General features: G+C 36.3%; 1 protein-coding gene across 2 annotated transcripts; it reads left to right on the top strand.

Moving 5' to 3' along the window:
- The first annotated feature begins 13,157 nt into the window (after positions 1–13,157).
- LOC117416847 (neuronal tyrosine-phosphorylated phosphoinositide-3-kinase adapter 2-like) lies at positions 13,158–55,932 on the top strand. Of its 2 annotated transcripts, none has more exons than XM_034028269.3 (7): positions 13,158–13,906; positions 15,835–16,067; positions 32,686–32,984; positions 35,459–36,541; positions 44,206–44,406; positions 44,975–45,078; positions 52,510–55,932. In XM_034028269.3, the coding sequence occupies exons 2-7, from the start codon at positions 15,865–15,867 to the stop codon at positions 52,735–52,737; spliced, it is 2,118 nt and encodes a 705-aa protein (XP_033884160.2). In that variant the 5' UTR covers positions 13,158–13,906; positions 15,835–15,864; the 3' UTR covers positions 52,738–55,932. The 2 variants fall into 2 exon arrangements, with proteins under 2 accessions (XP_033884160.2, XP_033884159.2); XM_034028268.3 differs by having other exon boundaries at positions 13,159–14,448.
- The last annotated feature ends 16,157 nt before the right edge of the window (positions 55,933–72,089 follow it).

The raw sequence follows: 72,089 nt of genomic DNA, 5'->3' as shown, positions 1-72,089 counted from the left end.
AAGAAAAACACAATATTGTACAGTGGTCAAGTAAGAATGCAATAGTGATACTTTAGAAACTCGTTTCATATAAACATCCTCAGCAGGCCAAAAGGTGTGTTGTAAAAACCTATTTCACAATAAAATAATCCATTTGTCTTTCTAATATTACAGGGGCTGATTGTGTACACTTATATTACCATTTTTATCATTGCAATTTCATCATTAGAATAAAATGCCAATACTTCTTTATTATGAATCCTTGGGGCAATAAAATAATGCCATTATTATGTTGGGGATATAGTGTTGTTTCACAACCTACATATTGCCTAGTCCCTTCTTCAGTGTAGTGATTAATACTTGTACAGTATGTGGTATTGTTATATCAGGTAGGAAGAGTAGCCCTTCCTTGGGATTAGGAATCATCTGTTAATGGTGGGTGATCAGGAATGGGGTCGAGGTGTGGAAGGTGGGGAGTGGTGGAACAGTTGTTGTTTTTTTCCCCAGAGCTATAAAAGAAAAAAGAGGAAAGGAAAGGAAGAAGAGTAAAAGATAATTAGATAATGTAGGGAAGATATTTTGGTAAAGTGGTGTGAATTTATTAATTCTATAGGGATAAATGTAATAAATTGTGCAATTAATTCTTGTACTTTTCATTTACGATCGTCAGTTTGCCTTGGTAGGGCATAGAACAAAAATAGATGCATGCAGTTTAAATGAGTGGCCCTATTCTGAGCAATGTAGCGAAGGTCTGGAAGGGAAGTTTAATTATTTCAAATTCCTTAATACTGTTAAACCTGTATGAAAGACCACCTATAGTGCCAACTCTCCCATGGTAAATGACTTGTATGTATATGTGTATACCTTTAAATACCTTGAGAGGTCTTTATACCATTTGTTTGTTATACATGTAGATAACAAAATCCAAACCAATCTTCACTTCAGTAAAACAATATAATACTGCTGACTATATTCAGGATTTAACTCATCTTGGGCACTTAGTATGGTTATTGAATAAGGGAACTAAAATACCTCCAAAGTACCCTTTATTGCCACAGGGGGCAGGAAAGCTGTTGAGGGTCTTGATCGTTGTCAGTTATAGCTTTGTCTATGAAAGTTAAAGGGTGTAGGTACAAATGCTATTAAAATCAAATCATTTTTCTCTATTGCTCTGACTGACTATAATTTTGTAGTTTTAGCTTCTCTTGGAGGTTTTGCAAAGCATGTATAACTATATCTTGAGAAAGAATGAGCTGTTTTATATGTCATGCTGGGAAAATAGGATTTTTTTTTTTAACGTGACTCAATTTTAGCTAGTAAAAGTAAAGATATAAGGAATAAAGGACACCACACTGTACATAATATGATAAAACAACCTTAATTGGTGACATATATGCAAAGTTGTAAAACAATAAACTCTACAAATTAAAACCAATACATTTAAAACAAATCTTATACGTCTGATGCTAAATCAGTTGTAATCAAACCTGTTGCAACAACTTCTGTGTGGATGCATTTAGATTTCTGTTGATGTTATCATTTACAGTGTATCCCCAGACATTTGTCATGCACCACCTCATCTAGTGGTTAGCAGGGTAAAGGTAAGTGGAGTTAACTCCCAAAGCTGCATTAAGATGCTGTATAATTTTTTCTGCTCTAATTACCGGGGAGCCACAGAAGTGGAAATAACTAAACTGAAAATTGCATGAGATACCCAGCTCTTCACTTCCAGAAACAGGCCATGTGTTCTCCGAAATGGCCAAATCAGGTAGTAGTGCAGAAGCCAATTAAAATAGGAAGGCATCAGCTAGTGGGGAGTAATTGAGTGTTAAAAATACATTTTAAAATGCGGGTGGAGGGGATAAATTCCTCTATAGAATTAGCTATTGATTTAAAAGGCATTATGGAACAAACATATATTTTTAATATGTGGTAGAAAAGTATGATCGTTCTACTTTTCATATATAGAAATTGGCCCCTTTTTTATATATTTAAAATATATGGGATATGTATAAAATATATTTTAGTCTGTAATCCATATATTTATTTTATATGGATTACAGACTAATGAAAATATATGGTGCACCATATATTTTCAACATATAAAATAAATATATGGATTACAGACTAAAATATATTTTAAATATATCCCATATATTTTAAACATATCTACTGTATATAAAAGGGGCCAATTTCTATATATGAAAAATATAAGGATCATATTTTCTACCACATATTAAAAATATATGTTTTTTTTCCATAAGGGATTGAACAGTATATCAGCTAGCATAATGTATTCTGCATGTAAAGACTGCCATTAAAGGTGCCCAGTTTGAGTGAAACTTTATCAAATACAGTGCCCCCTCGTTATTTCATGATTCATTACCGAATTCTGGTAAATCACGACATGACCCTGTTGGCAGTACATTTTAAGTACTATAGCTCACTTTATGAGAGCCCTTCACTAATTCACTGTTTTCAATATTTATTTATTTTTTATTAGCCAGATGGAATAATATTGCTTCTTTTTTTTAAAGATCACTGTTACATTTTTTATAACTGGACTTTTACCTATAATAGCTAATGTTGTTATTATGATACCAAACCATAAACCTGCTCTAGTAATAAGCTAGTAATAACACACTAATGTGACCTCCAGCAGTACAGGGCGCATAAACACCCTAATGGGCCGTTGGTTGAACACTGTAGCCACCCCAGTTCAACAAATAAGCAAGCAATGTTAAAAAAGCTACCTCAGATGCCTTGCCACTTTATTAGGACCAGTACATAATGCACCTGTACATCACAACATTGATACAACATTGCATATAGACTCCACAAGGAGCTGGGAGGTGCCTCATGAGATGTTAAACCATTAAGTCATTATTTAACAGAACTGGTGAGAATCATGATGAAAAATCTGTTGAAGTCCTTCCCAAACATGCTTATGTGGCTTGAGATCCAGGGATTATGGTGGCTTTGGAAAATGCCTGTCATGTTGCTTTAACAATTCACCAACAATTCTAGCATGGTGGTCAGATGTGCAATGATGCTTAAGGAAACTGCCGCATTCATTCAACATTTTAATCAAGGGATCCAAGGTATACCAGGAGTACATGCCCCACACCAGGATGATGCTAAACCCAATGGATAGGCAGGTTCTAATAAAGTGGCCTGGCAGTTTAAATTGATTAAATGGAGTATTCATTTCAACCACAGCTGTGGTTTCAGTAAAATTGAGATTCCTAAGCAATCTGGAAGAATATGGTCTGTTTTAGATGTCATGCTCTTTTATAGATTTTGTATTTAACTGTGTATCTCTAATTGGAATTGTAAATGACCTGGTTACTGTATGTGGGTTTCGAAAATAACCCTGAAGCTATGCTAGCTTTTGCTGTTAGACTAATTGTGTGGGTGCGTGGAACCATAACTGCCACTTCCCAGTATGAATGTTACCACATCTGTTAGACCGTAACTGCTGGCATTACCACTTAATAAATTAAGGTGCTGCAGTTACTGTTTGTTGCCAATTGTATGACTGTTATCATATGTTTTGTAACTAGGGAGGAAAAAAATTAAACTAGAATCTCTTGTCATGCTGCCCGAGGACATCTAATAGATCTTGTAACCAAAGATCATTTAAAAGCAATACTTATCATTCTTTACCCAAGCAGGCTGTCAATTTCTGTTTATTGGCATATCAAATTGTTGATGAAAGCTCAAAATGGACATTAACATGTGTAGTGAAATCACACTCAGCAATACGAATATTGGTATAATGTAGAAAATATGAAAGGACCCTTGCTTATGAGAGTTATTAGAAAGAGTAAAGGAGGAAAACATCTTTAAATGGTTGTTTCTCCACGTTGCTTCATCTTAGCATGGGCCGTTTGAAATGATTTCCCTCTCAGCACTGGTAGTAAATTATATTTTATTGTGCTAGAATTTCTTAGACCCCCCTTGCCCCCCCCCCCCCCCCCAACCACCCCAAGAGTACAGTTAGAAGATTGTGTTACTCAAATACTGCACTCAGTCATAGTTTATGTTCCCATTCAGATTTTCTTCTGGTTCTGGTTTTGAGTATGGAATTCAGTTGTATCTGGCCGTGAGTGACACCAGGGAGATTTATACCCATTTTAATAAAGCTGTTGATAAAAAAAAACTATGACTCAATTGTCGGATGTGCAAATGCTTTTTACCTCCACATTATCTGACAGCTTCCCACTCTTTATCACTGCGAACGCTTTATTTACTTTACACATTACTTACATTCAGCAGTATGGAAATGAAGCCAATTGATGTCACAATACTCTGCTATCAGTGGGTGTATTTCTCCCTGGAGCACCGTGCATTTCCTCGTTCCTATTTTAAACTTACATTCAAATACTTGATTAGTCAGGAGTCGTCATAAAAACTTTGTGCTTAACAGAATTAAAAAAAAAAAAATACAAAACTGCACAAGTAATAGACATGGATTGGACGTGCCATGAAAGTATATGGATATATACTTGAGAAAGATATGTACAACATATCGAAACGTGGGGCAGCTGGCTCTTTGAGCTAATATATATATATATATATATATATATATATATATATATATATATATATATATATATATATATATATATATATATATATATTCATTCTAAAGTAGCACCACTGGATACTGGAGTAGTGGTCCATTCCAAGTTAGTATAAACAACTAATTTCTATTCTATTTATTCTTCCCCAAGGGTGTTTAGAATATCCTGTTTTTAAACTCAAGGTTTTCCAAAGTCAAAGATAAAGAGGAATAGGTATGCAAATAGGATGTATTGGATAATCTTATCAGGCCTTTGTTCTTTTTATACTCTTGAAAGTCATCACTGGTTCAATAACATTGCAGCTTATTTTTGTCCATTTCCATTAACAAGCTGCTGTCCTTTGACCTTGTGTATTCATAGACTGAAGTGTTTCTGTTCAATATCACCTTTTATTATTCTTATAACCATTGTAAACCAGCCCCTAAAGAGAGAAAGAAATAACTTTACATTTCCCTCTTGAGTTACTATTTGAAAAACATAATGGTCTTAGTATCACACATCTTAAAAAAACAAAACAAAAGAAACCCTTTCGTGCACTGCAATGCTTCAGTTTCCACAGAGGTGGTGAACCATATAAGGCAATGTCCATAATATAAGCAACTGTCTCTGTCGATTCATGCCAACCATATTGGATATCCACATTGAAAACAATGGAACCGCACGGTCTTAATGAAAATCTGGATCTTAGTCCATACCTGTAATTGACATCTAAGAGGTAAATACATCAATGAAGATATATGAAGTCTATTACATGTACGCTTTATTTAATTGTATTCATGTTGAAGTGATTACACCGTGTAACAATTTTTTTTTTTTTTTTTTTGTTCCTGGGTAGTAGGTGTTATTTCTTAATTGCTTATGCCTCAAAAGTATAGAAAATGGCTATTATTCCCCACAAACTTTGCTTTTGTGACCAGGACAGTGATATTTTGAAATTTACCTATTTTCCAGAACATTCCAGATAGATTCAGTGCTGAGTAAACTTGGAGTAACTTCTAGAACTTTCTAGAACTTTCCAGTAATATAAATAGTAGTATAAATACAGGAGCCTTAAGCCCACCAGTTCAGTTTAGTTCCAGCTGCCTAAGTGGATACATATCTGCATTTTTCTGAGATGGCATCAAGAGGCTGCAAGCATCCGCAGACGCATTTTGCTATGTCTGCGGCCAATTTATCAAGACAAGAACGAAAAAGTACTCCGTGGAAGCATCTGCTAAGATGTGTGAGGCCTACAAGGCATATTTCGGCATGCCTGGTGGGGATCAAGACAAACCCTGGGCACCTCATTTCACCTGCGAGCACTGCAAAAAAACTCTGGAAGGTAAGATGGACAATTGTTGCTCGGAATTTTATGTTATAAAATTTGTTAACATTTTTAAAATTGTAAAAGTTTTTAATTTTAAAATGTTTTACAATTTTCAATGTTATTGAAAAAATATATCATATATGAAAAATGTTGCGAGAATCTCTTACACATTAGTCATGGGTGAAATAAATGTATTTTTGTAGGATGGTACAGAGGGGAAAAGAGAGCCATGAAGGTCGCTATCCCAAGAATTTGGCGGGAACCCACTGACCACTCAAGCAACTGCTACTTCTGCATGGTGAACCCTTCCAAACATTAGACTGGCAAGAATGCACCTGCTATCACGTATCCGGACCTTCCTTCATCCATCGCCCCGGTGCTACACTGCCATGAGCTCCCCGTACCCACTCCTCCGGAGAAAGAGCAGCCGTCTTTAGAAGAGAGCAGCAAGTCAGAGAGCGAGGAAGACATTGTAGATCCAGATGACAATTTCAGAGGTGGAGCTGAGGAGAGAAACCCATACTACCCCAACCAAAAAGACCTCAATGACTTGATTAGAGATCTTGGTCTCACTAAGTCCAATGCCGAGCTTTTGACGTCTAGGCTCAAGCAGTGGAACTTGTTGGATGAAAGTGTGCAAGTCGCAGATCAGAGGAAGCATCATCAACCTTTTTCCAGCTTCTTCACCTGTCAAGATGGGCTCTGCTTCTGCCACAATGTGACCAGTCTGTTCGAGGCAATCGGAATCGCCTGTAACCAGAATGAGTGGCGCCTCTTCATTGACAGCTCATCCAGGAGCCTCAAAGCCGTGCTGCTCCATAATGGTAACAAGTACCCGTCTCTTCCCCTGGCTCACTCGGTGAACTTCAAAGAGGATTACAACAGCATCAAGACCTTGCTGGACACCTTGAAGTATGATGAGTATGGCTGGGAGGTCATAGGAGACTTCAAAATGGTGGCATTCCTGATGGGTCTCCAAGGCGGTTTTACCAAGTTTCCCTGCTATCTTTGCCTTTGGGACAGCAGGGACACCAAGGCGCACTACCACAGGCGGGACTGGCCACAGTGGACCGAGTTCTCTGTGGGGAGGAACAACGTCAAGTGGGAGCCACTGGTGGACCCCCGGAAGGTGCTGATGCCACCACTGCACATCAAATTGGGCCTTATGAAACAATTTGTCAGAGCTCTAGATAAGGAGTCGGCAGCCTTCAACTACCTTCAAGACTTCTTCCCTAAGCTGTCTGAGGCAAAGGTCAAAGCCGGTGTCTTCGTCGGACCACAGATAAAGAAGATCCTGGAGTGCAATGAATTCCCCAAGAAGCTCACTAGTGAGGAGAAAGCGGCTTGGAACAGCTTTGTTGCAGTAGTTCGGGGCTTCCTGGGAAATCACAACGCCGAAAACTATGTGGAGCTGGTTGAGACTCTGGTGAAGAACTACAGCACAATGGGCTGTAGGATGTCCCTCAAAGTCCATATCCTTGATGCTCATCTTGATAAATTCAAGGAGAACATGGGAGCGTACTCGGAGGAGCAAGGCGAGCGCTTCCACCAGGATATACTGGACTTTGAACGCTGTTACCAAGGACAGTATAACGAGAACATGATGGGAGACTACATTTGGGGGCTGATTCGTGAAAGTGATTTACAGTATAATCGTAAATCTCGAAAAACTACTCACTTCTAAATCTTTTGTAGTCATTTTTGTATTACTTTAGTATAAATACATGTTAATTTGGATTCATATGTTGTTTTTTTCTGACTTTATGTGAACGAAAAGACACAAATTTGCCCGTTTTCTCACTGGAAATAGGTACATTTCAAAATATTACTGTCCTGGTCGCAAAAGCAAAGTTTGTGGGGAATAATAGCCATTTTCTGTACTTTTGAGGAAATAACACTTACTACCCCAGGAACAAAAATTGTGTTACATAGTGTTATAAAAACTTTATGTATGAGATCTAATGATAATTATAATAATTTATTATTATAATTATCAGTTATTTATTAGAGAAATTGTGAGTTCTAATTAATTGTAATCTGGGTATGTAAGAGATATATGTGTTGTTTGTGAGTTACTATCATTTACCACAATAAGGATTTATTATGTATTAATAAACCATAGATGGAATTATTTTCCTGTAACTCACTGAAGCCCATCTATTATTATTTTCTCTCTCTCTCTCTCTCTCTCTCTCTCTCTCTCTCCCTCTCTCTCTCTCTCTCTCTCTCTCTCTCTCTCTCTCTCTCTCTCTCTCTCTCTCTCTATATATATATATATATATTACTAATTTCAAATTTTGAATCCCAAGTCTTTCTGCTGCTGGTCTACACAAAAACTTTTTGAGGAGAAATTACTTTCACAGAAAACAAATAATTTGAGACTGGGAGGTAGGTAAACTTTAAATTGTGTCAATGAAGACACACACTTTCTACACAATACGTATATAAATTTGTATATAAAATGCAATGGTGCTCATCTATCCTCACCGTCAGTGAGAAGTGATATATTCTGTGATAGTATTCTAACAACAATTCAATCACCAATGCTCATTCATAGACGACCACCAGAATGCACAGTGCTTTAATATGTCTTCTTCAGGGGGTTACTATCTGAGTCAATACAATCAAAATGTCTCGTTGTTATCAATCTCTAGTAGTAAATGTGCTCCAAAGGGCCTGCTTTTTCTCTTTGATCTTTAAAAATTAACCAATTGGGTGGGCCTCAAGACTCCCATTACCCACCATGTTTAATTCTAAGAATGGTACCCTTAGGTCATTCTGTAGTAAATCTAGCCATCGGTTTCAGTGCCTTCGCCATTACAGCGGAAACACCTGCACTTTTCTCTTTTTATGTTAGGCACTGTAGTGTGCATAAGATGACACTTTTAATAAAGGCACAGCAATGATGAGATGCAAAATTTGACATTATGAAGTGCTACAATCAACATGTTAATGCTTTTGCGTTTGTTAAGAAAAGAGTAGGCTATTATACAGACCCACCTTTTTTTTCAAAACTAAACATTGTTTGAGTGTGCAAGAGGTGACTTCTTCTCCAGACACATAGTGTAAAAGCACTACTAGTCTTTCACCTACAGTATGGTGGCCTGGGTTCAAGGCTCACCTAGACCACAAGTAAAATGGGTTTAGTTGTATCAGCTTAGCTTTTAGTGGACAGCAGTCTATATAAAAGTCAATATGAGCAACACACAGTTTGATACAATTGGTACAGCGCAATTTTGTTGGGCTCCTCAGTTAGAGAGACCTAGCATCAGATAATCATGGATCCCAAATTGCTCATTCCCCACAGAGGGTGTCCTCCAGGGGGGGCTTGAGGTATGTTTCCAGGGGGAAAACGGTAAAACACATTTCCACTGTATTTGCTAATCTTACAACTGGATACAAATATGACTTTAATCACTCTCTCTGTGTTTGTGGGTAACTGTAGTCCTAAAATTATTTGACAGGTATAAAAAAATCATGTATATAGAGCAATTTTTTTAGCTTGAGTCATTCATGGCATTTAGTTTAAAAGCCGGTTTTGATCTCTGTACCTCTCAGTCTTTCTACTGATCAGTAATTGCCTTATGCTTTGAATTTGAATGCACAAACACAAAAAAATGTATTACATTATTAAATGATATCAGAATTGCATAATGCACTTCAAAGATTCTAAGATGAAAATTCTGGGTTGTATTTAATGTGTAATGCCAGAGTACAACTAAGTTGATGAAGATCTGTCGAGTTTTGTCAAAAATAATTACAAAAAGAGAATGCCACTGTTATTAAAGATTTCATTAGCATTTAGATTTTTCTTTCGTTAAGCATGTTACATACTTGTGCATGCTTTTTGTCCTTCAATATGTCTGTGATTCGGGCAGTCAAATGAACATGCCCATTGGGCTCAAAGAAATAATGCAAGCAGCTTTGAAAGGTGGTTGCAGTGGGAGGCATGTGGCTGTCTAGCTTCACCTTCCTTTGGGTAATGGAAACAAACCAGCCTGTTTATTTGCTGCTTTCTGACCAAGTAACAGGCACGTAAGGTTCAGCTATGGAAGAAAGAGACATTAGTAATTGTATATTAGTGTAACCAGGGTTTTTTCATTTAAAAAGTGTGCAAATTGTGTTTGGAGTCTGTCAGCACAGCTTCTAATATCAAAATAGTCAAGTGTGTCTTTTTATTCTGACTACAACTTAGCATTTCGGGAGCCTTTTGTGTGATGATCTGTTCTCCATGTATTCCAGAACCTGCTTACTATACTGAATAGCTCCAGTGAACCATCTTGACCGCAGTCAGCAAGACAGATGCTTCCCACTTCACACTGCTAGCTGACTTTGACAGCCAGTTCCACTCAAGTGAATAGGTTATAAATGAAGGTCTGCCCACCGAAGTACAAGTTCAGAAGCCACACCAAAGTTTGCTTTGTAAAGTCTAGAAATGCTTTGCTTGAATGAGCATGTGGGCGACGTTTTCATATTTACATAAAACAATGATTTTGAAGTTGAGTTGTGTTTAACATGTTATGCACCCCCCCCCCCCCCACCCCACCCCACCCCACCCCACCCCCCACCTCCCCCTCACCCACCTCCCCCTCACCCCACACCACACCACATTGAAGTTGGCATTTTTTGTTAGGTATTCTACAGGGAGAAGGTTGTCATTGTCAGGAACTGAGTCACCACAATGCTACAGCGCACCCTAAAGGCCAGGCACCAGGTGAGATCAAGCAGACATCTGCAGGGCTGCCTTTTGTCCTCCAGAAGCAGTAGCTTGCGAACATCCGCTGTTGAACTCGTGGGGCAAATTGTAAAAATAAAAATGGAAAAAAGGCCAGATACATGAACTAGAGCCATGAATATCTCTATCATGTTCAACAGCCAGCTGTTCTTTTGGTTGCAATTATGTAAATCATCTCCTTGCTTTCCTGCTGAGAGTAGCTTTATTATCTTTTTTGGATTATTTTGTATTTATTTTAATGAAGCATTAAATAAAATATTGTTGGATATGTCTTCTTCCCTTTTCAGTACTTAATAGTGCAATTCAAAACAGGCAGATGTAGTTGCTTAACATATCAAACAAGTAAAACTGTATCTTTAAATAAATGACTCAATAGTCAATGCAACGCGAAATTACGGAGTCAATTTGACACTTTTATTGATTTGAAATGGCCTTTGTGATCCTCAAGTCATCATCAGGTTTTCCTGTAGAATTTCTGGATATTCCACCATCACCTGATCTTTAACAAATTGGAAACAACAACAACCCATGTCATCCAGAACACTTTGTTACAAAGCAAGTACCTTCAAATGTCATTTTAATAGCTTTTTAAATGGAAGGAGGAAGGCTATTCAGTCCCAGCACTTAGGATATACAGACAAGCTCTAAGCAGGTGAATATGAGCTACAGGACCTGTAACCACTTAGAATGTTTGCAAACACCATCAATAGGTTTTCTTTATTAACAGATATGTTTAGCATTGGATGAGATGTTGAGGACAGATTATGTATCACACAGTTACAATTTGTATGAAAAAAACATTAGGTGTAAGGATTACAAAAGGTGCCAGGTTTTCTTTTGTATTATGTGTCATCCACTAATGGGCTTTTTCAAGGTGTCAAATATGTGTTTTTGTAATATACACAATCCAACAGGGATTGAAGTGAGAAGTGCAAATATGAGCTGGCAAATGTGGAACCTTAAACCACTGCATTACTGCATAAAACGATGCTTCTAAACAAATAATATACCATTTTACTGTGAGTCAGAGTGTTTTGGATTAGAAGATAGGTTGTGTGCTATTGCCTCACAAATAAAAGCAGAGCCCTCCTAAGGGAATGCTCAGCTCACGGTTTGAGCAGCAGCTCATATTAAATTAAAGGCGAGCTGCAACCACCAGCCTAACCCTCCTCTTTAAACAACATAATGGTAATTAACTGAAGAAGGTGATGTAATTGAACAGAATTGAAAAGTGTAGTGAGTCTTCATTTGGTCTCTTAGTGTGGCGGGTTGGTGAGATGGTCCAGACAGTCCATTTCTTATTTTTAGAGTTTTTTTTTTTTTTTTTTTTTGGATATGTGCAAGAAAAGAAGCAGGCAAGGTAAATATATACGTAACAAGTTTTAAATTCAGCAGCGTTTGTTCTCCAAGCTGTGTAGAATCAGTAATTGAAGGGACCATGCGATTTGCTTCTGGGTTTGTTTGCTGATATGGAAGTATTTTTTATTATTATTTTTAGGTATACCCAGAAAGCTAGAATGTGCAATGGAACTGTTGGATAGAAGATGTATCTAATGGGAATCTAATCAAAATAATCTAATCAAGTACTGTATATAATTTTAACTTGACAATAAGGAACAACATAGTACTATTCAGTGTTTCTTTATTTTGTTTAAATCAATGTTCTAGTCATGCATATATATATATTATTTTGAATAATACAAACAAGTTATACTACTACTACTACTACTACTACTACTACTACTACTACTACTACTAATAATAATAATAATAATAATAATAATAATAATAATAATAATAATAATAATAATAATAATACACTGTTCTTGCTGTTGTTGATGTCAAAGGTATCAGGTGTTCTAATAGAGGTGTACTGTATGATTATAGGTTGACAGTAGAGTTTGAATCATTTTTGTTTGTGAAAGAAACATATAACTGTTAATATTACAAAATGAGTAACAGGTTGTGGGTTAATATAAAGACACAAAAAAGTGCCAGATTTATTCCCATGCACTTGATTACTCCAGCCCCATGTGCCTTTTTTCATATAACACATTTGTCTGGTTAGTAATTGTCCATGTTAAGATCTGTTCTTAAAGTTAGTATTTTTTACTAGCCCTGATCCTTATGCACTGACTTATTGTCAAGTACTGGCAGATAAATGTGTATACAACTCAAAACACACTCATCATCTTCAATTATAGTGCACTTTTTGTAAAGACCTAATTTCAGGACCTCCATTTAAAGACCTGCATTTCAAGCACCCTTTTATAGCAGACTCTCAGTGCACTCGGCCCCAAAGACTCTGCTGCAACAAGAGAGGAGGAGGGTATGCATCATATACATCAGGGGGGATTTCAAAGACACTCCATCATTCTGCATGCACTTAGTATGATTAGCCAATAAGCTCTGCAGCAGGAACTCCATTTGTATTATTTTTAGAAACCTGACAAAATAGTACTTGTGGCTGAGAGGCGCTGGTGACCTGAAAGCAGGTGTATTTGATGAGATGAATAAGCTCCTCCTACTCCCCAAGTGTAACAGTGTAAACTGCATCAGCAGTAATTGTGTGTGCATCACATTGCTGTTCAGTAGGTGCCAGTTTGGAGTTCTGTTAATAAAAGATCTGCATTTTTCTTTCATCTATAGTTGTTTGGTAGCTATTCAGTCCTGTGTAAATGATGTCTAGCATGTAATCCTTTTTTATTTATTTATTTATTTTTGCTTCCCTGTTTGCTTCTAAGAATTTGTGCATGCAGAGATAAAAGCAGGAGAGAAGCTGTTGCCTAGGCAGGAGGCTCTAATGAGGACCTGCACCCCTGGGAGCTGAAATCTGATGCGGAGTGAGATCGCCTTCCTGCTTGTGTGGTGATTGCTGCTTCATTTGCTTCCCCCTCTGTCAAAGACTGGCCTAGGCAGGAGCTGTCCGTGGTCCTGGAATGCAGTCTGAGGGGGCTGGTGAATGTTGACAGATTGCAACCCAGACACAGAGAGAGAGAGAGAGAGAGAGAGAGAGAGAGAGAGAGAGAGAGAGAGAGAGAGAGAGAGAGAGAGAGAGAGAGAGAGAGAGAGCGCTAAAAAGGGATGAGATTTGCTTCGCTGTTGAAGGTAGGCTTGCTCTTTGTCTCGTGATTTACAATTACGAATCCCTAATTAATCTGCTGCTGCAGCTTTGACAGACTGAGGCAGCTAAAGATTGCAAGCCTGCCGGTGGTGGTCACGGGAGAGAGATAATACCTCAAGCCAGGCGGATCCCAACCTTCTGTATCTAAGGGGCATGAAGAAGCATCTTTCTTGAAAGTAGGTCTCCCCACTTGTTTTGATTTTTGTTTGCCAGTGGTGTCTGTGTTTTGTCTTTACAAATACCATGTGCAAATGAAGCTTGCTAGTGAGCCTGATGTGTCTGCATTAGGTTGTGTTGTTCTGTTCTGTGTGGTAAAGTGGATAAAAAAGCATCCAGCTTCCTCTTTGCTGGACATCCAGGCAAGGTACAATTTGCAGCTTCCCCTTGTCTCTTTTCTCTGTGATGGGGGAATGAAGAAGCACTGTTTGGTTCCATTACACCACTGAAATATTTTGCAACCAATTTGAAAAGGAATTGCATTGCGGACATGAAGATGGTTATAGTCAAATTGACACTAATATGGGATTCCAAGGAGCTGCTCCAAGCCTTTTCTGTATGAAAACATGACTTCAAAAGTGAAGAATATTTATTTTTGAGCCATTAACTGGCCATTTTCTTATGGTGCTGAAATCTACCTTTTTACCTGCACTGAAGTTAACTGCAGAAAAAGGCTTTGCTAAGAAGAAATTAACCACAGAGCTAGATTCAGCATTTTTTTGTAAGTATACCTTTTAACTCTTTGATGTCCTGATTAAATAGCCTATGATTACAAAAATATGGATATTCATTTAAAATCAGATTGAGACTTCCAGAAACAGTGCAGATATGGGTTTGTAAAGCAATTTTAAATTACATATAAAACTCATTTTTAGTGCTACAGTGTAAAATTCTCTCTCTCTCTCTCTCTCTCTCTCTCTCTCTCTCTCTCTCTCTCTCTCTCTCTCTCTCTCTTTATATATATATATATATAGTAGCTTACACTTTCTGTACTATTCTGAATTGGAGTTTCTGTTGGTTTGGGTTCTTTGTACATATGTTTAATACCCTATTGATATTTCAAAAGAGCTCTAAATTATGAGAAATAACCATCTAGAGTACTACGGCTACTAGGGAAATGCCTCCAGGGCATCTATAAACAAGAGGAAGGGCTACAGGATTAAAAGGAGGATTTCTGACAGTCTTTGGAAATCAACAAAGCTAAATCCTTTTCATAGACCAGCATCAGCAGTGCCTTAAACAGCATTTCCGTACAGTTAATCTATGCAGACAATTTCAGATGTAAGGAAATGTTCCAATCTCCACACAGCTAAGCTAAAAAAAAATCTATTCTTTGAGCCAAAGAAATGCTGTGTGCAGTGCTTGGTCCTCACAATGGACTATTTTGAATAAGCCATCAGAATCGAATTAGACATTTGTCCAAACATTTATTTTCTATACAGTATTCATTAATGATCAGACCTTTAAGCAGAAATGTAAAACAAAATAATTTTAATGTGCCATCAAAACTAGCATATGTTTGGTCATCTATACAAATACAGAAACCAATTTCCTATCACAAATCCTATTATTTAAATATATACTAGTACAATTATTTTACAAAATTCTCTTTAGTATATCTACATAATAACAGTACACAGATATGTTGTTTTCATTGTTTTATACACCAATTTTTATTTTACTATTTGATAATTAAAGTCTCCTAGCATTAGCACCATATGTTTGAAATTGAAAAAGAAGTCAGTCTGAATTGATAAACATCTTATCTAATAACCATTAATACGTAACTAAGTTTAATAACAAAAGAGTTCCAGTATGCATTAGTATGATGAAATTGTCAGTGGTATGATGATGCTCTTACATTCAGAGGGAATGCTTTCTTTCAAGGAAAATATGCAAGGGAAATATAACAATATAGCTTACCAGATACCATTTTAAAAATGTTATATAATAATAGGGAGCAATATTTTATATACATGGACTAAATTAGCATGAACAAATTCAACAAACCAGTGTATGCTGAAATAAAAAATAAAAATAATAATTAAAAAAAACAGTTATAGACAGCTTTTTTAAAAGATTGTTTTACATTTGTACTTGTCTACAGGAAGTACTTTCTGATTGCCTTTGAGAAACAATGAATTCAAAAGAAGAAGAAGCCACTTTGACTCGGTTTTTCCAGTATGTTGAAGACAGAGGACTCCGAGTCTACGATGGTTTGGTTATACAGAATGCCTCAGACATTGCCAGGGAGAATGACCGAATGAGGAATGAAACCAACTTAGCTTACCTGAAAGAGAAAAATGAGAAAAATAGGAGGCAGGAAGAGGCAATAAAACGGTAAGTAAAATGAAATCTCTTAAAGCCTATCTATTCAAATTCATCAGATGAAACAGAGAATAGAACACAGTGTTGAGTTCAAAGCTTAAAGCTCACTTTTGGGTCATTTCAATTTCTCTAACCATTAGTGGATCTAAATACAGCCACTGTTTGATTAATAATACTGGCAACAAACCTGGTATTTTACTTGCTTTTAAAAGTTTTTAAATGTATGTTTGTAGAACAGTCCTATTTGTGTGACAATAACAGCACATAAAGGAAATTAAGTCTTGTTTATATTGGTCTGGGATAATCCTAATTAAATGTTGCTTCATGTCCTGCTTGTTCCTCAAACTATCAAATCAATTGATGAATGACTACTGAAGATGGTTTTGATCACTGCGGTTCCTTTTCCCTGCATGGAGGTCCTCCTACACTCAAACCTACTCTTTTTTTTGGTCTTGTCACAGATCATTTAGCACCTAAATTATTCACTAAGAGTTTTATCAGGCCTGACAACCTTAATGAGATTTAGATTAGATCCATTTGCAAAATAAAATGTAATTATTTATTTGGGGTCCCTAATATGAGTCTTTGCTTAGTAATATTGCAGAGATTGAAGATCTTAACAGCAACCATTAAAATATGATTGCAATTGCAATTTTAAAAAAATGCATTCCTACAGCAAGTTATTTATTTGTTGTATTTTATTATAATGTTTGTGATTTTAAGTTCTCATGAGATTCTTTTCACTCCATCATGACTCCTGCTGAAAGAAGAGGGGTGTGGGGGAAGCATATAAGTCTACATGGCTGTTGGATAAGTCTATTAGCCTGGATGCTGGTATCTGAGGTCAAGTCAAAGACAATTTCTGGCAGCATTGCTAGGGTTAAAATAACATCAACCTGCAATATCAACATTCATAGTGATGGATATCAAAAAGAAAGATAGTTCATATAATGTATTTTCATAAAAAATTGCAAAATAAGTTTTGGCTACATAACTTTCATAAAATTGATTATAAAGTGGGTTATGGGCTTATGTTGGTCCAAATTATTCCACCATGCATACTGTATAAGGCAGACACAATGTGATATGGTGATGCTATGTATTTGCATCCATCCTACTTAGATTTGTTGATGACATCCCATTTTGTTTTCTGCTAATACTGCTCTAGCTTTAATGGGAGCAGAGGAATTTTACCTGGCATTACAATCTAACATTTTTAAGAATGCCATAGGCTGTTGCAAACATTAAATATTAAACATACTGTACATTTTGAGGAGCCAGAGATATAAAAAGGAAAGTGCTAGACATTTTTTTCATGAAGACCATAAGTAGGTCAATGAGATGACCTAATTTTTACAGTAACTGATGAAAAATCTGAGATTAAGTATAAAAGCCTTAGATACTGAATAAAATCATACGGCTAGCAGACAGGGGCTGTTTTCTGCCTAGTAATAGATCAGTTTCCCAAGAGCAGATTCTACCACTGTCAGGAGGGATGCTTTAAAAACAAGATACTGGCCCAAAGGAGAGGAGTTTAATTGTGCCAGAATACATGAATGAATATCTTTCAGTTTTATTTCATTATCAGCAGAAATTCATTTACATTTATATAAAAAAGGGGGAAAGAAAATGTCTACCTCGTTTGTTCATTTGTCTAGAGATCTGAGGTTGTAAATGAGTATTTTTTTTCTTTGTAGAGCACAAGTCTTCTGAGTCATTAAGTGTGAACAAAATGCATAGTATTTTTTTTCCATAAAGAATGTTTGCTTCATTTCATGCCAGAGAATTATTTGGAGTAAATGTAAAATCCACCTTTATTATCTCTAACTGTTGTTGAGAGGGAGCTCCATGTTTTCACATCTCCCTCAGAGACTCAAGATATACTAGCTTGTAATGTTCTATTTGTGTTCACAGGTCTGCCTGTATTAAAAAAAAACTTTCCCATGGATTACAGTCACCTAAGTGATACAGACACACTGCACTAGATTCTAGATGGAGTAACAACCTTGATAATCAAGCACACTGTAATTCACCTGTGCATAGCAGTGTCTGATAAAAATGGTTCTTTTCTCATCTATGAATGAAATGAAAAGTTGAAGCATCTATATAGTCCCCATTTTCAGCTGTAGATTTACCAGCATTGTCCTTTTTACTGAAATAATGTATTGATTTCCTTTAAACAGAATCGGACATGTGAGACTTTTGGCTATATTGAGCTTTGAAATGGAGAATAGAGAGCAGTCTCTCACCAGTCATTCCAGGATTGTGAGAGGATGTACACTGCATTTACTAACTTGCTATTTTAATGCATACAATTCCTGGATTATTAGTTCAAATCATATTAGTTAGTATAATATTTAATATAATATAGTATAATATAATATAGTTAAATATTTAGTTTTCCCTCCCAACTATTTTGGTCTTTAAAATACTGCAACAGCTGAAGAACACATTTTGCATTTAGACATGTCTTTGGAGATGTTTGTAACCTAATACATTTTTGCAATACAGTCACTTTTTGTAGTGGTCTGAAACCTATTTTTTATTCTCCTAATAATTTATTATCTATTGTTGGCAGTGAACATATTTTTATTTTTTGTAGAAATAATCAACACAAAAATGTAAGATGGAAATCATTCAGCAAATGATCATATACTTGCTCAATACTTTAAGAATGTTGACATCTTTCACCCTCAAGGACTGGCATCTTGGTAATTGTAGAAACAGTGATCATTTACACTTACAAAGACTTTGAGGGTCATGTATCAAGCGTTTGCGACGACATTAAGGACATAGTGCCGAGTTTACACAGGCCATAAAATTGCCCCTTATGTATCATTACACTTTAGGCAAGTTAAGGCCATGTTAGCACAGCCAAAATGCGGTCCGCAGTGCAACGCTCTGTCGTTCATTAGCCATGCACTTTAAGGCATGTAAAGCCTTAATTATATGTATGGGCAAATTGTAGGTGGGGCTCATTTGTAAATGAAGTCTGTGATATTAAAATTAGATTTATGAAGTGGCAGAACAGCTGTGCCGCCTCTAAAAGGGTCCGCAAATAAGTCAGGTCGCAAATTGGTCTTATTTGGGCGCAAAGAAAAAGTCAGAAAGCAGCTGATAGGAAAGAGCATAATGGCAGCAGTCATAACGTATTTCTTACGACGGAGAGTGCAGGCTCCCAGCCTTCCTGAACAACCCAACAGAGGGAGAGTACTGAGAAGAAGGGAGAGTATTTAGGGTCTGCATTACCATTTTTGATCTCCCTGAGGATGAAATTATAGCTCGATACCGGCTATTTCATTATATCATATAATGATAATATAATATAAAGTGAAGACACTTAGTCAACACAGGTTATTTCTGTCTCTCCAGATGAGCTACTCTGGCTTTAGTGGGTTAAAACCTGTACATTTTATTTAAAACACAGGTTAGCCCATTTTGAACTGTCATTTCTGCCTCTCCAAATGACCTACCTATTGTCCAACTGAGGTAGCCCATTTTGAGCACCGGCGCAGCGCATTTAAGCATTTAAATATGGCATCTTATGCTGTGTCTCATTAATTTTGGACCAGTTAATACATTCAGGATGGGGTAAAATGTTTGCTTCGACAGAACGCTACTTTACACTCCGTCAATTTAGAACAGCTATAGAGGTATACTTGTCACTAAGAGGATTCAGTTCCCTATAATACGTTTCCTTGGGTCAAAGAAGCTGAATTCTTAATCCATGATTTTGCACCATGCAAAAAACATATTTGACTTGAAAGTCTTTCTGGGTCATTGGCAAACACAGAAACAATCACACTGGAGAGCCTGCCATAATACATTAATAATGCCCCCCCGACCAGCTTGTAACTATAGAAGATGAACAGAGAGCACAGTTTGCAGGCCTGGCATACAAACCCCTGTTTCCACCTGCCACTGGGATTCAGTTGAAAGTGATTTGAAAATGGTCCTGTTCATTTTCAAAACTTATAGTATGAGTTTGGAATACAGACTTCCGTGCATAACGTTAATAAAACCAAGATGGTTGCGTTTTAATCTTTGTGTTTTTTCTGTGCTATGTACTATTTGCAGTAGGGCTCTTTATAGAACTGTAACCCACAAGATGCCGCATAAGTGCATATGGCAGGTCTGTACCTTAGTTTTGCAATCATAACAATTGCCTGGAAAATGTACAGATTAAAAATGGCTGTTACCTGCTTCACTTCTGTATGCTAGCTTGCTGTATATATTTTCATTCACTCAAAGCAATGACCTTTGACTCACAGTATAAAATCGTCTCATTATAAGAATGGATTTGATAAATAATCATGCCATGTAGTATATCACTGGCTGTGAAGAATAGAAAGGTATGTGGAGCAAGATAAGTCACCACAGGATTTGGTAACACTAGGGTGGTATGGTATCAGAGCAAAGCATAAAATCATCTACTAAGAAATTGGCTTATACAGTATGTGTATTTTGGGGTCATTGTGAGATTCTAGGAATTATTTGTAGCTACAACCCCTGTCACCTACTAAGGAAATGAATTGTCTAATTATCAAAGTAAAAGTGATTTATTAATGAATACATTTATTAATATACAACTTATTAAGGCAAAACACCCATGGGGCTCCACTTCTTTTGCAGCTTAACATATTTGACATATCCAGCTGTGGCCAAATGTTTTGCATTACCTAGAATTTTAAGATTGAGACATAATTAAAATAAATAAATAAATAAATAAAAATTATATAAACATAATGTAGATATTTTATTTAATATCATGTAAACAAAGAAACTACAAAATGATATTGCAAAAGTCTACCTGAAGCCATAATAGTAATACAGTATTTCATGTTCGATTCCCAAATGTCGAAATGTATTATTTCGGCATGTCCCTTATTTAGGCCAGACTTGACAAATAGAATAGATATAGAATGAGTTATAATGGAAAACAGAAATGGATTTAGAATAGACAAATCCCTTGATTTCTAAAAGGGTTAGATCATTTTCAAGTATGCTCTTTAAACTAGAAAAGCTCTGGAAAGAAAAGCCTTCATGCACTTCCCACTGGCAGTGATGTACCGATATAAAAACAGCTGACCAAGCTTTAGTGCCGATCTGACTGCCTTTGTGCAATGCATCTTGGTTTTACTGAAAGCATTTGGAATTTGACTGATAGGGTGACAGCTGTCGGGAAGGGACAGGGGAGAAATATCAAAGTGAAGGACTTTTTTCAGGAGTCCAGTTCCTGAAGATCTGAAAAGGTCTGTCAACATCAGATGCATATAGTACGGTATATCAAATGCAGGATCAGAGAGAACACTTTCAATACATTTAGTGGATATGGATGCTGTGTGTGATTTGATTAGGGTTTTGAAGCATATTGGATTAAAGCAAGATTGTATTCGGTACAGGTCCTTCTGCTAATGCATATGAAATCACTTGGGGCTATACTGTACCTTCAAGGACCACCTGCCTCCATGGATACAAAGGAAGAGGACATTAATACCGAAATGACTTATCACACTTTAAAGGATAATCTATGTAACAAGCTTTCGCTTCATTTCTGAAGCTTTGACTAATGTTTAGATAGGTGTAGTTTATGATAAGCAACTGCTTTGAAAGGGAAATAATTTTAAAATATTGAGACATATCAAGTGAAAGATAAGAATGTGTGAGATTGAAATACAGAAAATTGCAAATTACTCCCAGAGCTCTTTTATAATGATCTTAACAATGAAGAAAATCTATATGGCTGGGTTTTATATTTCAGTCTACTACTACTGGTGCTTGTCCACCCTTAACCAGATGTGTAAGACCTATATATATATAAAAGTACCATCCTATAATATTGAATTGTTTTAACTTTAGTAAGAACTTTGTATTCGTTGACTGTGCCAATCATGCACTTAAATGTATGATTTGCATTAGGCTGTTTATTTGAAGTTAATCTCTTTTTCCTTCAGATGTGCTGTCTGATCTGCCAATGGCTATGTAACACTCCCACTCTCGATGACAATTTGAGTCATTCTTTTTTAAATATCCTTTTCTTTTTCACTTCCATCCTACGCCTATATAGTGGGAGCATTAGCATGGGGGATTAGCTTTTCAAGAACAATGTTAAGCATGCTGTTCCTAAGGAATTGTAACTCTTTGTGGGAGGCACAGACCATTCTGTGCTTGAAATGCTGTAAAATGACAGTACATACCTCTCAACTTGTCAATGGCATCCATTCGGTTAGCATGTAAGTCATGCAAGTCTTGTACAGGCATTCTTTTCCCACTCACTTAACACCTTTGAGCTATGGTAGTTCTTTATTATTTAATTTAATAACACAGATGGCATTGAAAAGTGCTGGTATTACTGTATATTTCATCTGATAGAATATGTTCGTGAAGTATCAGATAACATTTTAAGCTATTTTACTTAATGCTTAATGACCAGGCAGAATTCATTTTAGGTACGATTTTAATCGTTTCCACACTAAGAATAAATATGTTTTTTGAAAGAATGTAGAAACTGCCCTTTTGAAATCTGTGTAAAATGTCAAAGAGTGAAAAATTGCACGTGACATGCCTCAGTTCAGTCAGAAGTGTGCCTCTAGCAATCGAGAACACTTTCAACATGGAAGTCAGCTGCTTGGAATGCAGTGTGTAACAATAGCACGTTCAAACTACAGTTCAGAAATCAGCTCCATGTGCCCTAGAAAACTGTAACATTCACTTTTCCAACTACATTACCATATCAACATACTCCCAAAATCCAGTTTTCACTACTACTTTGTATATGTTGTTTCCCCAACTTAGAATTGTGTGATTTCCCCAGGCACTCTAAGAGGGTTTAAATCCGATGTAACTCTTATCCGAGTGCAGACCCATGTAGACCAGAGTTAGACAGTCATTCCCTAAAATTCTTCTCTGTCTTCTAAGTTTCCCAAACACTCAAATAAAGCAGCAACAGACAGACTAAAAACACAAACACATGCTGAACAAAACTCCCTTTACACATATATTCCTTTTGTTACCTATACTGTCAATTGTACAGGCTAGTGAATTGTTATCAAAACCATATTTTTAAAATATGATACTACTGTTCATTACATATATAAACACACACAGTTATATATACAGCCTTTTCACAAAATTCCAAAGAAATACTTTGATATCATGGGGACAGGTTACATGTATTATGCTATCATAGTTTAGAATTTGCAGTTTAGCTAAAGTAATGAAATGAACAGGGAATCAAACAATGGTCCTTTATGTCAGTGATTAATAAAGTTATTTTATAGGTGCAGATAAATCTTCCTTGTAGTCAAACAGAACACCATTATGGTCAATGCTATTGTACAGCAGAAGGTTTATAATGCAGTTGAAATGCTTTAAGGGTTAGCTTGTATGATGTCTGTACTAAGCTGTGTCAGCCCAATATTGATCCAGTCTGCACAGAGAATTCAGAGCATTAGACTGTAGGGAGAACTGTCTCCCATAAACACATTTAAAGATGCTGTTAATCAGGGCCGTTAAAATCTCTTGTCTGTGGCTACTTGCATTTTGAAATTGTTAATTGCACAGAATTCTCACACATTAAATCTTTTTTATTTTGTATTTAACCATTTCCCTCAATACAAAGTAATGCAGTGTCCTTGGGAAAGATTACACGCTGAATACATTTCACTAAAATGACTCTACTATGGGACTGTGGAGAAGGGTTAATATCTCTAACACATATCTAAATTGAGATGATTCTTTAGGGAAATATATTAATATTGCATTTCACTCATTTTTTGGCCATGCACATGTGGGGTGCACATTCATGCTCTATGAAGCGCTCATTTTTTTCTCTCTTTATTTAGCCAAAAGCATTTCATTTGTTGCTAAGCTACCAATACTGCTCCCATGCTGCCAACATTGGGGGGCGTTCTGATAGAGCTTGCATTCCATTCTGCTACTTAGTTCTTTCTCTGAAGAATGCAGAGGTTCTATTTATACAAATAGCATGTATAACCAAGGAGGCCTATAGTTTGGTATTCGGCATACAGTAGGTATATTAAAAGCATTCAGACCTCAGATGTATAGATACAGGAAAGGGTCCCTTGGTCTCTTTGCTAATGTTGCTGTTTTTTCTTAATTATTTTTATTTGAATGATTTTGGATAATTGAACACATTATCCCATTTTACAAAAGAAAGTATGGCTCTCGTATGAGCGTCAGAAACAGAACTACAACACACATCCAATGCCAGACTGCTGCTTTGCACACAATGGTGTGTATTACAATGTGTCTTACTGGCTATGGCAGATCTAAGAAAATGGTTGCTATGAGTTTTGTCTGCTGTCTGCAAAGCAGTACGCCAAGGAAGTTGAGTTTATTATTTGCAAATAGCTGAAGGCTGTTTTAAGCAGTGTATGCAGAAGAAAAATGCCTCTTTTTACTGATATCGCCATTAAGTCGCTGTTGCCAGATATGTATTTCCTTGAAGGTCCTTGTTGTTGTAACTTATCTTATAGCAATAATACCACATGTTTACCTTAGTTAATGTTTAATAGTATCATCTGCCACTGTGGTGCTTTTCCAGCTTATAAAACAGTGTAAACAGATATGCTGTATGTATATATTATATTTTTGTTTATCGTGTGGCAGCTTAACAGACCTTTTGATTTGGTAGTGGGGGTGATTTTCCTGGCTGCAGTTACAGTTGTCTGCTTTTTGTGTGCTACGTGTTTGGTTTCTGTGTCACTGGAGTGTGTTGCTAGGCAGATTTTAGCAGCTAACCAATGGGTGGCCATTCTGTGGTCTATGTATTCACAGTGAAATAACATGTGGGGTTCTGCACTGTGAATGATTTAGAATTCAGGTCAAACAAGTAGTACTGTTAATCAACACAAACCTTTTTGACTGACATTGTGAGAATTAATAGATTTAATTTGTAATTAAACAGATAACAGGACAAGAAAATAAGTCACATTGACTATCACCAGTTTATATTAGGTCAAAATGTGTGTTGTAATAAGGAACTGACTGTATAGTTTTTATTCATTAAGATGCTGGATCTTAGACAGACTTTAAAAAAATGCACTATAGTGATAGTGCTTAGAAAACTGTCTATAAAAAGCAGGATGATGATCTCATTGTCACATGACTGCTAAAGTAATTGACCTGCATATTCAGGGGAAAAAATCTTAACTGCCAGTGGCAGAATGCTTCTTGATAGAATTCTAAATGAGATCAAGTGAAATTAAATGCTCCAGAGCAATCATATTTCTTTACGTCAATATGGCACTCATATGCTTTTAAATAAATATGGTTGTTCCTATTTAGAATAGTGATCACACAGCAAATGGGCTACCAAATGATGAATAATATTTTATTTGCCAAAAAAAAGTTACCCCTTCTCAGCACTGTATTATTATAACCCAGTGCAGCACATCAGATATTGCAGCAATTCACACTTTAAAACACTCAAAATCACACGTCCATTAATGAAACATCTCCGTATTACTATAGTCTGTTTGTTTATTGTGTTAGTTTGTTTATAACATCCTCTATAATACATTTGTAGATGCATTAGGGGCTGTTTATAATGGATCCTTGAACTAAAGAGTTACCAAAAAACACTAGAGAAGAGAGTGGAAGTAAATATAGGAAAAAATGAATGACCAGATTTGTGCACAGTACATCAGAACTCCATAACTTCTTACACTCAAGATAAGAATAGCATACCAAATATGCAGTATAGTAGGGTTATATAAATAGGGGATTTAGGGTGTTAAATATGTCTCTCTTTTTTGCAGTGAGTAGTTGAATTAATGAAAACATGCACATATGGTATCAATTTCCACCAGGCTACCCTATACTAAATATACAGTAAAGCATATTAGAGAAGTATAACAAACAAATAACAACAACCCTATTTACACTTTGCCAGGACAAGCATTTTATTTAATGCATGTTTTTTTTTTTTTTTTTCTAAAACAGAAATCGTCTAAAGCTCTGAGCCAGCTTACGAGCGGGTGACGCACAGCTGGATTATGCAGTAAACCTTGCAGATGAACATTATGTGGAGGGGCAATGATAGTTCATGTATTTATTGAGTTGACATCAGATGTCAGTAGCCATTAGGAGAATTGCTCATTATGCCATTTACAAGGTTACTCAAGCAAAAAACGAAACAAAACAAAAAAACAGGGAAACATATCATTTCTAGTGTTTGTCAATAGAATGGAGTGCACTTTGTTCTAATCCACCATCTCAATTCTGTATTTTGTTATATAATTATTTGTATTGTCTTAATTTCAACTTTCAGGTCCTCTTATAATGCTTATAATGTTATCCCTGCTTTGTATATGTTTTTAAGGGGGATGAGTGCTTATAACTACCATGGTTAGCCGTTTTAGCATGATGTCACTGTTTTACTGGACTTTACTCTATTCTACTATGCCTTTGTTGTGGTATACCACAGTAAAAAGGTGTGGTTGATCTCTGTCCAACCAGCCTGTTGTTTTTTTAAAGACCAGTTCATTTGTATATTAGGGCTGCTTCGCCTATATTTTTTCAACGACTGTGGATTTAGAATTGTTAGCAGTAATGAATTATATTATCAACCAACAGTAATTGCCACTACTGTATTGTTACCAAGTAATCTTGTAATATTCTGTCCTATCTCCTAACCCTTACACTTACTGACTACATTACTAAGAAATTTACAATATAATTTCTGTTAGTTGTTACTAGGGTTAATATAAAGCATAACTATTTTAGCTGTCAAACTTAACAATACATTGGCAATTATGCATGCTCACTAGTGGTTGCTACGTTGACATTTAAAATTGCTGCATTACCAATTAAGTAAGTATATACATTAATTTACAAATTAAAGTGGCACATTAGCATGATACTTTACTTGTAAAAGTGCAGACAGATCCAGCCCCACAGACAGCGTTAGTGCCAGGGAGCTCAGTGATGAGGTGGCTTGCAGTGAAGCCCAGCTGAGGTAGCAGATCCTGCTGTTACTAATGACTCTACTCTCTCTCTCGACTCATTTAACTCCTCAACTCAGGCTTAACAATTGAGCTTCTCTTCATGTTTTTTCTTTTAAAGTAAACCTTTAAAAGGCTAATTTGAATCATTTAAATTCACATACGAAGCAAGGCATTATGGGATTTGTTTGGCATCTTCAGAAAACTATACCTTTTTCAAGATTTCAAATAGCCTGGTTTTCAGTTCCACTGAATTCCGCTCTCTGCCTCTTCTTTTGAGCTTGTTTAGTATGGGCTAATTTTTTAGTTGACTGTTACTTTTTTTTTTATTTCACATCCACACTAGTTTTAATACAAGTCTTCTTTTCTCTGGTTTTGTCTCGGTTGGACCTAAGCAGGGTCAGGAAGCAGTTCCCAATACTGTAATCAACACCTGTTCAAGGTACTGTTTGCGATGCCACTGCGATTGAATAAAAATCAGATTCCCACCACAGGGGATCACACTTCATAAGAGACTGCTTGCTGCCTGCACACAAAACTGTCCACTGTGTCAAATAGTGATGTGGACTACTGTCCAAAGAGAGCACCTTTGAGACATACAAATGGATCCAAGGCCAGATTTGAACCCAGATCTCTAGAGAAAAGGGTATGAAAGCCTAGTGATTTAACCTGCTGTGCCACCTAGCCTCCCCAAATGTAGTCTTTTCAATCTGACTCTGTATGTTGTCAATCTCACTAAAGTCAAATTTAATGCTGCTGTATGAAATGAAATGGATGTTAATGTGATAGCAAAAAGACAGGCGGGTGAAAACTGTTAAAAGCCTAGAATCCTATGTGGTCAATTAGTTGTCATATATCAGATGACTGACTGTCAGGAAAGATAGCGAGACAGCATGACTGTATTCCTGTCCATAACTGTTAGCAGACACTAGATGCATTACTAAAAGACCCCTGGTGTGAAATAAATGTGTTTATCAATGTCCTTCACCAATTTCTAGAGTTTCTACCTTTTTTAATTTCATTTTTAGTTTGATTTTTAACCCTGTATTTGAATGGACTGACCAGTCTTCTGGCATTCTTTTTTATTATTTATTGCTGATTCTGTCTGACAGCATGTTGGCAAAAACGTTATATCTTGGTGAATTCATAGCCATTAGATGCCCATTGCAGCACACTGCATTTTAAGAATAAAGCATAATTAGTATTGCTTTTAGCAAATAACTAGTGTTACTAGTTATACATTATACGTTATACATTATACAGATATGTTACATGTGCAAGTTAAGGTAAAGTTAATTTTAACTTTAGGGTTTTTTAAGTTACCATTGACAGAGATTGATACATATCTGAATTGACTTGGATCTGAATCTAAAACAACTACCCAGTTAATCATACAAATGCATGCATGAACTTGTGACGTGTGATGTTGGACTACTATCTAGTTCCAATAGGATGTAAACTATCTGGATGTATGCCCTGGGTCAATAATCAGCCTAAAATCAATGTCTGTAACATTCGCATTTCTTCTGCCTGAACAATGATGATGCCAAGCAGATCTTTACAGACTAACAGGGTTCATTTATACCATTACCATTTTTTTCTATTACAACCTTTATGTAATAAGAGTTCAGGACCAATAGATATATGAGGAACGCAATTAAAAATCTGCAGACCACACTGGAGTAATTACGGCAAAAATGCATTTTATTAAGGGGGGCATTTATCTTGACTTAATCTTCTCTCACCAATACAGACAGCACTTACCGAAAGAGGAGCGGACTGCCCACTTAATTAATGTTCACAGTGATTTACGGTGTAGCTTTTGAACCAGATAAGAGCTTTCTTTTTCGATTTCCAATCCAAGCCATTACAATTTCAATTATACAGTCACAAGCTAATCACTTACAAAAGCTTTATTTATGGTGACCTGGATTGACTCAGAACTATACTCAGGGTGGGGATTTGGAGCTCTCTTCCACAGAGTATCTGAGTTATTCTTTACTCTTGCTCTGCTTGTAACCAGTGATATTAGGGCTGTTTTTTCTGTGGGGTCAGAAACTCCATAACTCCACCACCCCTTAACTATGTACTGTAAGCAATAACCCATGACAGGGTACACACCCAAATAAGATAGTGGGTTATTACACTTATAAAATGGCTCTACGTTTATTTTATAAAAATAATAATAAAAAAATATATATGATTTTAAGCTTTCAATTACATTTTCTTGAATGTATCCTTCTGCCTCGCCTTAGAAGCTACAAATGTGCTGGAAAAACATATTACTGCTGAGTGAGTTTTTATTTATTTCTTTTTTTAGATATTCAACATTATTTTTAATATCAGTACTGCAGTTTGAATGTATTATTTTCTTGTAAAGCTACAAAAAAAAAGTGCTTACTTACATGTTTTATGCACTTTGGTTAGAAATCACTGCACAATAATCACGCTCTGCACCTTTATTTTTTATTCCTCTAAATGCACTGTCTTAACTTCTTAGTATTCTTCTCATCTCCATCAACTGAATCCAGACAGTCAGAGAGGCAGTCATGCACTCATATCAGTCCACCTGAACATAGCTGCTCACTGCATTACAATACACATTGAAGTCAGCAGTTACTGTAACGTATTTCACTTGTATACCAGATTGTTGAGAATCTGAACCCAGGTTGCTGTTGCTTTTCATACAAGGTCTTTTCGTTGGTAAGATTCAACACAACTGCTTTCCACCCCAATTTGAGATCCTGCAGTTCAGCTAGATTTTGTACTTCAGCCTGGAGCTTTACAGGCACTATCGCTGTGGTCGAAGTGATCGAGATTTTGAGATTTTAAAGAAAAGAAATCCAAGGAAATATATTATCATTTAAAATGTATATGATTTTTACTTAATTTCTGTTAGTGTTTGACTAATAGAAATTATTTTAAAAAAATGCTGAATAGCTAAGCGACCTCAACTGCCAGTATGGTCTGGAGAAGTCATTTGAAGCTGCTGACCCAGATCATGTGCTTTGATCTTCAGAGGTGATTAGCCCCTAGCTGTGCAGTAAGACAAGTCTTCATGTGTTCTTGTTCACCAATGTATAAAGGGTTCATAGATTATAACCCCAATATAAGATTGTGATGGGGTACTCCCCGCCCCTGTGCATATTACGTATTATTTTGTATTTGTTGTTTTATTATGTATTATGTTTGGCAGGATGAGCGAGGTGCCATCTGACATTGTTTGTTATTGTTTTGTATTTTAATACCTCATGAGAATGCGTGACTGTCGGTTAGTAATTATTCAGTCATACATATTTATTAAACTCGTGCAGACTATGGCTGAGGGGTTAACAAGATCATTAATATAGCCAGTTAATCCCTCTGCCATTATATAAATGACCTGCACCTTTGGCTGCATGGAGAGTGTTCAGGAGTGGAGAACGAGAGTAAGAGCGAGCGAGGAGATAATAATAATAATAATAATAAGAAGAAGAAGAAGAAGAAGAAGAAGAAGAAAAAGAAGAAGAAGAAGAAGAAGACAATTGCTACTCATGCTGGAACAACCAGCACGATACGTGTTATAATTATTATTTGTTTGTTTGTGTTGGCCCTCGTGCCAGATCACTAGATGGTGCTGCCTCTACTGTCCATAACGACACTTTGGTTGACCTAGCCTGTCATCTGTGATAGACAACTAGAAGCTTGAAACTACTTACTCTTTAATAAAGGCATTACAGAGGATATTGTAGTAAAAAGATTTACAAACGCTCTTTTTGTTTATTTATATTTTCATATTTGACCAAAATGTACTGTGCAGACCCCAGAAACCCACATTAAATAAGGCTCCTGCTTGTTATACTGCAATACATAAACAAGCTATCTCATCTTGCCTGATTGACCATGAAAAGAAGTATTTCTAATAATTTTTGATTTAGTTATCCAGTTATATATGGCATTGTAACAGGGGTGTACTGTTACGTGTGGGTATCTGCTGAGAGAACGATAGAGACACAGAGGGTTTGATGTTGCAAACGCTGCACAAGCGTCCAGGTCCACAACTAAGAAAACAAAAGCTTGCCAAGAAGAAGAACCAAGGGTTAGCCACGGTTAATTGATTGTCAATTCTCCACCTGGCCACCTGCTGCACATTCCTTTCAATTAGGCAGGGAAAGCCCTGCCATATCCAACACTTCCCAATCATACAAATTATACACATTTTTATTTTAAAAAAATCAAACCAAATCCCACTAACCATATTTATAATTAAACACAATCCTGCCACATTTATATATTGACATTGTGTATTGTATAATCACACCTTTTAACTGGCTTGGTCACTGGCAGACCCCTTTTTTAAATGCTGTATGTGGTCTTAATTAATTTACTTCTTCAACCAGCCCAGTTATGGTGTCTGCTAATGCGCCCCACAAACATGTCTTCTATGAATTGGTCTTTTCAACTCAACAGTCCCTCATTTAAAGTGCTTTGCTCATATAGCAGTAAAAAATAAAGTCAGGTTTTTTTACATGACGCGTTAGAAAACCAGACACCACTGAATTTACATGCAGTATAAATAAAACAAAGTGACAAAGAATTAGCATTATATTTTTAAAAACTGAATTTAGAATTCCCATGTCTTTAAAATATTAAGTCAGATTATTAGAGATTTTAATGATTGTATGTTGCTGTACTTAAAACCTGTAACACTGACTTGGAAGCAGTACATCTCCTAATGCCTGGTGATTTGTCATGTATCAACAGCTAGACTTGTCCTCCCCTCTAAATGCAATATCATGCAGAGGGGGTTGTACTTGTTGAAATATTTTTTTTAATGTTTAAGATGAAAGATGTCATTGTCAACCATAGTTGCAAAAATGTGATGATGCATTAACTTTCTGTAATTGCTTTCGAGGCACTTTGACGAACAAAAAATATAATTTTTATAGCAGGAGGGGAAAAGGCTGTAGTTGACTTAACTACAATGCAATATGTATCAGAGTTGTTTTGAAAAAAAATATTTCCCTAAATTAAGAATGTATTTGATAAATGGCTTGTGATTGAAAACTAATAAAGAGAGGGGTGAATCAAGTGTCAATTGTAGAATGTATTTCTTTGTCTCCAATATATTGTTTTATTTTGTTAACTTTTTTCTTAAATATGCCAATTCCTGGCTTTATGATTCCTTTGGAAATCTTACTTTTTTGGCTACTAGTTTCCATTTTTCTCTGTTAAATGTTATGCTACACATTTTGATTCTGATGTAGTCAAATGGCTATGCTCCATTTGGTTCCAAGTTGCATTTTTGATTGAAAGCCAGAAATGTCTAGTGGTTGACTGGAACACTTCACAGCAATAAATCATCTTGGTAGACTGCAATAAAACTGCTATTAACCTTAATAAGCAAACAGTAAAAACGAAATTATGCAGAAGGCTCCAGTGTGATAAAGTCAACTTTGTGGTTATATTTGTCCAACTTTCTTTGACATTATCAGTAACTGTTCATGTCTGGACTCTACTGTTTCATTAATATAAGTATTTTTCTTTTAATATGTAAAGTTATTAGTAATTGTTTTTAACAAAAATGCTAAGTACATCTTATAAAATATCCCAAAGGTATCTGTTACAGATAACATACCATTTTGGGCCTTTCAGTGTATATTAAAGTCTTGCCTATCTTCCAGCATCGGGGAGGACGTTGCAAGAGGAGGCGATGGTGGCTATGTGGGAAAGCATTTCCGAATGGGATTTATGACAATGCCTGCCCCACAGGACCGACTACCCCACCCTTGTGGGGTTGGATTTTCTGTTAGGTCACAGTCTCTGCACTCAGTTGGGGGTGGAGATGATGACGGTGTCAATTCACGCAAGCAGCCTCCCCCCAAACCCAAACGGGACCCCAACACTAAGTTGAGTAGTTCCTCAGAAACTGTCAATGCCGGGACAACATGTAAAGCATGGAAGGATTTGGATAAAAATGACGGTAAGTTCCTTTCTTCTTTAAATTGCCTTATTTGTAGGTTGCACAAGAGTTCCTGGAACTAATAGTTTACTGACCTTACAGTGCTACAGTAGTTACCAGATGAAATTACACTGTTGAGGTTGTTTTGCTGTACAATGCAAAATGAAACTGTGCTCACAGAAACATGCCTGTAGGTGACATTTGAATTTGAATGAATGTGTTCAAGTAAGTACCTTAAGGGGGAAAAAAGCCTGCCAGGTTGGTTATGTTTGTATGAGTTACATAAACTTGTACCTGCTTGGTATAAAAAACAACTCCAAGGCCTATATTGTAACATGATACAGGAGCATTTGTGGCTTAGTAAATGTGGCCCAAGGTTCAGTATCACACAAGGGGTCCTAAGTTGAAACAAGCGTAAACACAAAGGAATCATATTATTTTAACAAAACTAGCAAGGAACTATTCAGAACAATAAATTAACTGCTCATTCCTGCAACTAAGTTGTTTCTTGCTAGTTTTACCTTGCATCAAAGTTCATATAGTTGCTTATTGTGTCTGTAAAAACAGAATGGAGTGTAAACACAAAATTACAAAAGCAGTCTAATGGTGGATACGCACAAGTGCCTCTGTTGCATTTTTTTTTTTATTGTTTATTAACATGTAACTGAACTTCATTTCAATTAAATAATTATTTATGCCTGTGGCAATGTGCCCCGCCCCTGTGTGTATTTTTGTGTTTTATGTTGTATGTTGCGTGTGTTAATGTTGGTGTGTTGTAGTTGGTACACGGGATATAATGTGGGTAATAAGCACAAGTGTTTAAAATGTATAATTGTATTTAGGCACGGGGATTACACTTCACTTCACGTGCATTTAAAGTATTTAATATGTGAGCACGGGGTTGCACAGAATTAGTTCACGTGCTGGGATGCAAGTGAATAATTAATTAGTAATTGAATCCCGGCACAACAGTATATATAGATGCACGTTTCACTCACTCGGGGTTGTGTGAGTGGAGAATGGGTGTGGAGAAGGAGAAAATAAAAAGTAAACTAAAGTAAATATAAGTTGTTTAGACTCACCGTGTTTGTTTGTCTGTTCATCCACTGTTTGTTTTAGTGTTAATCCGTTTTGTTTGTGTGTTTATTTTGGCCACAAGTGCCGTGTCCTGTTTTCTGTTTTGTTCAACCTTTTTAATTTCCATGTGTTATTAAAACACTGAGCGCAACAGCGTCTCCGATTCACTCACCACTACTGTCTGTCTGTGTACTCTTTTCTGGTCTGACATCATCACTGAAGCCAGTCTGTCACAATGTCACACAAAATGAATTACTTTCTTGCTAGTTTTATTTCACTCGGATTATCTGTCTTTTCACGTGCAATGCATGCTTAGAGCTGATGTGTGATAATTCACAACATGATTACAGTGTAACTACTAGGTCCAGCGCTCCAGATATTAAAATTTTGCTGCACAGCTTGAGTTCGCGTTAGTTCCTGTCGTCTCATTGGTCAATTGCGAATATACTGCATGCCTGGGAATTGCATGCCGGAAACATGTGACCAATAAGTTCCGGTTTTCATAAAAAAAAAAAAAAATGTACAGTTGATTCCACTCACAGCGACTGGATTTTTGATTTTTGATTGTGGATTTCTCAGCACTGTCTTAGTCCCCCTCAACCTGTTCTACCAATGTACTTATCAGTCAACTGAGTTTTTGAAAAATAAATCTATATAATAAATACAATAGTCTGTGTTTGGAGAGAGTCGGGATACTTTATATTGCTATAGGGTTCAATATTATAGTTTCTTTATAAATATATATTATGTGCATGAAGGCCTTTTGTTAAGTATATTCTATCTGCAGCGTTGGAATTAAACACAAATGTCTGTGTTTATGTGCTTCACAGCTATATTGTTTGTGGTCAATATAGCAAATAAGAATAATTGTGGTTTTGTACAGTAGTTCAAAGTAAAATTACAGTTCAAATGTAAGACTGCAGTTAACGCATACCCCATAAGATAACCTTAACATATGTGACATCCGTGTAGCGCAGGGGTGGGCAATTCCGGTCCTGGAGGGCTGGTGTCCCTCCTGGCTTTTGTTCTAACTTTGCCCTAAATTACTTCATTGGACCAATTATTACCAATTATTGGTCTAATTAAATAATTTAGAGCACAGTTGGAACAAAAGCCAGGAGGGACACCGGCCCTCCAGGACCGGAATTGCCCACCCCTGGTGTAGCGATACATTTTATGTGATGAATTGTGAGATGTCATTGGTTATCATTCTGATGTCTTGTAGCTTTATGTGTTGTTTGACCATCCTCACTTAAGTGCTAAAACTTTATATCACATACTCAACCATGCCATATCTGATATACTGTTAATATGGGCCTATATGTTTAATATACCATATGTAGAGCCACTGTTTTTATATTCAAATATCTATCTTATTTCTGAATATTTACATTTTCTTTTTTGTTGTTGTTATTTAGCATCAACGAAACCAAGGCCATATAGTGATGAATATACAAAGAAGATCCCCCCTCCAAAACCCAAAAGAAATCCTAACACTCAGCTGAGCACGTCTTTCGACGAGTCGTACATCAGGAACCACTGCTCCATGAAGTCATCAAAGAGGGAAAAGTCCTCTTCACAGACGCACAGTCCAGCCCGAGACACTGACGAGGATGAGCCTGTGTACATTGAAATGGTGGGAAATATACTAAGAGACTTCAAGAGGGACAATGAGGACCAAAGTGAAGCGGTATATGAGGAAATGAAGTACCCTATATTTGATGATCTTGGCCAGGATGCCAAGTGGCCCGTTATTTGCAATTATGAAAACGTTAGCTGTACTACTCCTACAGTGCCTGATCTGGAATTAATTAAATCCATGGTGCCATCAGCTCCGAAGGGCATGCTTTGTGAAATCCCACCCCCCTTTCCAAATCTGCTGTCCCACAGACCACCACTGCTGGTCTTTCCACCCGCACCGGCGCAGTGTTCTCCAAACTCGGATGAGTCTCCTTTGACCCCTCTGGAAGTCACCAAGCTGCCCGTTCTGGAAAACGCTCCTTATATAAAGTCTGGAGTTTCTCCCTCTACTGCATCACCTCAGACCTCCATCCACCACAAAATAGAAAAGGAGCTGCCTGCGATGCACACCAGCACAGCTTCTGGACGCTCGTCTGCCCCGCCTCTTCCGTCAAACTTGTACAAATCATCGGCTTCCGCTCACGGATATCCCAGGAGCCACTCAGCTTGCCCGTCTCCCGTGAGCATGGGGAGGTCTCTAACTCCCTTAAGCCTCAAGAGACCCCCACCCTATGAATCTTTACATTCAGGGAGTATCCCCAGAAGCTATTCTTCAGTGCCTCACTCGTCAATCAAGAACACTTCACAGGAAGGGACGAAACTGGCAAACTCCTCCTCCAGTGCACATGGCTCCATGCAAAACGTGTCCCGGTCAAGAACACCCACAAGTCCTTTAGATGAACTAGCAAGCCTTTTTACCTCAGGGCGGAGCCTTTTGAGGAAATCTTCCAGTGGCAGGAAATCCAAGGAGTCTGCAGAGAGTAAGTTCCCCTTTTTTCATTATAATTATTATTGTGATTCATGTACAGAATGTTACTATTAAACTTCTGTAACAAACTACTTTCATTTAAAGGAAGGGCTGTGTACATTATTTAATGTTTTAAAAAGAAAGCACAAACTCTCCATTATGGTGTGATTTCTTTACCTTTGAAGGTATTTCTACTAAGTGTGACATCTGGTACCACTGCTATTTTAAAATAATTCAAGGTTTTTCTTACAATACAAAATTAGAATCCATTTACGATGGGTTCGTATATTTCTTAACTTATCGATTAAGTGGGATAATACCTACTATTGAAAAACAACAGCTATATTATTTATTAAAGGTCTCAGTCTATAACTTCTGTACTTGTAAATTGATACAGTAGGTGTCATGAAAATCTGGGATTTATTTCCTATTTGCTTACACTCATACAGTATTAGTATATTAGTATATTAGTATTATTATACTGTACCTCATGATAAGACGGCAAAGATCCCATTTTGCACATGCCATTCCACCAGCACTAACACTAGCACTGGCACATAAGGCAAACACAAATAGCAGGACCATTTAACTATGGTTCCAAACTTCGGGTTTTAAAGGCGGTAGCACGATATTTCATTGCATTTGATATCAATGACTAACAATGTTAAAACATCTATATACATTATCAGTAAGGACCTACAGCATGCAAAAATGCTTTACAGGGGAATCCATTATACTTTGTAACTAAACAGCCACGGTCAAATATGCTCAGATATTTTGCTGAGAGAAATTAATAAACTGCCTGTCTAATCTAGAGTACTTAGGGGTAGATGTACTAAAGTGTTGCGCCTGTCGCAATAGTCGCAAACCAGTTGCAAACGAGTTGGAAGTCTAGGATGAAATGTACTAAACATGCGCAATGCTGTTAGCGACTTTTTAGGGAATGCTTTGCGGCAGCAGTTTTTCTTTGCGGTTCAACCTTAGATGAAAATGTAATTGTAGGCGTTCCTGCATAAATTCACAAAAAGGGGGCGGAGATAGTGCAAATGAGGGTTCACAGATATTATAATGAGATGTACTAAATCTGCCGACAATTGCAACACTTACAATTGCATCAATTTGTTAAGAACTTTTGAAAGCATGTTTTAAACATTCGCAACTGTTGCTGGCATTTCCCAGTCCAATTTTTCTTGTGCGTTGCCAGTTATCCTTCAGGCACCCTCTGCTACAGCAAACCACAACTCAACTCCCACTATTTATTTGAACAGTGTTGCGCAACACTCGCAATGTATGCCAGAGAGCTCACTAAGAAGATGCAACAAATATTTAAATTAATATATTGCGGCTCTTTTCATTAACATATTTTCTCTTAGTACGTACGACAAAATGTATACTTTGCAAATTGTCGCAACAAAAATCCAAATTGCGGTATGTTTGCGCTGTGACTGGCCCATCTTGGTATATCTACCCCTTAGTCTGATACAGACAATATAATTTAATCCTGTAGGATTACTACTGAAAAAAATCCAGAGCTTTATGCAAAATTATTATTTCTGTAGCAATCTTAAGCAAGTTAAAACAAAATGACAGTACTGGATGATTTATGGAATTTGGAAACATCTAAATTTCATGTGCAATCACAGCCACATGTTTGTGTTCTTGCCAGAATTCAACCTAAAATAAATCAAGAGTTTATAATCCAAAATGGATTATATCAAATATGAAAGGAGCACAGAGCCACTGTAGCTCTTAACAGAAAATCAATTACACTTTTCAAAAAGGCATTTATTTTGTTTATTTTAAGGAATGTTGTTCCAACATATTCTGCAGGCTATTTTATAGTCTTAATTTTTTTGTTTTTTTTTTATATATATATATATATATATATATATATATATATATATATATATATATATATATATATATATATATATAAAGGTCATACAAACCAAGTACTCTGATTTGCCAAGACCCATATTAGTTTGCTGGTTTCTTTAAATTTTGCAGTTCTGTAGGCTTCCAGCCACTTGACGATTGTGTTAACATGTTGTGCTCTATAGACCTTTACAAGATCTCCCCAGCCTTGCAACAGAACCACAGACTCATTGCAAATCTAAACATGTTTAACAAGTAATTGGAAGGGGCATATGGAGTGGTAACAGGTTTACACCTGACTGAATGCAACATTTTACAGAGCTGGAACTGTACCTGTATTGGCTACACAGATATGGAAATCTTGGTATATCTCTTATGAAATCACTGAGGGATGTGTAATGTCATGAATAATTTCTAAGCGTGGCAGTAAAAATATCTAGACCAATATTTCAGAAGAACCTTTGCCAGTTAAACTACATATAATATACCAGAGTATCTACATAGCCTGCTGAGTCCCTGAATCAGATGTTCTTGTTTGTTTTAAAGAAGACATTTAAATGTCAATTACAACTGTGCATATTAAAATGAGAACCATTGTATACACTGACCTATTTCCATGTGGATTTAAGACATCACTCATCTTCTAAGGCTAATTCCCCCGCATACATTTAAAATAATGTGTAGGTACTTCTGAGGGTTGTATTCTTTGAAACCACAGTCCATAAAGATGGCTCTTAGAATAAAAATACTTCCATCTTACTTGTGTGATGTAATTGAATTGGATTGGTATAACCCCATAAAGATTACCACCTACAATCGAGTATGACATAAAACAAAGATTGCAATCCTTTAGGAATTCTTTGCCCTTTTCTACAGGATTTCTTATGCATATATGATACACACATCCCTCTGACCACTAAAGACAGTAAGAAGAAGTCTGTCCCAGCTTCTACATTTTCATTGTAGTTATTAACATAGACAGAATGCCATCATAGATTAAGATCACGTAAGTAAAAATGAAATTCTAAAATGATAATAATTGACAATGTAAACACATTACATATAAACACATATTTGTACATGTATATAAGAAGAGCATGTTTACTGGTTGCTTCTGAAATACAATAGTACAGTATTTGTGTTATTCATGCACATAGTGCCTGAGGTACTTTTTGCAGAAGGTTGCACTAGTTTGTTTTATTAATATGTATATATGTTTTTACTTCATTACCTTGTAATCCACACAATTTGTGATTTATGCTTTTTTTTTAAGATTATAGTATATGTAGCTTGTTCTGAGCATGAATTATTGTGGATCATAGGGACAAATAATGGTTTTACCTGTAGGGAATGTATATTCAGAAATTATGCACTGACATTGGGTTTATATTTTAGGAACCGATTTACCAAATTTGATTAAAGTTTGCAATTTATGAAAATACGTTATTTCTGTTAAATACATTAACAGATTTTTGAAAAACAAATGTGAGCACTCTGTATTTCAATGTGTTGTGTGTATCCTCTGATTCAATCTCCAATGTAGCCTCCCAGTCCCATGTAACAGCACAGAGGGTTTGTTTTCATAATGTTAATGTACTCTGCCATCAGCTCCTTGAAGTCCACTGACCTTCAGACTTATGTTGTTACATAGAGCCTTGCAGTAGTATTTTTACTCATATGCTTAAATTCATTTTATATCGGGACCTTTTTATATGTCACATGGCTGATGGAACATCTACAGTAATTTGGCATTGCAGTCAACCAAAAAAAGGTTTTGTTTTGATACAACCTGGCCAAAAAATGTATGTAGCTGACCGGTTTATACAATGTGTTATGGTTTGTTTTGTGTACTGTAAGCTTCACAATCATAATAAACCTTGAGACTTGCACTTTTTTTGCATTTCTGAACTTTGTCATCTCCCGTGTTCCTCTCAGGTATCCAGCCCCCTGTTTGTCAGGCAGCATTAGTATACAAACCCATCAGGAAGCAGAATTAATGTGCACTCCAGCTAACTGTGACAGAATGTCTCCCATGCTTGCTACTCAGTATGATTGCTTTAGTCATGGCAAAATTATCTACAGGGCAGCTGCTCCATACAAGTAGGTACAATTGATTGTCAGCCTGTTTCCCCCCATTTGTGTTTGTTATCAGTACAGATCTCACTTTCTATAGATTGCATTTATATGACAATGGAAAGCTCTTGAGCCACTCAAGGAAAACCAGTATATCATGGTGTTTGTCCATTGATGTTGCTGTTTGGGGCCTGCTGATCAATAGCAGAAACATAAACTAAACCAGTAAACTATTGTATTTAGTGCCAATAATACCAGAAACTACAGACAGTACCTTAAAAGATGCATTGGCTTTTATGATTATTATACTTATATGCTGTCTTATTTATTAGATTTTTATAAGCTCTCAGTTATACAGTTGTGCTCCCCCTTCATAACAGCATAGATGGGAGCCATAGTTATAAGACTGTGCTATTTGTGTTCTGCCAAGAATAAAAGTGCTAGTGAAATGGCATTATGGGGGAAATGAGAACCATGACACTGGTGTCTTATGACTGGTTCAGGGGTATAAAAGGCCGCCTTATAAAGAAGAGCATTTTTATATCGAAAACATCACAATTCTTTCTATGTTATACATTAAGCAGGAGAAGACACAGTGGATAACATCGGATAATGTCTGTTAATTATTGTGATCATTATAGTGCATGACCCTTTTCAAATTGTCCCAGTTTATCAGATGTAAATCGCAGCTAATCTCAAGTTCAGGAAGATAATCAGATAAAGATAATGAGCCAATCATTAGGGAGTGTGTGTTACCTTACCAGCTTCTCAGAAGCAGGTTTGGAACTGCTTTGTACTTGAATTGGTGTAAATGGTTAAATAAAGGATTTGATGACTCACTGAGGAATATTGTGGAGTAGACAAGGCTATAGAGAAGACCTACATAAAACACTGTACAGTATCTAAATTTTGGTGTGCACTTTCCTTAGCACACGTATGTGAGGATTGCGGATAATTTTGAGTCAGCGATTCACTTTTCAAGTTATTCCACGTGGTTTGAATTTAAGACATGATAACCTTTGTTTTCACTGTATTGGCTGAGCTACTGACACCTACAGTATATACCAATTTTTCTACCTGCTGTGGATATAGGAAATAGTGATCTTTTTGTCACATTACAAATTCTTGGCGTCCCATTGAATTAGGCAAAAATATATAAATGTAAATATCCAGGTGAATTCAAAGGAGCACAAAATTAATGTATACCAAAATATGGAATTCAGCGCTTGAAGAGAATGTTATGTAATGTGTCTGTATTTATAGAAACAATGTGGGCAATATTGCATTAGCGATGGAGTGCGTAATGGACCTGAAAGCAAAGCAAGTACAGCACTAATATGTTCTGATTCTAGGCCACATTTCATGCTACTGAAAATAGCCCTTCTTGAAACAGGATTTATTGCATGAAGTTAAACATCTGTGTAAAGTAATACTGAACTAGACAGATACATCAATCAGTTTTATATTGATATTAGCTCATGCTGGGGTTTGAGGTAATAAAATGTAACAAACTACTGTAGCTTTAAAACAGGAAATAAGATAAATGGTTGATCATTTTATATTACAGTTTGATGTGTGGAGTTACATTTCTTTTTTCAGTAAAAGGTTATTGAAAGAGATATGGGTCTTTTACTATGTTCCTTTAAGTAACGTTGCTTGTTCTTTAGCACCATCTAGTGGGTTTTGCAGAGTTAAGCAGGAGGTGTCTGTGAATTTGTGCCTCGGAGGAACATGGGTAGATACATATACTGTATAATAAAGTACCAGACTCTGTGACGTGTTATGGAATGGAAACACGAATCAAGCTGTTTAATGGACAACTACAATATAAATACGGTGTGCCTGTATCCGCACTCAGTGATATGATTAACACCATTCAAGCTTAGCGCTAAACAAAATCAAACTGTTTTATTCTTGTTTCAAATGAAATGTAGCCATCCTTTGTTTGTTTTAAACTGAAATAATCCACTTGGTAGCAGCCATTCATCGTGTTGGTTTGAGTTTCCATTCTAACAAAAGAAGAACCCAAAGTCAGAGTGAAGTTTTGTTTGGAGAATGTCTCTAAATCTATCCATGGTGTTCAGTGACAGAAGCTGGAGATCTTAATGCATGAAGACACCTCAATCCACAGAGGTGATTTAAGAAAGTGTAATAATCAACACTAAAAACAACTGAGAGATGACACCAGTTGAAATGTTAAACAAATTAGTGCTCCTGCTGGAGACATTTCAAAACAAATCCAATCATATTATACAAGAGGAAGAGTGCAATTACTTGGCCATGTTTAAATGCCAGAGTGCTCAGAAAATATTTGATTTTGTTTCATAAGTGGCAGCATGTGGCTTCTGTATTAGCATGGCAGGTCAAGCAGAAGGTTATTGGGTCTGATCAATTTTGTTGAAAAAAGTAATTGAAATGCTTATGGTGGTGTGACTGGTTAGCATCACTGCCCAAGATGGTACTGGCAGGAAGAAAGACTCAGAACACAGAAGCTGCAGTTTAAGTGCCAATGCGCACGTTTAATTCACAGCTATACAGTACAGATAAAACACATTAACAAAACAAAAAGGCAGAAGGGCCAAAACAAAAGGTCTATACAAGAACTCACGGACAATACAGGACAGCAACACAGCAACACGTACCTTCACCACTATCGCCACCATTAACCCTCAACAACATTAATTCTAAAATGAACACCCGGGATCACCCTTTTTATACACCTGTAGCTGCAGCCTAATTAATCATTAATCATTTATTCAATTTACGTCTCCAGCCACATTCCCACGTTTCTCTCCACACACACGCACGCACGCACGCACACACACGCACACACACATGAACACACACACACACACACACGCGCACGCGCACACGCACACACACACACACACACACACATGCACGCACACGCACACACACACTGGCAGGGCTTCTGTCCTGCCACAGGTGATTAGCATAATAATATCTCAACTCCGACTGACCATTTGACCATTCAAAACATTGAGTATATGATAAACGTAATATTTAACGTGACCCAGCTTTAGAGACTAAACTATTTATTTGAAATGCACAAAAGCAGAGCAGTCAAAATATATATGCTGTAGGAGTTTTAAAAATAATCTGTGTAGCAGGTATGATAGTAGATATGTTGGGGCATATATATAAATGTATTGATTCAACAAGTTATCGGAAGGTATTATTGTTAAGTTGTGTACTGTACATGAGTGATATCTGCAAATAATAATAATAATAATAATAATAATAATAATAATAATAATAATAATAATAATAATAAAATACCGTGAAAGACTGTAAAGGTCACATATCTAGTATGGATACTACAATTCTCAGCAGATACTAATGTAGGGATCTGTTCCCCACCTTACCCTATAGATTGTTATATTAAAAATACTCCACTACAAAATACTGAACAAATAATTTAACAAACTTCCCTCAGCATAACAACATATGTGAATCTTACAAGAACAGACCAATACTAAATGTCCTTCATTTAATATCCAAATATGATTCCTTGCAAATTAAAGCAGTACATGTCTCCTGTAAGAAAGATAGCACAACGCTGTGAATGCTGGAACACATACTGCAAAGTATAGACCCCTAGTGGAAATACTCATGCATTACCTGGGTGGTATTTTCAATGCACTCAGGCAGATGCTGAACTTAGCACAAAAAGGATACATTAAAACAGGTATTTTGATTTTCCATTAGGTGAAGCAAAGAGCAGAAGCCACAGCACTGAGCCTCTTCTCAAGCACGAGAGCAAAGACAAAGGGTGTCACGGGACCATGAAAGAGCCGAAGGCGGCCCATGAATGGGACGATGAGCCTGGACAACCAGCAACAGCAACATCCAGTCGGCTAGGAAGATCGTCTGTCAGCCCAACTTTAATGTTAGAGAGCAGCAGTTCAGGTAAGGAAGATGGATGTGAACCAGAAGAGGTGGTGTCCCCCCCCCCCCCCCCCCCCCACGAGGTCCTGGTGTAACTCAGTAGTTACTCCAATGCAGTAGTTACTCCAATTCTAATGTTGACAAGTCCCAAATGCTGTGGAATTGCGGTAATATTTGCATTCTCATAAAGTGGTCCTGCTATGTATGGATTATATAAGGTGTTGTTGATTCCATAGCTTTTGCAATATCTGATATGACAGAAACAATCTGAGGTACAGACTTCATATATGCACACTTAAAAATGTGCTCATGACCTCGACCTCAACCACATTGCAGTTATGAGATTATTTTTCTTTTTTAATTACTGGTTGAAAGAGACCATATGCTTTGATTTATCTGCTTCAGATTTGGCGCACTAGTCGATATTTCCTGCTCGATTTTGATTATGGGTGTAGTCCCAATAACAACTGTGTCAAACGTCCAGACGTTTTCCATTGTGCGCGCTTTGGGTGCACAGTTATTCTACAGTAAACACTGTCAATGTAGGTCAAGGTTACAGTGATACCTAACGGCTTGTCTTTTTCAACAGAATCGAAAGCAGTTTGCAAGCTAGGCAGATCTGCATCCACCTCAGGTGTGCCTCCTCCCTCCGTCACCCCCTTCAGGCAAGGCAGCGAGATGCAACAGAGCCAGGTACCATCGTTAGACAGTCGTGAATGAGCTCATGTGGTGTCACATGCCAGTGTCTCACCTGTCTGTCTGCCATTTGTCCCAGTGAACTCAGCCTGTCTTCTGTTTCTGTGTGTCCTTCTTACCAGTCAATATCTGTCTCACTGTGTGGCTGGTGGAACTTTTTTTTGGTTGCTTTCTGTATTTTTTTGGTGCCTTTTGTGTTTGAATATCTCCATTTCTGTAATATCTGAATGATGTCAAAAGCTTTTTTTTTAAAATATTTATAATAAACATTTATTCAATTTATCCAATTTGTGAGTTAATAGTTCAGCAAATTATTCTATTCCATTACACAATATTATAATGTTGGAATATGTATGTTATTATCGGAAGTATCCCCCAATATTCCAAGTGATTTTGTTACCAATGTGTATATATATCTTTTAAATTGTAATCAATATTTGCCTTACACTGTAATCCCAAAGTCATGTTATTATATTTGCCCAGCAATTTAGGGTCTTTTGGTGCATGGTCATGCTAAAATATGACTTACTGTCAAAAACAAGAACAAAAAGTGTATAGAATACTTTAAGCATTTCGGGCTAAAAATGATAAATTCTGCTCAACTGTCAGGCATATTAAGCTGAAACCGTTTTCTTGACTATTAAATAGTCCATCCAATTGTACTGTGAAATGCACAAGGTAGTCCAGACAATACAGGTACCATTTCTTTCAAATACATTGTAAATAAACAATCAAAAAACAGATCACTTGAAGCAAATAAAACCTTGTTCAAATACTGCTGTGTTTTGACCCTGCACTTGCAATGTTGTCCTTCTTTTTGTGTTGGTGTTTTTGTGTCTGTCTGTGAAACAATAAAAATAGATGGCAGTGTGTGTATGTGTCTATAGAAATGAAGGCTTTATATTCATTTCAGTGACACCAAGCACCTGTCTATAGGATACAATGGGCTTGCTTGTGCCTTTGTTTCAGGCATTAAAATAGAGCCTGCGTGACCTAGTTTGGTGATACTAATTCCAGATAATTCTAAAGAAAGATGGTCTTGAATTAAGTCTAACACAGCATGTTAAGGAATTGTATGAGTAAGAGTTCTTTAAGTTTAAACCTGCAGAACCCCGCTGTCATGTTCACATTTATTATTTATTTTATTTATTTATTTGACAGATGACTTTATCGAAGGAGGTAAAGGGCAGTACAGGGTTACAATGCAAGGTCAATATTTAAATACAGTACAGTTTACAGTAAGTGCAAATTATACTACTAAAGTACAATATAAAATAAGATGCAACAAGCAAGGATTACAATAATCTGTATCTACAATGACATAGTTGTAGTGCAATAGTGCATCAGCTGAGGATCCAGTAACTTCGGTCAGGCAAATATTATATTAAAATATAATTCGTGGGTGACAGTTTACTACAATTATTCATAGTTTACCCTTCTGTGCACTCTACTTCATGAGCAAACAGGCCTTATTGAGTTTCCACTCTGTGGTTCTCTGTGAACTAACAAAAAAAGAAGCCCTTTGTGCTGCATGCAGCAACTGGGAGTTATGAATAGCAGCTGTAAACTCCACAGTGCCCTTTTCACTGATACTGTTTTACTGGAAATACCCCCACAATCGTCACCACGGGGTCTATTTTAAGAAGCTAAATAGTGACGGATATCACAGCTGTTCATTTGCAAAAAAAATCTGCAATGCACAGGGGCAACAGTAATTAGTAAGACTATTAAGATGAGAGGTGCTCGCCAATGTGTTTAGATTAATTAACAGCTATTCACATCAGAGAACAAATCTCTTTCTTTGGTACAAATTATGGATTTAGCAAAGAATGAGAACTAAGTGTCAGGTAAAGCAGACATTTGATTGTCACTGCAAACTTTGGTTTCAAGAACTCTTGTGAATTCTGTAATTCTTTTTATTTATTTATTCTACATATCTACAGTGAAATGTTTTAGTTTTAAAACTGTATGTAAAATGGTTGTCTTAGCTGACTGACAATCTATCCTGTTGGTATTCTTTCAGTTGTCACTGGTCCACATTATAATTCAATGGCTCTTCCATATTACTAAGTTGTTTATTTCTAGTTTTATAACATTCGTTTTCAGAAAATGTTAGCTGATTACATTAAGTTTTGTGAATTTCCCTTTTATGTATATCTTGGGACTATAATTCATGTTCCAAACTGTTATCCAATGGAAGCACACTCACACTTCTACTGCTACCTTCTTGGGGTTGACCACTTAGGACCACACATTTCACTACAGCATTTGCCAGACAATGTAACTTGACCAAAGTTACATACAAACCACAGCTGATCTACCATGTATAACAGCATTTACTGATAATGTATTTTTAAATTCCCTCAATGTTATTTTATCACACTACAAGGTGATGACCTACAAGTCATTTAAAAAAGAAAGAAAGCCCATTGGATTTCCTGTGTATAATTAATGTTTCCTGTGTTCACATACTTGCATTTTGTTAAACTTACCACAGGAGGGTGCTATCACCACACGTTTAGCCATGCTCTTGTTTGAATGTCTGTTGGGAAAAATGATGTTTTCTTGTTATCCAAACAGACATTATATATAACAGATGCCCACTGTTAACAGCTCTTAGAATAAAAACAATGTTTTTATTTCCATAAGCAGAAAGGTTAGAAATAAAAGGAGGACATATCTTCTGTACTGTCCAGTCAAGTGAAGGAGACACGATGTTTCAAGCTAGAACCCGTCTAAATATTTCAGCAGCAACTGACATAACACTTTGTTACAAAGCAACCAGGAGTTTTAAACAGAATCGTATAGAACAGTATGAAATGCATGTCTTGTTAAAATGATATTTTATATACAATTTAGATAAGATCCATACAATTTATATATAAAGGTATATTTTCCCTTCAAGGTGATATATTATTGTCAAAGCCATGCAATGCGTTGCATAAGAACTCCCAACTTCCTGTAAAAATACACGCAGCCGAGTCACTTTTCAATGACAAAAAGAAGCTATTAATGAGTCCGGTAAGGAATGACCAGGAACCGTAATTTAATCGTGCTGACAGATATTGTATTTGAACTTAAAATGATCTGTTTTTGAACTGTCGATATGTGAATAATTAGGTTTCATTATTTGAAGACCTGCCAAAAACAGCCCTGGGACAAGTACTATAGAGCTAAGTGAAGTGTTTTATGAAATGTACTGTGCAACACATGAACAGGGAATCAGGCGTTTATTAGACTATACAACATCAATAGATACATACAGTATTACAAAGTGATATTAAATACATAACTCAGAACATTTGTTTTACCTTGTTGCTTCCTGTTTTAGCATGTTTATCCATTGAGCTGAAATGAAAAGTTCTGTGAATATCTACTCTAGAAAAGAAAGGTAGAAAAGAGAGAAATGCAGCATATTATGATAAAAGCATAGCAAAATGTTATAAGGCACACTAAAAGCATTGAGAAAACATGGACAATGAAATATCACTGCAAATGCATCATGGCAAAAAGGTAAAAAAAAAAAAAAAAGGTTGCATAACTGCTGCCAACATAATTTGCAAGTGGAATTACTAAATCAAAGGGTGGTCCTTTCAAACGCAACTTCTACTAAGATAATACCAGAAGGAGCATTTCCCAAGAGTCTCCAGCTTCCCCTCATGTATTATAAGTTCACTGCTCATAGTATCATCCATCCTGCACGCAACACAAGCCAGCATCAATAAAGCAAGAGTGAAGACAACTACAAACACATCACCACTTCCTTTACATATAAATATAAGACACAAAAGGGCAGGATTATCAACTTTTCAAGGAGTGGCATTTTACAGTTTCGTAACATTTACATTCATATTTTCCTGTCACAAAAAAGAAAAATAATAATGGTTCAAATTGTGTTTTGGCATGAAGACCTTCATATAACTGGACCACAATGTCACACTCTTGGGATTCATTTAACAGCTACCAGTAAAACTTATAAATATAAATATACTAATAAATATATAAGTATATTAGTCATAAAGATGTACTAACCAATATTACCTATACCAGGATGTAAATAGTGAGAGGTAACCAAGAACGTCCTTCAAGTAGAGGTCATTTCATTTCAAGCAGTGTCTTAGGGGTCAGATCATGTCACTGCCTCCACTACATGGCAATCATTAGGAGCTGGTTAATGACAATAAAACTATAAGAGACTGGTGTGAGCCTGCAGTAGTACTAAACAATTCTAACAATGAAATCAAAGCAAATGTTTCATAAACCAGAAACCGATTACAATTCTGCCGAAGTCTACAATGCCTCTACCCACACAAACAGGCCTGAATAATACATACATACATATTCAATACTGTAATTGCCACTGTTAATATTGCATGGTGTTATGGTGTTTCTTGTATGTTGTTTTATTGCCATCAAGCTGTTAACATACAGGTATTGTAAAGTACAGCTGGCAATTATATGAAATATAGAGTGTATCCCGTGTGGTCCACTTTCCAGAATTCCTTTCATATTGTTTCTTTGTAACATATATCCTACATCAGCAAGAAAGCCAGAGAACGAAAATGTATAATTATTTTTTGGTTTCTTAGTTGTTTTTCTGATCAGTTTTTTTTTAAAAAATATAACAGGCTCTGCACAAATCCCTTAAGAAAGCATTGTCTTGAGACACAGATTTCCCTCCCCTGTTCTCTCAGAGCAAAAGAAACAGAAATCAGTAATACATTTAAAAACTCAGCTTTGTTACTACTTGAGATTATCCTGCTTGCAGCGTCTCTTTTTTTTATAAGGACTATTACAGTGAACGTTCTCCTTGGGATTAGGCTTGATATTAAGACTGTCTCTCTGTTTGTGACACAGTCAGTCTGTTCCTTTTTAATTTCAGAAGAGCTCTCAAGGATCAGATCTGTATTTATACCATTTTCACATTGACGGTTCTAATAGAGGGTTTTCTAAAATGTCGTTCCTCTTTTTTTTTGTGAAGGAAGAAATAAACAATACATATAATGTAAAATACATTACAGTCATTCCTAGGCACTTCTGCTCTGGATTAAAGTGCAGGCTCTTGGTAATTGCGTACCAGATGTATTTCCCCAAGCATTTAATAATGGTGGCAAATTGGTTAAACCTGTCCCAGTAGAACTGATCTTCTGACTATTCTGATTCCTCTTACAATTTTAAACACTGAAAGCACATTGCATTGGATTAAGATATAGGTTAGGTTAGGCCAGCACAAGATAAAAGCTATTACTTCATTAAAACATGTAACCTGATTGATTATTTTTTGGTTTCTTGGTTGTTTTTCTGATCAGTTTTTTTTTATATATATTACTTCATGTATACAGAATACTGGTAAATAAACATGGGCCCGATTTATTAAGGTCTTTATCCTCTTAATAAGATAGGTATAATAAATCATTTATTTAAATTTCAGATGGCAAGCCTATGATGTATTTTTTAAGAAATGTTCGCAATGGTAATCGCAGTACGAGGAATATATTCAAAATAAAGACGTTTGACGAACAGAATCTTTTTACCTGACATCTGCATCGGTTTGATTGATGTCTTTGTTAGTGTATTTCAGTGAAATAAACTTTGACCCTTGCATGCCTAACTCTTGACCTTTTTGAATCCTATATCTAGTCCCAGCTGACACTTTATCTGGCCTTAGCTTACACATGGGACAAGTGCATACGCACAGCTCTTTTTTGTTAGTTTCCATGTCTTTGTCACAGCTTCACTATGAAAGACGAAGAAAGAAAAGGCTTTTTTTTTGTAAGGAAATCATATCCCCCTCTTTTGAAATAAATTACTAAAGCAGACTATTGATTGGGTCAGCATCATATGTAAAACAATTAATTTAAAGGCAGATTTATTTATTTTTTTATTTTTTTAAACTAAGTAACTGAATAAATGCGTACAGCATCTGCCTGAACTGAAGTATGCGCATTGTCAGCATTCACTAGAACTAAATTACTCGCAAACCCACATACAATAGATATCCCACATTTTCAACAGTACAGCAAAATATGATTATGGCAAATTAAACTGGCTTTCCGTTGTCTTCCCTTTGGTTACAGTATTTCAGTGTGTGTGGTAAATAAAGTACCTGGATACAGTGGCTCTCAAAAGTATTCACCCCCCTTGGACTTTTCCACATTTTATTGTGTTACAAAATGGAATCAAAATGGATTTAATTCAGAGTTTTTGCCACTGATCAACACAAAAAAAGTCCATAATGTTAAAGTGAAAAATTAAATCTACAATTTTTTCCAAATTAATTACAAATACAAAACAGAAAATAATTGATTGCATAAGTATTCACCCCCTTTGCTATGACACACCTAAATAAGTGCAACCAATTGTCTTTAGAAGTCACACTGGATTGGCTTAAAAACAAAAAGGTCAATGTCCTGGAGTGGCCCAGTCAAAGCCCGGACCTCAATCCAATTGTGAATATGGGGAAAGAGTTGAAAATTGCTGTTCACCAAAGGTCCCCCATCCAACTTGACGGAGCTTGAGCAATTTTGCAAAGAAGAATGGGCAAAAATTGCAGTGTCCAGATGTGCAAAGCTGGTAGAGACTTATCCAAATAGACTCATGGCTGTAATTGTTGCCAAAGGTGCCTCTACCAAATATTGACTCAAGGGGTGAATACATTAATTATTTTCTGTTTTGTATTTGTAATTAATTTAGAACAATTTGTAGATTTAATTTTTCACTTTGACATTATGGACTTTTTTGTGTTGATCAGTGGCAAAAACTCCTAATTAAATCCATTTTGATTCCATGTTGTAACACAATAAAATGTGGAAAAGTCCAAGCGGGGGTGAATACTTTTGAGAGCCACTGTAAGCACTGGGATGTTTTGGTTGTCATTGTATTTTAGTGTAGCTTATGATTATTAAGACAGTCAATATACGTGCTGTAATCATTTCACTCAATGTGCTGGCCTAGTTGTTGTTGGGAGAATTTCATTTCTCATAGCATCATATCCAATCCTTCCCTCATCTCTGAAATCTGAATGTTATGCTACGAGACAATACATTACAGGCTTAGTGTTGGAGCAGCTGCATTCTATCAACAGCATATGGGTTTGGTAAACATTACCAGCATCATCTGTGAGTAGAAAATGAAGGTTTATGTGCTTGTTTACATTACAGAAGGTTTTATGAGGAATATTGGCTCAAGCAAGGGAAACTCTTTTTTCTTGTTGCATTATGCTAGTTGTTTAGCAATTCACCATTATGGGGTATTTGATAACCTACTTTTTATTAGAAATGCGCTACCCTATCTGTGTCTATCTGTATCTACTGTTATATATTAATAAATGTGGTTTCCGTCTATGTATTTAAATATACCATTTTGACTTACTCGATCAGCTAATGCAGCTGAATTAGAAATAATCTTCCTTTACCATCTCCCCATTAGGTATCACATATGCAATGGGTATACGGGGACAACACCATGATGGAAATGATAGAGAAGAAGCGCTGCCTATGCAAAGAGATCAAGGCGAGACAGAAACCCGATAAAGGTCTTTGTAAACAGGACAGCATGCCTAATCTGCCAAGCTGGAAAAAGAACAATGGAAACAAGAAGTACAGTCCTCCCCCCTACACCACACAAACTACTGTGTTCTGGGACACGGCCATCTGACAAAGTCCTGGGTGGAACATATTCTCCTGGGTTGCAACCTTTGACCTGTGCAGGTAGATCAAAGGTTTCCTTAATAGGGTGACAGTTGTGACCTATGGCTTTACTATCGGAACTAGGCAATACAGAAGAAAATGGGAGCTGTCCAAAAACGTAGCAAATGTATACCCGAGGGTTCAGATTATCATGTTTTCTTATTACTGATTATATTTCATATTTTTCTATTGGAATAAATGTCTTAATATTAAATCTGTTTAGTATTACCTAGATATTTTCTAAACAAACAAAAAAAGTAGATTTAGAATGATTCAACATGTTTTTGATCTTGTTTTAGTTGTACTTTTGTTGCAAGACGCCCATAGTTCTTTATCAATTATTAGTACCAGTATGTTAGGCCAATTAGTGAGCCTTTCACTTCATCTTTTTTTTTTGTAATTTTCAAAATTAATTTTCCTACGACTATATTAAAAACAAAATAATAATATTTTAATGGACGTATATTTTGAGATCTGTATTTCGAACATTTTATCTATGAGACAGCTTGAATTTTATTAAGACAAACCAGCCCGGTTAACTAAGTTAAAATGTTTTATTGTGTATGTGCTATTTGAACTATCTGGTTCCACATGCTCCAGTATTCTGATGATTTGCAATCTTGTGCACTACCCCTTAAATTAATGGAAAAATATCTGTGTGACGGAATACCCCATTCAATCCCCATTCAATCAAAAACAAATGATTATTGAGTAAATAGCTTATTTCTTGTCTTTCACAGCTGGGGACTAGAGACATTATAAACTTACTGTTTATCAGCAACATGCATAGCAAGCTGCTGAAATACATTTTTTTATGAGAAATTCTACCAGCATGTTGCTAAAACTCAAATCTGGAGGCCAGTTGTCATCAACAGAAGTACTGCACCTGTGCTGTCAATCTTTTGATTAAGTAGCAACCACTTCCAATTAGTATTGAAGCGTGTTTCACAGAAAACCCTCATAAGAATTGTTTGGCTTTCAGATATCATCTACAGGTGTTTGGTCCAATTTACACATCTGGGTGGTGTGTTAATGCGTTCTCTCAGTGGTGTTGTGATAGCAACCACCACAAACCCTCTTGAACTAAGAGCATCTGCAGAGGTTGAATTGATGAATTTAGACCCCAGGCCTGTCAATAGTTTGTTTTTAGTGAATAGCTAGCTACATACCATTGCAGCAATGGCACATCTGCTCATTAATAAGGTCAAAGCCATCAACTCCATCCATCAGTTTTCAAGGCTAGGGCTGTGAGGTACTGCTCACCTAGTCAGCCAACTTCTTAGCAGAGAGACACTACAGTCAGGTGCTTTTTGGTCCCAGCCAGATGATTCAAGATCAAATCCAGACCCAGGCAACTGACCAGCCACAATTTGGATATGGGCTTGAATCTCAATTTGGACTCAAAGAGCAGATCTTTGATCCCTAGATACACGGAGAGCACAAATACACCGTTTTGCACTAAATTTCTTTACTTATGCTTACAGTGATCAAAAGACAGACAGTATGGAGTGTGATTTTGCATTTGGAATGCCAGAAATACTGGGGATTAACAGTGTACCTCAACTGTATTCAGCAGTGCTTTATTGAACCTTCAGTAAACTCATTTTTCAGTGAGCACTAAAACCAAAAGGAATTGGACTTCAAGATGCACTTGTTAGCAATGTCGTTAGTTTTACAATAACTGTTTCCTGTCCTAGTGACTGTGTATCTGAAGCTATCTTAAAGTATCCCTATGGCTTGACCAGCACAGTCATACACTTCCTTGAGCCTTAGAAAAACAAAAATAGTCAAGTCTTAAAATACAGATATAAACTACACCAAACTCAACTACACAGTGATTGGAATAGGTGTGGAGGTGGTGCTACAGCTAAGGCATGACAAAGAGTCTTTAAAATACTAGCAAGTACACCTTACAGAAGCCCTGAACCGCACAGTGAAAATAAAAATGAAGGCGATTATCTCGTACGTATGTGCGAGTTTGTTTGTGGTACATCCGAGATAGATATAGAGATAGTTTATCATACATACAAGAAACTATCTTGTACCTATGAGAAACTATCTTGTATCTACTAGATAATCTCCTTCATTTTTTTTTTTCACTGTGCTATATAGGGCTTCCATGACCCCTCTTAAACAAACCCCTTGTGCTCCTGTGAGAGCTTTTAGCAGGATATTCAAGTCACACAAGTATTGAACAGCTTGCAATGACACCTTTGATTATAATAATTGCCTTGAGGAGACCATGGTTCACTGTGACTAAAGGTAGCGGGTCACTTAAGGGTTAAATGATAGGGTAGTATTGAGGCTGGTGGCCTAAATCACTGTAAAAATTTAAAGATATGTTACTTAGGGATACTATTGAAAAACAGCTGTGTTGTTTAATATTGTTTGGCTTGCAAATAAAAAAATAAAGATAAAAACTAAAAACAACTCAGTAACACTGTTACTGCTGTACCAAATATAAGTTTAAAGGAAACTCAGACAGGTTTCTAATCAACTAATAATAGGATAAACATTGAAATAAAATGTGCAATCCTTTGTTTAAAAAAAAAAAGCTTTGGTGAGCAACCTCTTTATTAAAATGCAGAAGAGGTTATAAAATATGTCCACATAATGTGTGTCTTGAGCTATGATATGCGCAAATCAATTATGAAATGATTGTTTATCATTCACTTTTTCTGCTTCTTTGCGTGCAGATATTAAATGTAATACTAGTGTACAATTTATTTTGTGTAAGGTGCACTGTGATTTATAAAGAATGCACAGTAACGTCACAGTTTTTTGTCTTTATTACACTGAAAGTGTTTCTTTTTTATTTTTGAAATATGTTGAAAAGTATGTTTGTTGTACTACTGTTTCCTTTTGAAAACCTACAGATTCTAAAACAAATAAATAACATTTTTGAAAAGAATTAGAAATGCAGAATTATTCAGTAGCCTGTGTGTCATTTTACAACAGATAAAAATAAGTCAAGATCTTATGTACATTCTAACTTGAACTGTTTACAAGTAACAAAATAATTGAATGTTTTAATTAGAATCCATGTTGACAAACATATCATGTGTGTGTCTCACTAGTATATCACATTCAGAGTTTATTTATTAAAATGACTGGAGCAGATTAATCATGTTATTGCTCTCATTTTTTTGCGCACAATAAAAGCACCGACTTTTCAATTAAGTTTTCTTTTTGGCTTTATTATAAGCACCTGCATTCACAGAAGTCCATTTTAATTGAAAACAATACATAACACAGCATTATCATTTTATCTACAGGTACTGCATTGTTTAAGTGATTACACAGGATTATGTATTACATGATTAATGTTACTTTCTCCAGATATGCAGTACACTAGTATTCAGCATTTTGTTAGGCCACTCATTTTTCATCACATACAGTTCATGCGATCAGATTTTTGGTTGCAGAAGAAAAGGCGCAAATATATTGTGCAGATTCAATCAAAACATGCTGTGTTGCTTTATGACCCAAGTTATATCCCAGTTCTATGGTGCTATTCATCTTCCAGACACAGGTGGACAAGATCAAAGACGACACAGCTTAAAAACCCATGACAAAAACATAATTTCACATTCAATAAGTTTGTATTTGAACACATATATACTGAAAGCTTTATTGAATGCTGCAGAACAATGTTGCTCTGTATTTTTTTTGCATTGAATACACCCCCAAAATATCTAAGGTGTATGAAATGAACAATTCCCTGAAATCAGGATTAGCAACGCACATCGCAGACGTACGATCAACATGCAAGCTAAATGAGAGCTTCTGCCAAATCCTGTCCACATCCTACACTAAACAACTGTCATCAAATTGATCCCTTGAAGCACAGGGGGGATGTCAATTTGGAAGCAATACCAGGGTGGAACAGTTATCCAGAAGGCATTGCTCCATATGCCACAATATTTCTTTAACAGTGGAAAACCAGAGTGCACTGTTAAAGGAGTATCATAATAGCCTTATTTTCAAAAGGATTTGATATTAGTTATTCACTGTGAAAATCAACGTTTTTGATGTTTCACATATAGGGATACATTTAACTTACTCCAAAGTGTAATTTCGTTTTTTTTTTTTTTTTGGGGGGGGGGGGGGGGAGAAAACCACTATAAATATTATAAACTAGAAACAAGCTAACAAAAAGTGTTTATTTTAAGACTAAAATGTGTGCCTCAGTTTGTCGTTTGTTTGTAGATTTGTCACATTAACAGTTTTGTTTTGCTTTCGCAAAAAAATTGTCAAAATCGCATTTTGGGATAAAGATCTTGATTAATTCTAAAAATGAACAGGCAGAAAGGAAAAAGGTAAAGTATGGGTCTGGTGGGAGGAGCGGAAGGATAACTCAATAACATCAGGAGCAGTGAGTACACATGATTATGTATTAAGAGCACAAGCATTTTAAAATAAAGAAATAAAAGGAGATTCAATATGAACATTCTGTGAGCTATGTTTATCCAAACAACTTAGACAAGATTACACAGCATTTAGCAAGCAGATATTTTTTTGTCGTAACATTTAGAAATTGGTTGCATTAAGATCCAACTAAAATGCATGTATATGTCCAACTAAACAATTTAAGTGCTAGCCCTGAAGCCTAACTTAAAACTAAGACCTTGATATATTGAGGCGCGCATACACTTTATGGATAAAGGTGTCAACATTTTTTAATAAACACACTTTTATACGAGGAAATAATATTCAGACCCAGGCCTATAATGTACATGTGCAATTTCATAACATCTTTTACTTTTACTGTATAATCAAATGCTTATAAATTAATTTTGAACATGCATAAGAGTTAAGGGTGCACAGCTTTTACTGTGCATCAGTGGTAATATTTAATCTCCAACTGTGTGAAGTAACAGCTGAAAATAAAAAACAAGCAAAGATGTATATTAACAACCCTGACTGATAATAATCCTTCAAAAATGAAACGATTTGGGTGTCCTATGTTATTCTGTAATGACAGATTTTTTAATAGGCAGGGAGCTTTTAAAAACAAAACAAACAAACAAAAAACATCTCTAATCTTCCTTTTAAAGTTTGTGGCCACACTGGGGCTTATAAAATAAACAAGGAAGACATAAATGTTTTATGTAATTATGAAATATTTGATAACAAAGCAGCTCCCCAATAAAGTTGAAGTGCCTGATAAGGTACTTAGAACCGCAATTAGACATGCTACAGTTTAATGTCACCAAAAGGAGCTTTTAATGTAGAGCTCTGAATAATATAGCCTTACTAATGAGTCTATGCATTGCATTATGCTTAGATACATTATATATATATACACACACACACACACACACACAGTGGTATTAAACCCATGGATAAAGCAAAATTAATTGACTGAAACACAATCAAATAATAGATTTCACTATATGATTGTAAGAGGGTATGGTATGACTATAATCTGGTAATTATATTTAATCTACTGTATATACACTTTCTTAACTCCCAACGGGGGAAAGAAAATCCACAACATGACAGCAGTTAGAAAGACTGTGAAGTGTCATTGGAGAATCTTTTGTTTGGATTTTACACTGACATATAATTTTTATGTTTAATAAAATAAAATTGAGGGAGTTTATTACATACAGCACAATGTTTGTCAATAATAAAAATAATAATAATAATAATAATAATAATAATAATAATAATAATAATAATAATAATAATAATAATGACATGATAAAGCAGGAGTCTTAAGCTGAGGGAAAGTAAAGCCACTTTGTGGTTTCAGGAGACTAGGTTTCAGGTCACTGCATGGCACACCAGCGGAGACTTGGGGTTTGATACATCAAAGTTGCCTCAAACTAGGTCTCCTGGTCTCCTGGAACTAGGTTTCAAGCCACTGTTTCTGAAAAAAGTGGCTTTAGTAAGTAAGAAACATAGTTTCAAGCAAAACTAGCCAGCATGATATTTAAATTCTGCATCGTCACCACTTAATGATTTCTCTGGGTGACATCAGCACTGTTGGGCATTAAACTGTGCATCGCACAGTTTGGTTATTGTTTTCTCTGCCTTATTTGCCTAAAGTTCGACATTCAATTGTTTGGAACATTTTTTCTTTCTCATACAGTTTTCACCTGAATATTGTAGGTCTGAAAGAGAATGACAATAACTAATGAAACAAACAATAGGCATCTACTCAGTATGTGTACTGCGCTGAACAAACTCATAAAGGATGGTTCTTTAAAGAGATGACACAGAAACCCAATGCCATGCCTATCATTTGTTTTCTGTAATAATTGTAAAGCTTACAATAAATTCAACGGACAAATATGAGAGCTCACTGCAAATGTGAAAAATAATCATTGTGTTTGATAAGAAAACAGCTACATCTAGGGGTATCACATGTGTTTATTAGTGCAGAGAAGTATAAAGTCACAGTGGTACATTCATGGCTCCCATTTGCCCCATAATGCCATAACACTAGCATGTGAATCTGCTGTGAGAGACTGAGACAGAGACAGAGGGATTGGGCTTGACATGCTGATGCAGGTGTCCGGGTTTTAAATACAATTTATCAATGAAAATCAATTGCTGTGTCAGGAATGTCCAAGAATGTCTCCTTGACACTTTCTCTCTATACTGATTGGGGGATCAGAATCCCATAAGCTATTTTCCTATTCTTTACTGTACTAGCGATCCTTGCATACACACAGCGATCCGAGTTCAAATGATCCCAGTATACACACGGTGATCAAAATAACAAGGTTTTTCCTTCAGTGTTTTCTTCACCCGTGTTAACATACTCAGTCATGTGGATTCACAGCGGATTCGTCTCTAGGTGTATAGAACAAAGGAACAGATGTTCCAGCTCCTTTGTAAAGCATGTGGCCAGAGCTAATTGATATCAATAAATCAATTAACACCTGGCCACATTCCACATCTGTTTTCCTGGGGATGGGATTCTAACCCCAGCCCTGCCAGTTACACAAACTTTTTCAAAACTTTTTCAGATTTTGACAAACTTTATTTAAAAAAACTAAAAAGAACCAAATTACAAAAAAAACACTCTTTCCACGTACAGGGACTCAGCCCTGCCCCAGCTAGCAATACAATTCTCTTTATAAGGCAAGAAACAAACAGCATGGTCTCTTAACTAATGCTCCTAACTACAGCTTTGTAAAAGGGAAGAACTGTAAATATGATAGCTCTTTAGATTCCAGGGTATGAATAGCCATGTAATTACATTGTAATAACTGGGTAATTACAAATGGGTTCTAGAGTACAATTTTTAAATAATGCCTATTTTAAAGGAACTTAAAAACTTTTAGGTGTGAATGTCTACTGTATCTTGAAAATACATTTTAATCAATAACAAATATTAAAAATGGCACATGGCATTAAACTGTTAAAAAAAAAAGACTTTGAATGCAGTTATTCCACAATTAACCTCCAAAGACATAAACAACCTTCTATACATATATTTGCTTATGTATAACATTATGTGCAGACATAAATATAATTACCTGAGTAAGCAATCATTTACACAAAGGAAATTAAAGCCAGAACTATGAGTTGCCGCCACAAGAAAGGGACTGGCTCCAGTGTAAATGGTAACAAAACCCAGTGAAGTGCTACTGCCAGGTATAATTAGAGCCTCCACACATAATAGCACTTTCAGTGTGTTTGATTTAGGAACGCTGCAGAGTGAAGGTTCAGTAACAGTCTGTTTATGTCTACTCATAACAAACTATGCGTTATTAATCACTGGTTAACTAGAACAACCACAGTGTTTACCAAAGCTCGAACCTACCGATTATACATCTGCCAAAACCACCACAAGGGAATAGTTTTTAAAAAAGCAAGCTGTACACTGGTTGTAATAATTTGTGACTGCCCATATAAAAAAAAATACTACAGTACCATACCCTCTTGAGGTGTCGTGGGCTAGTCGACGAAACATCGAGGGTGGAAGTTGCCCACTTCAAGACCCCAGAGAAGTACCCTACTTAGCTCAATCCAGACGGTTGGTAAAATAAGCTCATCCCTGGAGCCAGCATTACACTTCAGCCATCAACACCAGGCAGAAGGATATCTACATCATCATATGGAAGGAGACACAGATGGATCACATTAATTTACTGTAAAGCTATGTCTTAGTTGGTGCTTATCTTGGCGAGAGTCGAGTTCAAATCAGCATGAAGTTTTAACATCTACTCTCTTGTAATGGAAATCATTACAGCACAACAACACTACAGTATAGTAACTATAATGTTGTCAATTGAATGTTTTAATAAACACATTATAAATATGTTTTACAAAACACAAGTGAACACATTAAATTGAGTGCAGCCTATGCAACCCACCATCTTTACTCTCTTTCTGAGAAATGTTAGGGTAATTCTTTCTACTGACATGAAATTGCACTTGTTTGTGTTCTTCCTGTGCTAAACCTAGTCTATAGTTGGGGCATCACAGTTCACGTAGTGGTTTCTGCATGCCCCAGCTATATTCGGGGCATAGTTTCTACTGTTAACGTCCCACCCGATGTGCAAATATACCTCTAGGGTGTGAGAATGGCACTCCCTTACATTGGCATGCTAAAAAAAAAAGTGATACTTTGATCTTGCTTCAAGTTCTGTTTTAGCCCAAAGGTGCAAGTTGTCTTCGTGAAATTAATCACCCAATGTTTGCATCTCCCTGGTAAAACACAAAAAGAAACTCAGAGGCCTTGTTTATATTCAGCCTTCCCTCATTATATTTGACAAGGTCAAGCAGCAGGACACTGCTGGGCTATATGAAAGCCGTAATATTCAGCCACCAATCTGGAGAAGACTTGTCATAATCTTATTTGACAGTAATCTATAATTATGCATACAGTTATCCATCTGTGGACTTAACTATATCAGCGGACTGCCAAGTCAGCATATATTTTAACATTCATTAAACAAAATAAGCAAGTAAAAGTTGAAAATAGTAATGCTGTCTTGTTTGAAGTTAACATTAGTTTTTATGTAACTTGCCCCACAACAATTAAAAGTATAATCCTTTGAGTGACACAGTTACTTCTTAATTATTTCTTCTATTAGTTAAGGCAAACTAACTGGTCTCTTTACAAAGAGGAATAACATTTATTTGGATCCCACTGAAAACAATGTGGGCCTTGGTCTGTCTATTTTGTATTATATATGTAAAATGTAATTACCCGTTTGCTTTATAACTGCACAAATAAATACATAATCACAGACTGTAGTCCCTCCAAGAATATGAGTAATGGATATCCAGAATGTGAATCCTGTTTCATTTCACAGAAATGTATTTAATTCCATGAATGTACAAAACCACACAAAATACACTATGTGAACTAAATGCTGAGGATGTCTGTGGAATGTGGAATATCTTAATACTGTAATTTTAGATTTGTTTCTCAGTGGTTTTTGCTTCAAAGGTCTGTATTAAGTATGTATAATAAATGTGAATGCCTCCCTATTAAGCTTTGACCCATTGTTTTGTAAAATTCATTACATACTGAAGAACTGAATAGTCTTCATATGTTTTGAACTACAGACCTGTTTGTTTGTATGTATGTATGTATGTATGTATGTATGTAAAGGCATGTATTTAAGGATTCTCACTGACTTGGTCACTGTAGAACCAGATTAGCCAGTCTCCCAATGACTGACTTCATACAAAAATCAATAAAAATCTGTTTCCCTAGCAGACTGTGAGCACTACACTGCAATACATGGAAAGGTCAGACAATCAAGAGGTAATTTAGACTTAGAATAATTCAGGACTGTTGTATGTGTAATAATGCATTTTATTAGAGTGAGTAAAAGAGAATTGCTACTCTAGTTTAAAAGCTGAATCCTTTTATTTAACTTACTGCCAAGGATGTGTCAGACTGCGTTAATTTAATCTAAAAAGTTATTATTATTTTTTTTTTTTATTTCCAAGGCATTATTCAATCAAACTTTGAATAAATGTCTTGGAATGCCTTTTAGATAGAGGTGTACAGAATAGGTAAAAGCGATGCTACAAATAGAGTTGATTTCTCAAGAATGGTTACAGACCGGTGCCATGTCCAATATTTTATTGGGTCCCTAAGTTTGCAGGAGGAAAGGATAAGAGTGGAATCTTATTTGGAAACAGTATCCACAACATACAGTCGGTCTTACAGATGCTATTTTCTCAGACTGTGCGCAACTTTTTATGTTTCAAAGTGGGTTTTAACATTGTACTATTACAAACCAATTGAGTGCAAGGTTTACATGTGCATTAACAAGACAGCTCTTATTTCTATTGTGTGTTCTTCACTGGTAGAAGAATATCCATATCAGAGTGCTGCTAAAAAATATTTTAATTTTGAACTCTTTGATTGATGTATTTTTGACCATCGGTTTGCTTTTATACATTAAAAACAAAACAACAAAAATTAATTTGTATAGCTCAGTGCAGTTAGGCATAGGTTGGCTATAAATTAAAATGGTCTATACAGTATGCCTGAAATAGAAACATTTGACCCTATTAAACATATGTCACCTTAAACAGGGAAAGTACTATTTTGTACTACCTCTCTGTACCTCATACAACATTGAGCATTGCACAGATTTTACAGTGAAGTATAGAAAAAAAAACAACAATAAAACAAAAAGTGCAAAACATTGAATTCATGACCCCCAGGAATCAATTACAGAACACTTGTAATGTTTTTTTTGCGTATGTTCAAATATTTACAATTTTTTATACTAAAACTGTGTTTTACAAAATGAGAAAGTAAAATGGGTGTGTGAAGTGGAGAGCTTTTTTAACCTTGGGAAGAAAAGAAGGGAATTAAACACAGCATAACATGGGAAATGGATTTGATATCCAATATGGAACCTCCTGAGACTCATCCTTCTGGGTTGTGAGAAGCACATTTGTCATGCAGTGTCATGGCAAGAAAATAACAACCACTTTATAAAGTGCTGTTCAAAATGTTTCTTTTTTTCCCCTTAACTTCACTGTGCAGGAGAGGGTGTCCTAGATAACAGGACAGACAAGAATGTGTTCTTTTGGGGTCAAAGGGACATGGACAAAGACATCTGAGTACATTTATAAAGGGTTTTTCATAATATTCAGGTTCAATTTATAACATGTATGTGGGTTCTATTACTATATTACTCCTTATTAAATGCATGGCTGTACTGTTTGTATTTGTCCATTGTAATCTAGGCTTCTTGAAGGTTATGAACACAATGACTGAATTTGCAATGAAGTAATTAACCTTGTGTTAGGAAAGCACCATCCATCATGAGAAAATACTTGACTTAACAAACACTGTCATGTGATGGGGTTGCCCTTTATATTGTCCTATTGTCCAGATTAAAATGCACAATATATCAGAATATAAATATGCACCTGCACTGTATTTAAAAAGCAAGAAGTTTTAAGTAACCAGCTGTACTGTAGAAATATTGGTAATGGTTTATGTATGTATGTATGTATGTATGTATGTATGTATGTATGTATGTGTGTATGGGTTCCAGTTGAAGGATAATGTAAAAACATGTATATTTTTTAATGTGATAAATGTCTACTGTTTTCTCATTGGTATTTGCTTTTGTTCTTCATTAACAATATCAATTAAACAAATTATGTTATTAAATAAACCAGCTGTTGTGAAGAAGCAGAAGAAGAAGAAGAAGAAGAAGAAGAAGAAGAAGAAGAAGAAGAAGAAGAAGAAGAAGAAGAAGAAATTAAAGTTAATTAAAAAGTATACAAAAGCTTACCAACTGCCATATATTTTAAACTGGAATAATCATCCATAACCTTGAACACTCAACATAATTTGAATAATCAGAAAGACTGCTGCCTCGTCGTCAAATTAATGGCATGGCTTGCAGGTGCTTACTATGATTATAATTATGATTTTGCTTACCTGGAGTTCTGGATCCTGACAGTATTTGAGATAATGCATAGACCTTGCCATGTGGGTCACTTGATAAATTAGCTTAAATAATGCTCACAATAAAAGTATATCAATGTGTGCATGAGCCATGCTAATCACTGTTGAATACAGGTAGGGAATCTAGTTGGGTGTAATTTCTGTTCTTTAAAGTTTAAATAACTGCCTTTTTATTGGCTGCAAAATATGCTTTTAAGCTGGTTCTGCAAAGACCATGGTAAATGTCTTTTTCCAGAACTGTTTAATGCAGGTGTCTTGTTTGCATATAGTTAGTACAGTGCAACCAGCCACTGCAATATGAATTGGGATACAGTTAAACAGCAAGTCAATTGACTGTTCTCTTACCTTTTGATGATGTTTGCCATTGCTCGGAGTGCTGCTTCGTAAATCAGTTTTATTGTTTTATTGATTTTCATATTGCCTGAATAAAGGGCTTAGAATCTTTCTGAAATTGCTAGCTCAGCAGTGCGGAGTAGCAGTGTGGAGTAGTGGTTAGGGCTCTGGACTCTTGATCAGAAGGTTGTGGGTTCAATCCCAGGTGGGGGGACACTGCTACTGTACCCTTGAGCAAGGTACTTTACCTAGATTGCTCCAGTAAAAACCCAACTGTATAAATGGGTAATTGTATGTAAAAATAATGTGATATCTTGTAACAATTGTAAGTCGCCCTGGATAAGGGTGTCTGCTAAGAAATAAATAATAATACCTTGGGTCAAGGTGCTTGAAGTTGCTGTTCCTTTTGCCTTTTGTATTGTGGCAAGTGATAGAAGACACTGTCTCCATGGCTGCCAACACTTTAGATGGGTCTCAGGCAATACAAAAAAAAATCAATAAAACTCATTATTTAACAAACACTGTAAAAAGATACTAGGATAGTAAAAAAAAAAAAAAAAAACTGTTAAAATGTCATTTGAAGCAACTTATTCTTTAAATATCTGTTTATAGCATCTGTAAGGTCAGCAGAAGCAGAAAACTACACCAGCGATAAATAATCTACTTGGTCTGGTAGACCAGCTGGAAAACCATCTGGTAGATACCCCTAGGGGTGCTGGTTTGGTCCCCCAGTTTTGGTTAAGTTCTGCAAACACAATCTCAGATCAGCACCTGCTGGAAATTTTTAATTAGGCAACTAAAAGAAACATTGAACGAAGAATTATGTTAAAATGTATAAGAAAATATTTAATTAAACTGATGAAAGTATTGTCCAAAATATTTGTCTACTATAAGCTGTAACTATGATTGAGTGTTTGAGGTTATTAAAGAATTTAAACTTTGTTTTTTTTTTCATACTGGATATTTTAATGACGTGTTTTCATTATTTACCATATATGAAGAAATACAAATGTGGTGAGTAGTGAAAAAAAAGTATTTTAGTTCCACTAAATAAACAGTACACATAATTATTACAATGTAATGGTTAGTCAGACTAGTAGGTTTATGTTTTAGATAGACAAAGCATTGCAATTCAATTCAACACCACAATCGCATGGAACTCAGAAGGACTACAACACATAGTACCAGTGTTGGCACCAGAACCTGAAGCTGGTTTCCAAGCCACAAACCAGGCTTGAATACAGGAGTCCCAATGCATAGCAGACATATATAAAACAGAAATGTAAAAAGAATTCTATGTATATGAAGAACAACTGAACTATGCGCCTTTGTGGGAAAATTGATGCTAGTGCCACCTGACTTCTCAGTTCAGTCTTCCAGTAGTTTGATCCCCCACCCTCCAAGTATAGGGAGCAGATGGCAGTAAAGTTTACATGAAACAGGGGCAATTGGCCCCCAGCCCAATCACACGGTTGTAAACATTTTAAAACTACTTTGGTTCACAAACACTGGGCTGTTAAAAACAATAAATAATTGATTAACATACCAGTGGTAATATCTCACTGGGAATTCATATTGATGTATTGGATCTACTGCTGATGGTTGTCCGTAAGATAATAACACAATAAACTGTTTAGCCATAGGCCACAGCTACATTTTCTCAATTCCTCATGTTTTATGTGCTGTGATGCACTGGGTAAATTTGGACACAGTTTCATTATGTGGAAAACAGCATGTTACTGGAGGCTGAAGGAAGACAGAATAATATCAATGTTAGTTCCTCTTAAGGAAAAGGTCATTGACTATGACTCTTAAGAAATACAACACATCAAGCACTCAAGAACATTGCAGTTCGACCTTTTCGTCTGGGAGAACCAGATCAAAAACGTGCACATTGTGAATGAATTCATAGTTTTAGATAGGTGGAGCCTACAATATGCACCCATTTAAAATGCACACATTTCTTGACTGTATTTGAATTTATATCTGATACTGCTACTAATCTGTAAAACTGCCTCTGTGGTGCAAGTTAGGCATGAGGGGTGACCCGACAGTCACCCTCAAAGAAGGCAGCAACATGGAGAAGGCAGAAGAGAAAGCTGGGGATCCAAGGTGAGGGTTGTCTTCCCATTAGGTCTCGCAGCATGATTGCGCTCCCTTCTGTTAACCTCCCTATGCCATTGCCCTTGGATTTTATTTTTATTGCAATACTACAGCTCTTGGGTGATTTAAAAGTGTATTTACAGCGGAACTGCAGGATTCATAAAGGATTTCAATATCAGTGCAACTATATTCCAAAATATTTCTAAAATAACATTGGAGCCATTATACTTTAAGATTACCAAAACAGTATGTGGGAAAGTGTATACACGTAGTATAAACAACACAGTGCCTAAGAGCCCCTAAATCAAATTCCCTGGGGTTTTTTTTTGTAACTTTAATTGGTGTTCCTCAGCTTTCAGAAAACAACAGTGAATGTAATTAGTAGTTAATGTGAATTACCCCCTATTTAATTACTAGCCTTAAATTGCATTTTACAGGAGCATCACCTCCAACTGACCCTGGAAATTAGTTTTTAAACTTGACACAAATTAGAAAAAATTAATAAATAAAAAAGAAGAAGAAGAAGAAGAAGAAGAAGAAGAAGAAGAAGAAGAAGAAGAAAAAGAAAAGTTGCCATGAAAGAACCACACTCATCTATCAACACAGATTATAGTACATGCAATACGTTTCCATTCAATTCTTTGCCAAGCCAATGTCTCCTGTACATTTAAAAAAAGAAAATATTTGCTTTTTAAAATTTTACAATATATTCTGTCAAAATATGTCAGCTGAGTAGCTATAAGGGGATTATTGATGCAGTAGCCCTTCATTTAAATGTATGATTTGGAAATCCCCTCAGGGCCTGTCTAGAACTGCACTGCAGAACAGTTTAAATACCTTGAAGATTATGAAATAAATTGCCACTGAATGAACTCTGAGGCTCTACAGTATATTTCACATACAACAGTATATTTCACATAACCTTAATATCAAAAAATAAATTCAGTGCTTTCTGTCCTTATAAAACACTGCAGAAAGACATAAAGACTTGGCATATTCATGCTTTACTCTCTCTCTCTTACACACACACACACACACACACACACACACACACACACACACACACACACACACACACACATGCACACACATACACACTGTACTCTTTGATCTGAGCTGCCATTTGAATACTTTTCCTTGCTTGTGGGGAATCCTTTCTCACACTTAATCCTGCTAGAGCTGTCTGATTCACTAAGACTTACATATGTCAAGGTTAGCGTTCTTTTTCTTTTTATTTAAAGATTAATAAAGTCATATGTCAGGAGACTTTTTTACTTGATGCCTGCAGCTGTTTCAGCTCTTTTCTCAAGATCTTACTGCAATATGAATACCAAACAAAAAAATACCACCTACGACAGTCTAAGCTGGTGCTCTGTACTTGTGTATAAATAGATGTAGGCTAAGACATAATGCTAACAAACACATCTGTTAACATTATATACATGTTGTAAGTCTAATGCAAATATCTGGAAGGTTTCCTATAGGACTTTGTCAGACTCTGTACTAATGCAATATTTAAAGTTAATAACTCACTGTGGCAATGTGCCCCGCCCCTGTGTGCTTATTATGGGTTGTATGTTGCGTGCGTGTGTTAATGTTGGTGTATAGTCATTGGTACACGGGATATAAACGGGTCTGTGTTTCACGTGCGAGTTAAAATGTAGATTTATATTTAGGCACGAGGAGGGCACAAATCACTTCACGTGCTGGTTAAATGTAATATGCGAGCACGGGGTTGCACAGAATTAATTCACGTGCTGGGATTCAAGTGAATAATTAATTAGTAATTGAATCCCAGCACAACAGTATATATAGACACATTTTCTTCCACTCGGGGTTAGGTGTTCGGTGAGTGGAGAACGGGAGAGAGAGAAGGAGTAACTAAAAGTGAAAAAGCGTAAATATTAGTGTTATCTGCTCACCGTGTTTTGTTCGTCTGTCTGTGCACTGTCTAGTCCATTTTGTTCGTCTGTTTATTTTGGCTACAAGTGCCGTGTCCTGTTTTGTGTTGTGTTTAAAACCTTTTATTTTCTGTTCTGTTTATTAAATGCTGAGCGCGATCACGCGCTCAGCCTCACCAAAACCCCAAGTCTCTGTTGTTTATTTCCTGGCTCTGGTCTGACGCCACCCACTCCGGCCGTCTTTGTGACACTCACATAGCCCACTGTGACAGGGTGGCTTTGTGAATGACGTCAGACCAGGAAGGAATACACAGAGACAGACAGTACTGGGGTTGAAACTGAAAACGCAAATGGCAGCGCTCAGTATTTTAATAAACAAATAAATAAACGGTTGAACAAAACACAGGACACGGCACTTGAGGCCAAATAAAACAGACAAACAAAACGGACTAACACTTAAACAAACGGTGGACAGACAAACAAACACGATGAGTAAAAATAAACAAGTATCGTGCTGGTCCTACCAGCACACGATAGCAATTGTTATTAATTTATTTCTCCTTCTCACTCTCCGGTTCTCCACTCACCGAACACACAACCCTGAGTGAGTAAAACGTGCATCTATATATACTGTTGTGCTGGGATTCAATTACTAATTAATTATTCACTTGAATCCCAGCACGTGAATTAATTATGTGCAATCTCGTGCTCACATATTAATTACTTTAAGTGATGTGCAATCCTCGTGCCTAAATACAATTATACATCTTAAATAACTCGTGCTGCACACACCCATTTATATCCCGTGCAGCCATCTCTATACACCAACATTAACACACCACACGCAACATACAACACAGAAATGCACACAGGGGCGGAGCACATTGCCACACCCACATACTACCATGTTACACAGGACAGATTTTGTTCAGACTAAAAATTATTACTAGTTCAAAATCTACAGGGACAAGTTGTTTAAGTAGCTTTAGAAATGTGCCTTTTTTAAAATGCATAACATAATTGAGTAAAGAGCCTAGTACAGTTTCATGGATATCAAAATGCATTTGATTCGCCAAAACACAGAATTCTAAAAGTATTGTTGTATGCTTTTGGTTCTTCACTTTTTTTTTTAATTAATACAAACACAAAGCAATAGATACATAGCTCCATCTTGGGTTTACTCCCCATAGTAAAATGTGCAGAGAGCACTGGTGTAGTGGCGGAACATTTTCTATAGGCAGCAGTGGTGTAGTCGAGCTGGAACTCGCATATTAGGCAAGCAAAGTCACATGACTCATATCTCCCGCTCAACTGTCTGTCATCTTCTATTACAAACTACTTCTTTAAGAAGGCTAAAAATGCTGACGAAGACGACAGCAACAGTGCATCGGCATTCCGGTACATTCAGATTTAGGACTACAGCACTGGCAGAGAGTCTACTTTCTAAAAACAAAGCACACCATTGAGGGGTCAAGGGTTATTACTGGTAGCCATGGAGATAGTATGTGTCTCACATACAGCAGCGAGGAACACCAAAGGAAACTAGAAGTTCCATTAATTTCAGTAGCAAGCTAGGATTTTCAAAATAGTTAAAAAGCACTTCCCTAGGTCGAAAAAAAAAAAATCAATCAAACTCAGTATTTGTGCGACAGCACACAGCACAATTGCAAATATCTTAAAGATAAAATGTTGATATCAGCCTGTGCTCAATGGGCTTGTATTTAAGTAATATTACAGTCTCTCATTTTCTTAGTAAAGCTGGCATGGCCCTGAGAATCCTTTACCCCATACAATATGGTTTGACACTCTTCCAACTGGTATCTAGTTTAGCTGGCTTACTTGCTTTTGAAACACCCATGAACAGAGGAGCCCATCTTCTTGTCATCAGTATTCACTCTGCTGTCCAATCATGGCTTCAATCTCTCACATCAGGAGTTCTTCACTTTAACAAGTATAATTAGAAACAGCAGCCTTCGAAGAACCTCTGTCAGACCCATTGCACTGCAGGCTTTTAAACTTTAAGACAGAAATGCTTCTTTCACTCTGCAAGCTGGGGGGAAATACCCAAGTCTTTGTAGTTTTAAAAAAAAATACTCCTGGGCCACACACACTAGAAAGCAATGCTGCTTGATTCCACTCATTAGTGGCCCTTTCCAGGGTTACCAATGCTAAGTCAAAGACCTGCAAGAAAAGGTCTGAGAGAATTTTAAATGAGGCTGTCTCTCTACAGGTAAGGCTGTCAGGCTATTTCTGTCACCCCTTTCAATTAGCTTCCTTCGTTTTAAAGCTACTTCACATTTCTTATTTTCAAGCAGCACTTTTTCTATCAACGCCTCTAGTCTTGCAGAAAAAGAGTACAGAGTGGAGGCTTTCTGGGTGATTTATTGTATCCATGGCTCAGGTTGGCCAGTCATGTACACTAAGAAGTCGGTACAATTAAAGGTTGGTTGTTTAATGAACCATGCCTCTGTACAAATCACCTGTACCCTTGATTTGTTACAATACTGTATGCTGTATCCTTTCTAGGAGATCTACATTTTGACATACACATGATGACAATGGTGGATTAGTTATCCTCTACAGCCCTCTAAGGGGCAGCTACAGTGATATGAGTCATTGGTAGAATGGTACCACAGTGTTAAGAATGTTAACAATGGTGTGATAATGGTATGAAACATGAAACCTTTCCCAGGACTACACTACAACAATTATCCCAATTATGTGTTTCTAAGATTTCTGTAAGGGCTGTCAGTCCTGAAAGCCAGCAAGCCCTGCACTTAGCAGTAAAGTATAAGAGCTTTAAGATCTTTATTCACACACTCCTGTGGCCATCCTCATGAGAGAAGGGGATTCCATTGACCAGTATGCATGACTGTCCCAGCAACAAACATCACCTCCAAACTACATTTTGACTCCAGCCTCAACAGCAGTCAAGGTTTAAACTCATATTTCCAGTACTGAGGGTTAGTACACAAGTGTGTTTTGTGCTAATAATCATCACATACGTTTCTCAAAGGGATCTCTACTCTTTCACAAAAGCTGCTGATTTTGTGAAACGGTCCATCCTTC

The sequence above is a fragment of the Acipenser ruthenus genome, chromosome 12, assembly GCF_902713425.1.
Source record: "Acipenser ruthenus chromosome 12, fAciRut3.2 maternal haplotype, whole genome shotgun sequence".
NCBI classification, from domain to species: domain Eukaryota; kingdom Metazoa; phylum Chordata; class Actinopteri; order Acipenseriformes; family Acipenseridae; genus Acipenser; species Acipenser ruthenus.
Note: the sequence above shows the minus strand (reverse complement) of the source record. Positions and strands in the feature narration are given on the sequence as shown.

Coding starts and splice junctions, on each gene's coding strand:
- LOC117416847 (XM_034028269.3), top strand. CDS start 15,865: ATGAATTCAAAAGAAGAAGAAGCCACTTTGACTCGGTTTTTCCAGTAT. Junction 32,985..35,458: donor GGATTTGGATAAAAATGACG/GTAAGTTCCTTT, acceptor GTTGTTATTTAG/CATCAACGAAACCAAGGCCA. Junction 45,079..52,509: donor GCGAGATGCAACAGAGCCAG/GTACCATCGTTA, acceptor TCTCCCCATTAG/GTATCACATATGCAATGGGT.